We start from the raw sequence: 72,089 nt of genomic DNA on the forward strand, positions 1-72,089 counted from the left end.
TGACTTTTTTTATTAATTTAAAATCTTGAAACTTGATCCGGAATGCACATTTCAGTACTCCAAAGTATATCTATACCAAATTTAAAAGTTCTAAATTAAACTGTCTGGCTTTTAAAATAATAGCACTAACATACACATTCTATCCCGCTTATTAGCAGTAATTATCCTAATAATTTATATACCGGTGATAATATGTGCCTTTAACACTCTGTCCAATCACACACACACACACACAAAAAAAAAATCACAATTTTTTTTTCTATCCTTTGCCATTTTGGACAAGCAGCGCTAATTATTTTCATTTAAGTTTCATTATCTCCGCCATATGATGTTAATACGTTAAAAAAATGGCTAAATACAGAAAAGCTAATATTACAAAACTTCTGAAACTATTGTTCTATCATATTTTGGACGAAATTCATTCCAAGAAGCCTGTCAATTATCGAACATGGCGTTTCGGTTTTGTGGACTTTAAAGTCTATCAGTCATTCGCAGTTCTTGTCTTTTTACCAGAATTTATGGCTGCTGGCAAGAATATTTAATTACTTGGCACATAATTTCAGTCTGAAAATCACTATATAACTTTAAACTAACAGATTGATAATTCACATATCAGATCCTTCCCCCTTATAAGTTTTTCCCTCAGTAGTTACCTCCATGTGTGTTACTAAGACATTCCGATTTCTTTGACATTTAAGAATTAAGTCGATTTAAGAAAATGGACCTTATGTATCAGTGAAAGGAATGAGTAGGTTTCAGGGAGTTTTATCTCCTCATTTGTAGCATGAGAACCAAAGAGTCAGCAATATTTTTAGAATGCGCTCTAGAAATAATTAATTAAAATTAAATAATAAATAAAATGATAAAATAGATTTGGATTAAGAAATAAGAAAACATTTTAGAATAAAATAACATAAACTAATCGAAGATAAAAAAAAAATAGGAAATTAAGATTGAAATTAAATTGAGAGATATCATTACATGCATGTAATTTGAAAAATTATTATTTTTCTTATTTAATATCTTTACATATATATTAATCTATAAAAATAGAATTATAATTTTCATAATTTCATTAAACGTTTTTTGTGTGTATGTGTGTGTGTGAGAGAGAAAGAGTCAGTGACTACATGTGGCGTCCGAAAGTTTTGTTTACGATACCAGGAGACAAATTCAATGAAAAACAAAGCTGGAAGTGGCTGAAAAAGGTACACCACATCTGTTAATGACAGAAGAATAAAAAGACTGTCTCCATGATCGAAGAATGTCATCAGCGGCCACCAAAAGTGAATTGAATGATGCTGCCATTTATGTCAATTCCAGAACAATCAGAAGATTATTATATGTTTGACTAAGAGGTAGAATTCAATGAAAAAAAATTACAGGAGTGTATAAAAAAAAGAAGACATTAGAAAACATTAATTAAACAAAGAACACATTAATTGGCCAGATGATCAGTGGTTACAACTTATACGGAGTGATGAAAGAAACATATTGTTATTCCGCAGTGATGGTGAAAATAGGTAAGACATAAAATAGGCGAATAGCTACATCCTGACTGCATTCAGGCAACTATGAAGAACTCAGTTAGTGTAATGATTTGGTCTTGCATGTCAGCAGACGATATTAGTATCACCTTCATGTTATCGATGATACATTAAATGCAAGAAAATACATTGACACTATTCCAGAGCCAAAGCTTACACCTTCCATCAGTAATCTCTTTCCCGACAACGTATCACTTATTTTTCGGCAGGATTCAGCTTCTTGCCACACAGCAAAAATATCGAAAGAATGGTTTAGTACAAAGAGCATTGAATTGTTATCATGGCCAGGAAACAATACTAAAACTCAAAATTATTGAGAATTTATGGGACCGCTTGAAAACTCTTATATACAGGGTGTTCATTAATTATTGTCGGGGTTTCCGTACCTCATAACTTTCGAATAAAAAATATTACGCAAAAACCGATTACGTATTCGTAAATTACAACTCAAAAAATTTTATTAATGATATTAAAGTGTAAAGCTTGCACAATTTGCACTTTGTAGGCATTCAGCTGAAGGCGATTATGTATTCGTAAATTCGCTGAACAAATTTTGACTTTTGATAATCGTGCGGGTTCTCCGAGCCCCATATTCTACAGTTATGTTTATTCACTTTTTCTGACACATGAAAAGTGGATTCGTCACTGAAGAACCATTTCCGAAGGTAATTTTCATCATCCTCAATTCGAATCAAAATTTGTTCAGCGAATTTACGAATACATAATCGCCTTCAGCTGAATGCCTACAAAGTGCAAATTGTGCAAGCTTTACATTTTAATATCATTAATAAAATTCTTTGAGTTGTAGTTTACGAATACGTAATCGGTTTTTGAGTAATATTTTTTATTCAAAAGTTATAAGGTACGGAAACCCCGACGATAATTAAAGAACACCCTGTATATGAAGCGTTCGTCAAATAAAAGAGGATTAATTGAGTCTATAATTGTTTCCTGGCATCATGCAACAACGAAGGAAGAGCTTAAAACTGTCGTTAGTTCAATGAAACATCAGTGTGAAGCTGTAATAATAATAATAAAAAAAGGCTACCTTACTGATAACTCACTGCAGTCATCAGCATCTAATGTATCTCGATAAGTATTGCCTTTCAACTTTTTTTGTAGTGCAAATATTTGAAGTTTGCTTTTGATATTGAAATCAGTATTAAATTTCCTTTAAAATGTAAATGTAAGTGTTTCCATTTTATGAAACGTTACATTTTCTATAAGCATATAAAGTTAGAAAACATTAAAATTTTCAAAAGTGTCCACAATTATGGCCACCACTGTATATATATAATTTACTCTTAACATTATTTAAAGTATTCTTGTAATTTCGAACGTATAGCGTATTTTTAATTCACCATTTTCTTGGAATAGAAGTATTCTCTTAGCCATAACTGCAAAATTAACTTGTTTGTGAATCATAATTGATAGCTTAATTATTCATTCATATTATTTAGCACTTGAAATAACTGTAGACAACATGACAAATTCTGATAACGAAAATAACATTTTTTTAAATAATAATAAGGAAAATAATACATTTTTCTTTTAATAACGCTCTTTGTAGACGTTTTTTATATACCTTCTAGTGCTGCAAATTTCAACACCTTTTATTCGGTTTCTTTCAGTATTACTTTTATTATGCTATGACCTTTCACTAAAAATCTCCTTCCCAGCAATGAATAAACTGCTGCTGGAAAGCAACATTTACAGAGCAGAGTACCGAATAAAGGGCAGCACAAAAATGTGGATGGGAAGTCAGGATGTTTAAAATAAAGATTTCTCACTCATTTCCAACATAAAAGGAGAAACCAGATTAACACGTATGACTGATTAGTGGTTTTGGCACATATTTTTGATCAGTCAGCTCAGCAGTTTTTTAAGGAAGTAGATTGATTTTATACATCTGATAAATAATCTAGATAGCAGTTTTGTGTAAAGATTGGAAGTTAGTTCTATATGAATTACTGAAGAATATGGATGTTAGATTTGGAAAATAATTTTTTTTTTTTTTTTGAATTTGCACGCAAGTGCACTAAAATTCGAGATTTGGAAGTTACGAAATCACTAACCTGATTTTATTGTCTCTTATACGAAAGTACTATAATCGTCAAATAAAATTCGAACTCGACATTTTGACGAATCTCCACGTTTTTAGAACTCCCTGCGCTCGAAAAATCCAATTTTGGAAAATGTCTGTATGTGACAAAGATAACTGAAAAAAGCATTCATTCAGATGGATGATATTTGGTATGCGATATTTACAACAAATTTGTAGATTTCGAGAGGAAGTCTGTCTGTCTATCTGCCTGTTCGAATATAAGTTAATACGATCACTACGGAGACCTAGATGGATGAAATTCGGTACACTGATTTAAAATCTATATTGTAGACACCGACCAATTTTTGAACCAAATTAAGCAAGGGGATAAATGCTTGTGGGTTTGTATTTTCAGAAGCATGTATACTCGACTACTCAAAAACGTAATATCAAATTTAGTATTTTATGTTAAAATTCTGTATCCAATTTTGGTTTCAATCGAGAGAGTTTTGGAGAAGACATTCCGCTGATTAAATAATATATTCACAATGACGCAACAAGTCCGTTCAAATAAGACAGCCAGATATCGGGGAGTAAGTGCATGAAAGGCGGGGGCTAAAAATAACTTCATCGAGTTAACCATTTGTATTCCAAAATTCCAACAAAAGACCTCGTGCCGCGATGGTATTAAGGTATACGTTTATGTTCAGGATTATTTTTTTTGAAAAATAAAATATTCATATATATTGTTTAATTTTTGCATAAAATAGAATGAAAAAACACATAAAAAATATCAATTAAAGGTGAAAAGTGATTTTTGAAAATTGCAAGAAATATAGTTTTTAGCCAAAATTGTCCAGCTTAAAAGTTTATTAAATTATTTGTCCAAATTTTTGAAGACTACATAAGAAATATATTACCTATTTGCAATGACTAAGAAATAAACTGTATTTCTGTCTAATACTTAATTACAGGGTTTTAACTGATAAATAACGCGAAATTTTCATATTTTTTTGTATTATGAAGCATATTTGTATTATGAAGAAAACAATTATAAAATCTTTCTAATTGAACAAATTGCTTATTCTGTAGTTTAGGAACTTTAGTAGGTATTGAGATAATTTCATGCCAAATTTGATTTTAAAAAATATGAACTAGATTTTAATATATGCAGTTTCCATAAGTTTCAGTTTTCATTTTATCAAAATTTAGAATGTGATAAGATAACATTTAAATATGCAAAATAGCATGAAAACTTAAGTTTTACAAATATATAACTTTCCAAAGAATGAAACAAAACTAATTCAAACGGTTTTACAAAGAAAACAGATTTCCAGATCTGTACCTGAATCTTTTTCTTTACTATTTAGCGTACAGTCCCTTGTTTCAATTCCATGAATATCTGTTTGTCTGTTAATCGGACATAAAAACCGGAGTTTTAAGGATGCGGTTATGGAAGTCCCCATAAATATACGCAAGGGGGGGAGGGAAGAGAGATGGTGGCAGCGATAATTCCTGAGACGGAAACAGTTAGTGTCTCTCAATAAAGATAGGCGAGGAATGAACCCCCTCCACCCCCATTTTTCGGTGGTCCTTATTTCAGATAGTGTTGACACTTGTCGGAGCAGGGGGATAGGCTCATCTTGCAAGGGTGCACCGCGCGTGAAAATTGCTCCTGTCGGTTTAGGGGACCCTCCCGAAGGGGGATGCGACCATTTACGAGTTCAGTAATTCTTCATAATAAGGCACTTAGAGCGAAGGTTCGTGGGGTGACGTTTCTGCGAACGTGACATCTCAACACTTGATGACATTGGGACCACTTGAAAGAATATTAGAGTTCCTTATATATGAATTGCTAAGACGCCGACGAAATTAAGTCAAATTGAGAAAATTAAGTACATCCATTTTTTAATTTATTAATTTCATCAGAAATGTTTATAAAACTGCGAGTAAATCCTTTAATAACTAACAAATATATAATTAATTACACTAAAATTTTTAAAAATTTGAAATTGCCAAATCAAATGGAGTTTATTACATTGACTTCTCAGTAAATCATATGGCCTTTCAGCTCCGTTTTCTTTGCAAATAGAAGAGGAAAATAAAGGTAATCGGCCAAAAAGCTCTATTTAGAAAAAAGTATGCAACGTCTTTGTATGTATAATCTAGAATGTTTTCTTTAAAAACCTGCGGAAAGGCTCTCCCTCAAACTTTCTCATCTCATATTTAACGCACCCATATTTTCTTATAAAGATCTTATCCGCATAAAATTGCAAACCTTAATCATGATTTTGGTAAATAGTAGTTACAAAATATAGATCTCTGGCGGGCATCTAGCACTTTAACTAAATCTATGGTGCAAATATATATTTGAATGTCTTTTCCCAACCGATTAAAACAAACATTTGACTCAGAATTATAACTGTAGTCAAAAGATCATATAGCGAATTTCTTTGATTTAAAACATTGCGTATACATAACATTTCCCCTTTTTCCACATGGTGATTGGATTCCGGTCAGACGTAACGTACCTGTTTTCCCATACATAGTTAAGTGCATACGGACCGCCAGATGTGGATCCTTTTCACTAGTAGAGTCATAATGTGTGGTCATTTGTTGTATCCGGCTATAAGTGTGTGTTTCGTCCTTTGAAATAGATCCGTCATGTATTCAAGGGAGAAGAACGTCAAAAATCCAGATGCTAAACTTTTTTCCATTATGAAGGGACTCCTCAAATCTTCCAGAAACGATCAATCATCAGCAACCGTTGTCATTAAGTATCGAAGGCAAGTGGACTACCTGTATTAGCTGTGAATTGATTATAATCAACATTTGTTCGGGAAGGGTAAGCTATAAAGATGGATCCTGAACAGACATTCCCACTATCGACTGGAAACCATTGAGAAAGCACTGCTGAGAAGCTATTGGGTGACAGGGAACTCAAATTAACCAATGAGAAAATCAAAGGCGGGGGTCTGACGGAAATAAAAATGTGGTATTTTTGTTTTTGAAGAGAGAACAATCAGAGGCATCGAAGGAGAATTCGGAGAGACGTTGGTGTTTGAAGAAGTTGTTCCTGATTTTGTGAGACGCTCCGTGTAATTTGGATTTCTGCGTGAGGATCTACCCGATAAAGATTCCTGGAAAGACCCCTGGAGTAGCCATTTTGAACTAACAGCCTAACAGCAGTTTTTTTGTGTGGTGTCTATTCTCCGATTTGATCGAGGAACTATTTCATGATTAAACTTCCAACTGCTGCGTGATTTTTTTTATATAATATTAACCAAGATGAAAAAAAGTTGTTTTTCTGTACATATATAAGGCTGTAAATAAAAGAATTGCTTGTTTACGCTACTCTTTTATTCGATCGTTCTGGATCAAGATATTATACGATATTATATTCACATACGATACGATTATACGATATTATATTATATTCACATACGATGCATGTGAAAGCATGGACCAAAAAACTGTCAACTTTTTGAGAGACTTGATTTAAGATTTGATAAGAATCTACATTTTTTATTTTAAAACTTGTGTGCCAAATTTTACATATTTGGGGCTCTTGACGTTGTGCAGTTGTAGGGTTTACTTGTACTCAAACTGACATCAGACTTATACTCAGACATCAGACTTTCTTTAAATGGATTTCGTACCAAAATTTGACGAAAATCAAAAAATTTGGTGTAAAGCTCCATATACCAAATTTCCTTTTTGAGATATCGTGTTCATATACGACGGACGTACTGCCAAAAATGTTTTTTTCGAATACAGGGAGGTGAAACGTGAAGACTGACAAAACCTCGAGCTTTTTTTTTTTTTTTTTTTTTTTTGACGATTAGAATACTTTTTCTATACTTTGTATACGAGAAGCAAAACGAAAAACAATAACAATAAAAAAAAATCTGAAAACTTACAATGATTTCAATCTTTGATTTTAAACAGTATGGCAGCATGGCATAGGGGTTGCGCGTCTTCCCCGTGATCTGTTCGAGTCCCGGTTCGGGCATGGTTGTTCTCTATCTGTTCTATCCGTGAGATATGCCAATGTACCCCCATGTAAAAAGGAGCTGTTCAAGCGAATGTGATGCGTGAGTAGCAAAATTGTACTCTTGGCCTTATATGGCGCTACTAAAGCACAAGAGACGCACCCTCGGCTTAATCATGGTAAGCGCTTGTTCATGGCAAGTGCCATTAGAAACAACAACAAACACTGTAGCATGATGATTGCGTAGGATTGATCAATCTGTTTTTAGAAATTATCTTCTAAAATTAAATTTTTTATCGTTTCTTAATTGTATTGAATTTCTTAAAAATAGAAAAGATAGCAAAGACTCGCAACTTGTTTGCATATGAATGCAGTGTAACGAATTGTCTTCAGTATTTAATCTTTTATTTTAAATATTTAGTTGAATAAATTTTTTACATTCATATATAAATGTTTTGATTTTTCAAGCACAAATGGTGTGCTTGATGTAAATAACTGAATTGATTTAAGTTCTTAAATTTGAAAATTAATTCAATTCTTCAAGCCTTTAATTCTTCAAATTAAAAGTTTTCAAGAAGTAGCAAATGAATTAATTTTGATTTAACAATAACTAAAAACTCTTTTGAACAGTAGCTAAAACAAAACACAAAAATCTATTGTTTTAAAATATACATAAATTTTTTAAAGAAATTTAGTAAATTTAAAATAAAAACCTTACGCAAGTAAAATTGGTATCACTTCAAAGCTATTTTTTTTTTTAACTCTTTAAGTTGTTTAAAAACAATTTTTTTTTAATGTTAGTGTTTAAACATTTTTTTAATTTTATGTTTTTGTTAAAGCAATTTGTACTATTTTTTTTCTATTTTTTAATATGCACCGAAAATATTGCTAAAAATGTTACAATTTTAATTACTTTAATATTAAAATAATTAAATTAAAAAAAATTATCAAACATCTACTATTCAAGAAGTAAGCATGTACCAAATTTGGTAAATTTAAGGCCAGTGGTTTATCCTATAGAGTTTTTTAATGCTTTGTAATTCTATTTACTGTTCAATGTTCAAATTATACCCACCCTATAAATTTCCTCAGGTTAAAATTTGCATTAATTCGTTAAGTAATGACTTTATTTTGAATTTGTTTACATTAATTCTTAACTGAGTAACTCAAAAATTAATGGAGTTAAATCCATTTTTTTTAATTTTCTGATTTTTGTGAATTTTGACAGAAATAGTAATATTTATTCTATTTGCTTGTTAAAATATTTACATATTGTTTCATTTCTATGTCAATATATGCCAATGATAATTATTATATATAATTAATAGTTACCAATGGGTTTTTTTTCTAAATTTAAATTATTGAACTTAATCGTTGCTTCTGAGCCAATTCCATACTTACTATTAAAATTTTGTTCATCTTAGAGAGTTGTAACAAAATTTTTTAAGTAAAAGTGGACTTGTTAAATTTATATCAATTTTCTACTAACAAAGATGTCGCAAATGAAAAATGCATTATTTAAGCTCCTAATTATTTAATGCCATCATATCCAATTCATTTAACATCGTTCTAACCAAATATATTTAATCTCTTAATTATTTGACAATGCTACAACCAATTTAATTTAACCTCCTATTTATTAAACATCATGCTAACCAAATTTACTTAACTTTCTAATTAGATGACATTTTTATCGGAATATTTATATCTTTTCAATCCATTCGAGGACGTTAAGGGTGCTTGAGATATTAAAGTGTACATATATGCACAGATGTGTACAGATATTAAAGTGTACATATATGTACAGATGTGTACAGATATTAAAGTGTACATATATGTACAGATGTGTACAGATATTAAAGTGTAAAGTTAATCTCCTATTATTTAACATCATTCTAACCAAATTTATTTAACTTTCTAATTAGATAACATTTTTATCGGAAAACTTATATCTTTTCAATCCATTGGAGGACATTAAGGGTGCTTCAGATATTAAGTGTACCCAAGCGTTTGTTAATTCTCCCTTGTTAAGTGAAATTAATCCCCCCTTTTATTAAACTTTTTTTTTACTTTTATCACGACTCAATACAAATCAAAATATCGAAAATTCTGTTACTCGATGCACCAATCTAAATTATGATTATATACGAAAGGATTAAGGAACTTTACTCTACATAATGAATTGGCAGTTGGTTACTAGAAGTTTTGGCGTCATCCTGTAACAAATTTAAAAGTTATAATGAAATTTTAAAAATTCCTTTTTTATGCAGAAAATGCTTCGAAACATTCGAATCACAATCTAAAGGGGTGACCCTGCACCACAGAAATGAACGCTTCCACATATTTCTCATTGCCCTTTTACCCTTACAAGAGATCTTACAACCTCAAAGGGATACACAAAATACAAGTTCTCTCTTCTTTTCCTCCCCCCCCCCCCGTCTATGTTGAAGAGAAAGGGGGGGGATGCATGGGCTTAAAAGTCCAGAGAAAGAAACTATAATGAACAAGACCTCCTATAAAGGAAAAAAGGGAGGATTTTTCCGAGAACGCCCCTGGGAAAAACGCAGGGGATGGACGAGGGGGTGCGCACAGATGCTGTCGCTCTTACCTTTGAGCCACTTGCCGAGGGAGGGGAAGGGGGGAGGGAAGGCCGAAGCAAACTGTGAGAAAAGCTCTCAAAAAGAGTCTGAGCTCTGGCTAATGTTTATAAATATTGTAGGGTTGTTTACGTCTAAAAATTCCTTTCGGAAAAAAAAAGAAAAAACGAAAATCTTTCATCTTTTGCAATTATGGAAAGGAAATTATTAAGTATTTTTTTGTACTCTAAAAGAAGCTTAGTATGCTTGCTGAAATCATGCTTTTTTTTGGGGGGGGGATTTCTTTTTAAGCCAATTTTAACAATCTTGAAAACTAAAATTATACATTAGTACTTGTAAATCAGTGCGGAACTTTCACATTTTAAAGATTTTTTCTGCCTCGCAATAAGTGATTTAATCTTTTGTTGTGTTTTACGAAATTCAATGTTGAGCAAAGTGTATAAGCAAAATAGCTAAAGAAAGTTTGTGAACATATTTACAATTTGCAGTTTTTCTATGCATACAATTTTTCTTATCAAAATGCAATTCTCTTGTAGTTTGATTTATCTGATTTAATATTTTGTTAGTTTTACAAAATTTAATGTAGAGCGCATGCCTAAAATAGCTAAGATAATTTTTGAACATATTTACTATTTACAGTATCTCTTTGTATACAATGTTTCTTATCAAAATTCAATCATCGTGCATTTTTTATAAGCCGAATTTAACACTTCTTCAGAATTGTTTGGAGATATTTTTCAAAAATCCTATTCATGCATTATACCCACATAATAAAAAGAAACCTATAAGCCGTCAAGTGGGAGTAAGTGATGCCAGGGACAATAATGGGTTTATTTTTTTGCCTTATTATCAGAATTGGTTTAAAAACTGGCATAAAAGTGTTAAGGTTTTTGTTTCAGTAATCCGTCACCCTGATATTGAATAGCACGGGATCTGTACTTTCTATTGCTCCCACGGCCATCACTACGCCATTGCCTACAGAATAAAAATTCTTTAAGATCCATATGTTTTGCTTTTGCTTTGAGAAATATTCTATTCTGAATGGTTCAGTTATATAATTTATTAATTTAATATTGTATTTGTTGGTGCCGGATAGTGCTAAGATAGATAGGACTCAAAAGATGATGCAAAATGTCTTGGAAAAAACATAATCAAAACATTTTTTAAAGAATAGCTGTCTGTTTTTATTTTATTAATTCTTATTTTTATCATTGATATTAGTAAACATTCTTTTATTGGAAAATAAAATTGAATATTTTATTGAGTATATATATATATCAATAAACATATTCTTTTGTCCATTAAAAAATACATAATATTTTCATACCCGATAATGGGAACAAAATACTGAACACGTCAATATTTATTTTCTCATGCTCAAAGAGAATCAAGACATCAAGCGAATCAACATTCTGACGTTAATCGGACATCAGACTAAGATTTGGTACGTTCATCCAGCATGTCAAGAAAATTCTAATATCAAGATCAAAGATAATAGAAGTTGGTTTTCCTCATGGAAACAATCCCGAAGAAATCAGCATTCCGATGTTAAGGGAAATCTAGATGAAACACTGGTACACATATATAGTGTATCAAGAAAGCCAAATTTAGTTATTTTGATGTTAATAGAAATCCAGAATAAAGCCTGGCACATATATCAAAGGTATCAAGAAGCCAAAATTAGTAATTTTGATGTCGGCGTCCTAGCATAGGGGAGCGCGCGCGTCTTCCCCGTGATCTGGGCGTCCCGGTATGGGCATGATTGTTCTTTCTGTTCTATCTGTGAGATGTGTGAATGTGCCCTCCTGTAAAAAGGGGTTGTGCAAGCGAAAGAATGATGCGTGAGTAGTCCAGTCGTACTCTTGGCTCAAGATGGCTCTACGATAAAAACACGACGCGCTCCCACTTTGGCTTAAATCGGCTGTCTTCGAACCGCGGGCTTGTCCGTGGCAAGTGCCATAAGAAACAACAACAGTAGTTATGATAGTCATAGAAATCAAGAATAAAGCCTGGTACACATATCCGGTGTTGATGCATACCCTTGATGTATGTACCGAACTTTATTATGGATTTCTATTAACATCAGAATTACAAATTTTGACTTTAAAGAAAGTAAAAATTTGTAATTCTGATGTTAATAGAAATCCATAATAAAGTCTGGTACATACATCCAGTGTATCAATAAAGGGTCAAAATTCGTAATTCTGATGTTAATAGAAATCCAGAATAAAGCCTGATACTATATCAAAGGTATCAAGAAAGCCAAAATTAGTAATTTTGATGTTAATAGAAATCCAGCAAAAAGCCTGGTACATACATCAAAGGTATCAAGAAAGCCAAAATTAGTAATTCTGATGTTAATAGAAATCCAGCAAAAAGCCTGGTACATACATCAAGGATATCAAGGAAGCCAAAATTAGTTATGAGCTAATAATCCGAGTAGAGTCAATTCTATATTAATCATCATTCTGAATTTAATAGTAAACTATCGGGCAAGCCAATAGCGAGAAAGTGTGAGAGCAATGTTTAACGCCATGGTGTAATAGTTGGATTGTACAAACATATATCTCTGCACGCTGAGGTGCTCTAGCAGATAATTTCGGGTCTTTTTCCTCTGCATTTTCTTTGAAAATTGGGGGAGGGGGGGAAATCGGATGTGCATGTGCATTACCCATCTATTATTAACATGCTTCAAACCATAACTGTTTCTCCCACATATTATGTATTCAATATAAATCACATGTGTGCATCGTACCCATATGGACTGCATATTCCGTGATATCAAAAGATATTTTTTGTAAAATTAATCATAATTAAAAATATGATAAGAAAAAAAAATCCTTTTCTTTCCTTGATCTTTTACCGGAAACGAAAACAATCGAAATTTTCTTGGACTTTAGTCATTAACCGCGTAAGACCGCACGAGTCACACCTGCCGGGTCGCGCGACCAACTCTTTTATTTTTCAACCGAAATGAATTAATCAGCAACAAAGCGTGAAAACAACAAAGGGCATCCCTTTTCTTTCAACGACATTCGGAAGATTTCCAACCTGTTGTCAACGGTAACGGGTTATAAGGGGCACTGATTTCTCCGGATGCTCAGAATTTCGATTTCCTTCGACGATTCTTTTTTTCGAGCGTTTCCTTTTCGGAACTATCACGGAGATCTCGTGTTGTAGGAGGAGGAGGAGGAGGAGGAGGAAGAAATTAGAAGGAAGGCCCCCCGAATCATAATTGCCCCCCCCCAATGTTTGAGCAATCTGATTATTCGCCAGAGTGACCGCCAAAAATATGAGACCATGTTGATTCCACCGTGAAATCGTCTGGGGAAATGGCGGTCAGCCATCGTTGCTGGCATATCGCTGAATTTGGCGTCACTGGTGGGACTTGCAACAGGTGTCCTGGCAACTCATGTAGATTTGGATTTCTGTATGAAGGTGGAAACATGAATTTACGAGTAAACTTCTTACATATAAACGAAAGAATCATATAATGATATATTATTTTTTAAGTAAAAAATTTTCATCTTGCAAATTATGAAATTATAGCAAATATATTTCATCTTTGCAATGGCCCCCTACAAAACTGTTCGATAGGACATTGATTCCCCTCCCCTCGTTTGTTCAATACTCACTAGTAGTGGTGTTTACTAGCAGTGTAGTGAAATTCCCTAATATTTCAGCTATAAGCATTGTGCCTTATGAGGTCTCTCTTTAAATAAAATGGTCGGCTTAATCTCACATTTCAACATATTTTTGGCATGTTAATGATTTATATTAAATTGATATTTTATTTTATTAATTTCATTAAGATGAAGATTTTTTTTGTTTGTTTATCTATTATTACATCAGAATGCCCAGTATCCACATTTTAATGTCGATACTGCTACATTCAGTGGTGGCAGGGTGGTTGGTTGTACGCAAGAAGTATCCACATTTATACACAAGCAGACGCTGGGTGTCGATAAATATTCTAATTACTAAGTGAACGAAATGAAAAATGTAAGAACTTGATCACTTATACTTGTTAGTGTTTTAATGTTATTCAAATAGTTTATAATTCGGTGAATTAGTACATTTTTATTTATTTGGCAATTAGAAAAATAATGTTTTCCATTCGACCTGCTTGCAAGCTTTTCTCACATCCTCATTGGCCTCTTGCTAATCTGTGAATACAACGATAGAGTTTTGTGTGTGGTTTCTACACTAAATTTGTATATTTTTATCACGTTTTGAAAGAAAACCATTTGCAAAAAGTCTGTCTGTCTATCTGTAAACACGATAACTATAAAACGAGAAGAGCTATACGGATATAATTTAGTGCACAATTTTAGCATCAAATGGATGGATTGTGTATCAGTCTATGCATTCGCATGATTATTATAAACGCGATAAATAAAAAAAATTTAACGATTTAGGTAAATGAAATATGCTATGTGATCTGTTTATTAAAATTGTAGTTTTGTCTCAAATTGTTGTCTCAGTCGGTTCGAAAATAAGACGCTCAAAATGCATAGCCGCTTTCTCATTTTACTATGAGCTACAAAAGGCCCATGAGAAAGTTTCGAAAAAAGCATTCCCGCTGTTTTTTCTTTCTTTCTTCCTTTTCATTTTCTCATTTTAAAAGAAAATTTTATCCATTTTAATAATTAAACTCTTAGTACAACTTTACATATTACGATATTTTTTACATCATTATCTTATACATAATTATGAATATCCATGCTTTATTAGTTTTGCATCTATTAACCACAAAAATATTCATAGAGCTTATTATTTATGAAAAAAAAAAACTTTGATACATAATGCCAATACACACAAAAAAAAGAAAACTTTCTTCACAATTTTTTCGCTTTTTTTTCTGCGATAAATAATAGGCTTTTATTGTTGTATTTCCGTTCAATAGTTTGGCGAAATTTACGCAGATTGGCGAATAAAGAAAAATGGTCATTACGATGATCCTGCTTTTTACTTTTTAATGGCGTTCAACTTGGCTTGTTTCTCTTCCTTCCTTAGTTATCCAGGCGAAAAATTAACGAGGAACCTCTTACACGTGAATCCGTTACACACGAATTGAAATGCAACAAAGGAACGTTTCCGTTTCCATTCACTATCTTCCCTTTTCTTTTTTTTCCCAACTCCATAAAAACAAGAAAAGAAACTGTGCCCTACTAAGAAAGTAAAACAATGAGATTTACCCGATGATTATTTTGAAGTTCCTTTCGTGTAAGGAGATTAAATAGATAGACTTTTAATTGCTTTTCCGGTAGTGTTCCTTTAGCGTGCGGTGTATACCGTTCTGAAGATCTCTATCGGATGTAGCGAGTAAAAGTGAAACTAGTACTGCCATCTAGGAAACAAAATCTGTACTATAAATGTCATTTGGAAATATATAAAAGAGCAAATTTTCCATTAGGTAGGTAGCTGCCTAGGGCCACTAGGCTGAGAGGGGCTACAGCCAAATTAAAAATGTTATAAATCTATTTTCCAAAAAAATAAATTAAAAAAACACAGATTCTATGAATTAAAAAAATAATATATTATTAATATTTTTAAAGTATAATTGTTCAAATTCCATTTATTTTCATTACTGCCAGTTATTACGGAATTAATAAACACTGAGAGTCTACTTAAATAATAGTAAATAAATGGAATAAGGAATCATAAAAAATAAATAAAAACATAAGCATTTTTACAAAGTTATTAAAATAAAATAGAATAAAAACAAATCAGAACCAGATGTTACACATATCGTGAAATATGGAACAAATTGAGCAATTCATTAAAAGAGGGGCCTCATATTTTTTTCTACCTAGAATCGTAAAGTGCCATAAATGAAATAATGCTGGCTCGTCAGTTTAAAAATTAATAATACTGTTCCGTCTTAGAGACGCCTTTCCCCTATTCCAGCTGTAGTCATCAGGAAACCGGCGCATGCGCAGTTTCTGTTGAACTTTGATACGCTTCTTTTTTATTACTTTATGATTCAGAATTTTGTAATGCCTAATTAGAGATGTAACGGATGTGTCTCCTGTTGCTGTGTGTGCGCGTGCTTTTGTGATGTTCTGTTAATGTGCTTTAGTTGTCTTCGTCAGTAGCTGCTTTATGTATAATAAATGGAAAAAAGACAGATCAGGTCCCTTTTATTTGATTACCCACGAACAAATACTATAATATTTATCAAGAGATTGCGATTTAAAATAAATATACTTTAGCCATAAGTAGTCTAAAATTTTTAATTCCTACTCCAAGTATGAAGTAAGTTGTAATTCAAAGATAATAAATAAACAGCATATAATGTAAATTCATTGTAGGTTTGTCTGTAGAAAATTATGTGAATGTTGAGTTTAAGTGAGGATAATTCTATAATTAATAAATAGATAATTCAACAGTTAAAAGTATAAGAATCTCCATTCCTACATACTCTAATCCTTTACAACCAAAATTTTTTGTTGTCAAGATTAATTTATTCTTCATGCAAATTATTTTAAGCAAAAAGTATTGACTAAAGGAAATAATAAAACTCTTTATTGCAAATCACTTTCTAAAAAGTTGGTTTCAAGAAAATTTCGAGGCCCTGGTCTTCCTAAAATCATGCATTCTCTAGGTCAATTGTCTACTTTGCCAATTTAATAATCTGGTCTAACTCCCTCCCCCTTCCTGTCATACTGGAACAGTTTTAATATACAGTCATTTTCGCCAAAAAAAAAAAAAAAAAAAAAAAATTATCGTCAAATTGTAGAGAAATGGCCGAATGTGGTGCGAACGGCAGCAATCCAATCGAAAGTTCTTGATGAACATTGCGGAAAATTAACGGAAATATAGAAAAAAAAATCAATAAATGCAGTAAAATGGAATGCACGCAAAAAAATTTAATCGGAAATAATGAAAATAAGCAGAAGTATGTACAACAGGAAAAAATGTCGTCAATCATCAAAAAGCAAGCATTGCCATTTGATATCTACGTTGTTCGCAAATCATATTCCTTTTAACGAGGCCACTTTCTTGTAAAAAATCCAGCAAAAAAGCTTTTTTGGCAGACAAAAATCCAAAAACAACCTTTCAGGATTACCGTCTACATGCCGTGTTCTGTTTTCGGCAACTCCGTATTCTGAATCAGCAGGAACTAGTATTTGGCAATAATATCCTTTAAAGATTCCATTTTAGAAGAAACAGCTATAAACATTTGAAAATATATCGAAATCCGATAAACAACAGTAGAAAAGCGGCAAAGAACAAACAATAATAATAATAAAAAAAAAAAAAAAAATGTGGATGCGATGTGGAAAAAAATGGCGATGTAATTCCAAATAAAGTGTCACCGAAAAATTGTCAACCTAGAAAAGCGTCATATGACTCTATATCAAAGTTTAGCCGTCACACTTAAAGCATCAACAGGTAATTTGTACAAACTTTAAATAATTCTTTTCACAAATAAAACCAGTGAGGTCTCCTTAAAACTTTATTACATACTCTCTAACAAGTTTGTCATGCCAGACATTGGCATAGGATTTACAGACATTACATTGCACTGGCGTATAATAGTCAGAAAAAATTAATTTTTGGTGAGAATGAAGCATTTTTACCGAATCTATCGTGTTTTCTTGGCAAATAATTTGGCGAATAATTCAGGAGTATAAAAAAAAAAAAAAATCGAATTTGTGTTTCAGACATTTTTTTTTCAATCGATTGAAATAAAAATCTGACTAAAAACTGCGCTTGTAGTTCACAAATTCCCATATCAAATGTGATGTATTTAAGTCATTGCATTTTTGAATGATCGCGTTTATATGTTTCCGTAAGTATAGACAGACAGACGGTCAACCCCCTGTTGGATATGGCTTAAAATTTGACAGGTGTTTATACTATTGATGTTAAGTTTGTATACCAATTTTATCTATCTATCTTTTTTCGTCCTGTAGTTATCGCTTAACTTATATTCTAACTGCCGGACAGAGGGATTTTCTTTGAACAGATTTTATTCAAAATTTTATAGAAATCTGCAAATTAAGCGTAAAGACCGTAAACCAATTTTCATCCATCTAGCTCAAAGTGTTTTTGAGTTATCTTTGTCACACAAAGATAGTCGAATATTTTCTAAAAATGTGATTATTGAACTCAGGGAGGTCTGAAACATGGAGATTCGTCAAAATCTCGAATTCGAATTTTTGACGATTATTGTATTTTCTTTATACTACGTATGTCAGATTCCAATAAATGCATGAATAAATTTATTTTAAAGTCATACGTGAAGCATATTTATGAGTAATGCAAAATTTGGGGAGTGTTGAGAACTCTTATCTAACTGGTCTGTACGGTTTTCAAAACGTTTCTGGTTTATATATTTTCAGTGTCCATTTATTTTTAATGAATTTCCTGTCTCTAGTCCTTTCTCAAGCCTTTTGTCGTTAATGACTCACTTGGTAAACTCTAATGAGTGGAATCTGAGAATAAAGAGACTCACAACACAATATATATATATATAAATAAATTTTATCTGAATTTTACCCATATTAACTTCATTCTAAAATGTCTTCCTGATCCAATTTAACATTTTTTTATTTAATTAATGCGCCGCGAGCTCTATTGAAATGTTTAAATCTGCACTTTCAGACGCTCCGAGTGAAGGGATAAAAAATTGTCAAGCTAAGCAATTCTTTTAAAGGATACTTATATTTCCCTATCCTAAATCAACACGTGTAAAGAAATCCCTATCAGAATTTCAGAGTATATAATAATCGGGATAAATATCTCTGCCGTTTTCGCTTTCTCCTGCTTTTGAATCGCGTGTGAATGGACGCCAATTCACCCGCGCCTCTTGTACATAAATTATGCTTCCCGGGATGAAATAATGCGAAGTTTATATATATATATAGCTTATATTTAGGGAAACTTTTTAGCCGGGAACCGCTATTTCACACCCAGTGCCCTACCTTTAATCCGAACCTGCATTTAGGATTAGCTATGAAAGGAAAATTGCAGGATAAAATGTTATCAAATTTGGTAATAGTTTGCAAGAGATTATGGTATTTTATTTTGCCGTGAAAAAAAAACCCTCACTACCACCACATAATAACATTTGTGTAAATATGCTTCAAACCATGTTCAATGTGGTGTCCAACCAGTTTTTGAAAGAAATTTAATTGCTGTAATCCCATATTGGATTACAGCAATTTTCAACAACAATCCTTAGTGTAACAGGATGGTATATCATATTTTTCGGTATCGGTATATCTTATTTTTCAATTCCGTCAAATTTATACCTGAAAAAGTGGCTTTGGAATAACTTCTGGGCGAAAAATTCGCAAGAGTTGAAACCTGGTTACCAGGGTGGCCATGAAATGGGAAATGACGACTTTTAAACTTGTCATTAGTGAAAGGGTGCTTCAGCAACTGTTTTCTGCAAGTACCAGTGTGAAGGGAAATCCCGTCCTGCATGAAAATCAAAGTGTCTAAAATACTGTGATGCTGAAGTTCAAATATTACGAAATATCTTGACATTGACTCTAAATGTTCAGCTGTCACAATACTAATTATAGCTTCAGTTGACAATTGTTTTTCAAAGAAATATGGTGCAATTGAGACAATAACTATCATACACACCAAACTGTGACTTTTGAAGAATAATATAAGGGATTTGTCTGGATCAAATCTTGCATTTATGGATATTAACATTCTCAATGAGATAAAACTAAATCTCATCCTTTCACAAGATGCTCTATGGCCTACGTTCATTAGCAATATTGCATAAAGAGTCTTTACCCGCTAGAGATGAGTTTTTTAGCGCGTCTCTATTATGGATGACGAATATTTTAAGAGCGCTTATTACGTAACCAATATCAAACAGTCACAAATATCAGTGATCAATTCTTTTCAAAGAGGGGGAGTGATTCAAATCGATATGATCTTACTGGTGATATTTCGATTACAGGTCTTGGATCATGATAAAAAGTAACAATCGATACGATCTGTTCAATGGAAGCTCTCAAACAAGAATTCAATTAGAAATCTGTGAATGGGTTGAAAAGTGAACGGACCGGTTATTAGAATTATCGTATCATTGAATCGCATATCACAGAAAGTAGAGCTATCACAGGAAAGTGTTCACAATTGTGAAGTCACCGTTCCGCTATGATAATCGCTCCGCCTGACTTTCCGATATTCGCATTTGACAATGCGTTATCCCATGAAGATCATGAATTGCCTGTGACATGACTCTCTAATGGCATACATTTCTTTCACTCTACAGGCGCCATCTATTTGTATAATACAGAACTAAAGTAAACATTCTAAAGAAATGTTTTTTTTTAAATTCAACTTTTCAGAAAATGGTTTACTTTAATAAATAAATAAAATTAATAGTTTTGAAAAAAATTAAAACTAAAAAGTAAGCTAAAACAGATAAATTAATTCAATCACACGTTTCCTAGAATAGTAAACTAAGTATTAATTACAATTAATAAATTTTATATTTAATAATAATTAATAATATGATTGAAATAACAGATATTTGGAAAGAATATTTAAAAATAACAATAGCAAAATTATTTGTTATTCAAAAAATCATGGATTATGCATCTCTACTCTCTCTCTCTCTTTTTGAGGAAAATAAAATACCATTCTTTCGTGTAAACTAGTGCTCATATTTTACCCAATAGTTTTCATTTTGAGACCATTTGAAAGTGAAATCTTGATTATTAAAAACCCGCATGTTTGTTTGTTTGTGATGTTTAATGGCGCAAGGGCCATATTAAAAACCTGCATTTTAATTCTTATTTCTACTGTACAAAATTTTTGAAATATGAGTTTAGCTCAGTAATATTAACGTCCCGTTTTAAAGCAACATTAGGGCTATTTTGGGACGGAACTTGTGATATTGAATCACGGTCATATGACAAGGATGGCATCTTAATTGGCACCCTCTCTCCAATTTTCCGCACCACACCAGCGAGAGGGCAGCGTCGAGTGGCCTCGACGGATTTAACGTGCCCCAGACCCGCTTACACGACGGTTCTTCGATCGAATCGGGTGTAGACCCCGAAACCCTCCAGTTTCGAAGCCGACACCTTAAAACCAAGTCACCGCGGTCCCTTTAAAATGTGAGAGAGTGGCTGAAATCAAATGGTACCGCGACTTCGCCTTTAGAACATCCTTTTCAAGTATCTTCAGAAGATTTAAGTAGTTGCTCCATTCATATATTTGTTGATGCAAGTACAGTTGCATATACTGGCATACTACCGTTAAATTCCTTAGGCTAAAAAAGAATGATCGAATCGAGGGTATGTTCACTTGCAGCAAAGTCTCGAGTGGTTTCTTTAAGAGGCGCGGCTATGGCGGCCGTTATTGGAACGGCCCCTAGCAAACTGTTGTTGAAGCTCTGGATTGGAGAAATGTTTTGACATATTACTAGAATGATTCTACAATAATATTTGCATGAATATTGATGGAAGGTGATTAGTTTGTCTGATCTATCTTTTCGATTAGAGATGATCATTGAGATTTCTCTCCTCTGTTGAAATCCCTGCGATTATAAATACTTCTACTTTAACTGCTTTTCTCCTGATCTTGTTTTCGTTTTCTAAATGCCGGTACCGGCATTATTTCTGATCGAATATTTGGAGAAAAATAAGTTCACTTCATGGCATAATTTTGGAATTAAATTACGCATTTAAATTAAATCAAGGAATAAAATTAAAAAAAAATTAGTTTCATTTATGAATGCTATTGGGTTTTGTATTTTAATAATTAGACAATTACTTTTCTAAATTATTGAAATTGAAGCATTAGATTTTTTTTCCGTTTTATTATGAGCGATCGTATTGTATCTGCTGACTGATGATCTGTATTTAAATTATTATAAGCATTAATCTAATTTTGTAAATATGATTTTCAAAATTTTCACTCTTGGTGTATTATATTTTGTTCAAGGCTTACCATATGGATTTCAGGACAAGTTCATTCCAATGTATTTAAGATCGGGAGGATTATCTCATACTCATTTATCTCTCATGAAGCTGTTACTTTTGCCATGGTTGTGCAAAGCAGGCTTTGCACCCCTCATAGATTTATTCTGGACAAAATGGCTTTGGCTTATGTTCAGTTTAGGTGCATTAACTTTTATTTCTTTTCTTGGTATGTTTATCAACACTGAATACTTTGTATTGATGTCTGTTTGGTTGTTATTGTTGAACTTGTTGTCTGCTTTCCAAGATGTTTCAGTTGATGCACTAGCTTTACATATTCTTCAAGATTGCGAAATGGGTCATGGAAACACTGCCCAGGTTGTAGGATATAAACTTGGAGCACTATTTGGTGGAGGAATTCTGTTCTGGGTCCATTATTATCATGGTTGGACTTATCTATGTCTTTCATTAGCTAGTTTATATATAATGTCTGTTGTTGCTTTTTTACCAATGTTCACACAGCATTTACTTATGCAAGTTAATCCTGAAACACCCACAGTAAGTGTTACTGAAAAGCAAACTGTAGAAGAAAAGAAAGATGAAGAAGATTCTGTCCCTAAGCCATTTAGTATTGAAGAATCTCATGAAAACCTAGTAAGACACAGATATATAAAAAAGAGAGAACTTCCATTCAGAGAAGAAGTTCCACCTTTGACTTCTCCTACCTCTGGAAGACGATACAATGCAAGCGAGATCCCCAAAATTATTTTTGCTACCAAAGGAACTATACCAGCTATTTTGTTTTTACTGGTTTATAAATTAGGTGATTATCTTTTACTTGTTATATTCAATTTCTAATAATATTTGTTAACATTTCTTGTTATGTTTTCGGATCATTATTAATGTATATACTTGTTAATTATTTCAGTTAGGGTGTTTAGTATTTTTTTGAAGTTCTGAACCAAATATATAGCAGATGAATTTCTTTTTCCTGCTCTGTTAATTATATTAGTACAAATGCATTGGCATAACTTTTCCTAAAATTAATACATCTTAAGCAGGTAGGTGTTCTCCTGGCAAACTCTCACCATATACTTAGTGAGTGTGGTCATTCCCCTCTTAAAACTTGTATTAATATATCTTTTAATAAAATTGTGTGAGTATACTATGTCGTCCATAGATCAGATTCTTAATTGCTTTAATAATATCAGAACTTTAAATACATGTATCAAGTAATTTTTTTTTTTTTTTTGTTATTTTGCTGTTTAGAAAAATGGTTCAATCAATGGAAATCTCCTGTATAGTTTAATATTTGTTCATATAATTTTATTTTTTAAAAATATTCTGCACTTTGAAGTCCATCAGTCTTTATATTTTTTCTTATTAAAACATTAAAAGATAGAATAAGTTGAATGTTTAGCTTGAAGAGAGGAAAAATAAGAATTTCCTTAAAATTTTAGATTTTATCTGCATTAGAAAGGATCTTTAGAATAGTTTAATAAGATACTATATTGCTTTCAAATTCCTATTATAATCCTTTTAGACTTTAAATTTTAGATAATCTGTCTAGTTGGGAAATTCTATCAATTATTTGCAAAGAAATTTGATACATTTTCTTTTAATCTATTTGAATCTCTAGTGGGCAATAATGCAGAAAATGTTTAAACCTATATATATATATATATATATATATATATATATATATATATATATATATATATATATAAAACTGCAATTCTAAATAATATTTAGTTGGTTAATATATAATTTTTAAAAAAATAGAATATATCCAGTATAGTTGAATTATTTCTTTCCTAGGTGAAAGAGGATCACTTTCAACATTTCCCATTTTTCTAATTGATCAAGGTGTTTCTACCAGAGATATTGGTCTGTGGAGTGGTATTTTTGGACAGTTATGCTCTCTTGCTGGATCAATTTGTAGTGGATGGCTAATTTCTAGAAAATGGTAAACAATTCTCATGCTTTGAGCAGTTTTTGTTTCTGTATTGTGATGTTTTAACTTGGGCATTTTTTTTAGTGTACATTGAGGTTTTGTAAAACTAATTTGAAATTCCTATTATTATTGAGAAAATAACCAAATCATTCCCAATCATTTTTATTTGTATAAAAGAAGAAGTTTTTAATTTGAATAGAATATGCAATGTATGAAATGAACTGACTATTCAAATATGAAACTTTATATTATAGCATATGATGACCTAAATAGCAATTGCTCTTAATCAGTCAAAATTGCATACAGAGCTCTTAAATTACTATCTTTTTCTAAAAGAAAAATAATTATTAAAAAAAATAATTATTAAATATTCTTTCACAGATTTTTAATTTCTGATTTTTTTCTGATCATTTCTGTTCGATTCTTTACTTTGTTTCAAAATCATTAAAAATTGTGGTATTTTTGTTCCATTGTGAAAAAAATTATATTGTTCCATTTGTGAAAATGCTGGTTAAGGAATTGTATTTTATAACTTTCACTTCTAGAATTCTCAGCATCTTTCATTATTTTACTAATATTGAAATAGCATTGATACTAATTCTAATTTGACCATGTCTTAGTGATGTGGATCTATTATTGAAGAAAATATCATATTAGTATAATATTTTTTAAAGAATTTTCATATAAAATACCTAATTGTAGCTAGTAAATAACACTTTCATAGAATATTTAGTACATTCTTCTTTAAATAATCCTTCTAACTAAAATTGTGTTTGAAATAATTAATATTTAAAAAGTGCTAGAATTTATATGAGGTATATGTATTTCAGAATGTTGCCATGTTTCTTGCCAGAAAGAATTAATTTTTTTATTTAAAAAAAATCTTGAGAATTCTATACAAAATGCATAGAGCTGTTAAAGCTATCCAGAATATATTTTTAGAACAACTAAAGGAGTTCTAGCATGAAAATCAATTTTTTTTTGTGCCAGGTAGTAATGAGATTTGTTGTGTCTTTATAAAAGGATACTTTATGATTAACCAGCTGGATGCAAGCAAAAAATTGTTGAATAATGTAGAACTGTGCAAAAAAAAAAAAAAAAAAAAAGTTAAAAAAGTAATAGCATTAGATTTGTATGCAAATTGGTACAAGTCTTTCCATTCTTTTTTTTTTTTTGCTCTGTTCTAAATTATTTGGTGACCTTTCACTTGCACTGGACTAACTGAAAAATGCATCTAAAACAAATATCATTTTTGTTCTGCTAAACCTATAATTTTTCATTTTTAATTTAAAAATTAATATATTAAGTTGTACAATATTCAATAAATGTAGTAAACTGTCATGTGTAAAACAAATAAATAACCTTGTCACTAAAATGTTTTTTAACTATTAGCAATAGAATTCTTCGATCTCGATACTTTTTCTTGTTACTAATGGTGGTGTTATTATAGTTTTACATTTAGAGGGCAAGGCCAGAGCAGAATAATAAACAGTCAGATCCTAGTCATGCCAATTTAAATATTTCCTTGTTTTAGGTTCATTTACTTAATGAAATACTTAATTCAATGTTTTCAGATGAACTTTTCATGAAACTTTTATTCAGTTCATGAAACTTTTATTGAAAATATTCCTTTTACCAAAGATTTCTTTTTAATATGATCATACTAACCCTGAGTTTAAATTTAAGAATGTATGTGCAATCAAGCTTGCCCACAGGAGTTTCTGATCAAATTAACATATATGTTGCTATTAATTATTCTCAATTTGAATGTATTGTATCTATTTTATTATGAACTGTAAGAAGTAAGATTCTGTAAAATATCAAGTTACTCTTTACTTCTTAACATTAATTTACACATTTAACACTTCAAGATAATGATGCAAAATTAGAAATCGCATGAAGACATTTCAGAATTATCTAAAAGACACATTCAGTTCCAAACTTAATAAAGTATGTTTAACATTTAAAATGCAGAATAATATATAGAAAAATGAAATCCTAATATTTCCATTAGTTCTAATGCATGCCAAATATACTGTTTGTTTCTTAGTAAAATTTATCAAAAATACATCAGATACAGTAATCTTCCATCACAAATTATGTAATTACATTTTAAGGTATCTATACTTGATGTATTTTCAGATATTTAGGGAATTGATTCACTAACAGAAAATGACATTTTACAGAAACATTTTTACTTGATGGTAACTTCAGAAAGCTACAACTTGGCTAACAAAAAAATATCCAAATTTTAAATGCTCTGGAAGAAATACATTTCAACCAATTTTTTTTCCCGACATTATCCTACTTTCATGTAAAGAAAAATGAAGAAACGAAATCAATAAAAATGCCTCTGCTCAGTTTGATAATTATCATTGATAGCTTATTTATTTCATTTTGCAGTTTTTGATTCATGATTTTAGAATTCAATGTTTAGGATATTAATCCTAGAGTAATTTCTTAACTGAGTGATGTTTGGAAGCTGTAATATTATTTTGAATAGTACTTGCTGTTAAAAGGTATTTGAAAGCATTTTTTAATGCCTTCATTTTTTATGAAATTTCTGAAAAATGTGAAATGATTTGTTCAAAAAATAAGTCACATTTTGTCAAAGACATTGTTATTTTGCATTATTTATTTTTAATATTTTTTTGGCTGTTTCCAGGAATTTGTACTTTATTCTCCATCTTACTTTAGTGGCAAGAAGTGGACCAATATTTATGCAATTTATAATTGTCAATTTGTGGGATACGGAATTTTCACCTTTTCTTCAATCAGTCTTCTTCTGTAAGTATTAATCAGTTTTTGTGATAGATTTCTTAAAGTTATAACATGTGTATATTCTTGTTTAGTTTTTCTTTCAGGCATTATTTAGAGGAATTTGCCTATATTGTTTAGAAGTTAGTCATTATATTATTCTATATTATTCATTAATAGTAGTCACTAATTTCTATATTTCTGCTGAGAACGTTTTTTTCTGAATACCCATGTCTTTCAAAACTTTTTGAATTTTATTTTGCTGTATTCAGAGCCTAGAAAAGTACTTGATCTTTCTTGATTTTCTTTTCAGAAGTACTTAAAAATTAAGCAAGACTTGCGTGCGATTTTTTAAAAAAAATTCATGGACTGAAGAAAAAAATTGTATTGTAAAAATGTTGCTCTACAATCTTGATGGCATTATGGAAATTTTATGAATGACAACTATAACTTTCAGAAAAAAAGTGAAATTAACCATTTTTTCCAACTATTAAATTCAAACGCATTTTCCCATAACTGTTTGCACTCAGGAACATGACTCTTAGATATTTTTTAAAAATCCTCTCGGCACTAAAATGTTCTCTTTTAGAGTTTTTCACTACTTTTGTCTGACAATCAAACAATTTTATATACACTAAATGACCATTTTTTTATATCATCTGTAGAACATTAATTTTTGAAATGGACTTTTTTTGGTAAATTGAATTTGTACAGGTAGAAATGTACTTACATGTAGTCATTAGATAACTGTTTTTTCAGCAAACGAATTTTTTTAAAAATAGTACCAATATCTATATGAAATTTTTAAGAGGTGGCTTTTTTTAAAAAATAACTTTAAATGCAATTGCAAAAATTTCACTCAAATTGAAAAAAAAAATTTCCCAAACATTAAAAAAAATCTATTTCTAATATGCGGAAGCTATTTTAAATTTGGCAGCTCATTAACATTTGATAAAGGCCTTTTTAATATTTATAGTTTTTCAGTTTAAAATTCTCATTTCAAGACTTTTTTATTTAATTGCAAAAAACTGATATTCCCTATCTCACCCCTAATCTGGTAATATATTTGGGTGAAAACTTAGAGTCATGTTTGGATAGCCAACTTAATAACTTAAACCAATAAAATTACTGTTATGTATTTGTTTCATGTTTTGCTACTTTTCATAACAGTTTGACTGGACTGTTAGTTTTGCCTTGAGAATTTCGTCAACAAAAAGAAGTACTGACATAACAGAATTTTTATACTCCAATTTCTACTCTCTTTGTGTAGTTTGGAGAATGGGGAAGAAGGTGTAGTAATCAGGATTATAACTCCCAGAAGTAATTTTAATTAGGTACAGCACCTGACAATATTATTAAGGAATTCATTAAGTCTTCCTAATGCTTAGATTAGATGCATTATTTAACTTTCATAAAAGCATTATATCTGACATTTTTTTATACATTTAGAGTGTTCTTTTTAAGAATCAGTTCAACCTTTATATCTGCATAGTCTAATATTTGATGAACTTTCAATTAGTTCTAAAGCAAATGAATTTACACTTTCTATTTGGAATTTTAAAAAATAAAGAAATTAGAAGATTTGTGACTGCGTTTTTAATGAACCCTTCCACAGCCAAAAATATTCTACAAGATTTTAATATTCTATGGGAAAGATTTTATCTATCTCACTGGCTAATTCATCAGTAAATTGGAAATTTTTGTTAAAAATATGGATAGACATAGGATAGACATTACCATTTTTAGTACAGGATGTGTAAAAGAATGTCCCTGACTGTTTGAAAACTTTCAATGTCAGGAAGAATGATATTCTTGAAAAGTGTAAAAACTGTAAATAACATTTCTTTGATATTTCAAATAAAGATCTGTATGATGACATCAGAAAATTTATTACTGGATTCTTTGGGGACAAAATGCTAAAAAGCCGACTTATCAGAAGGGGGGGGGGAACACTCAGAAAAACAATCAACAGATTTGAATAATGAATATCAAGACTTATTATATGTCTTCATTTATAAAGTTTTGGATAAGGTATTTCTCGATTATATGCTTGCCAAAAGTGTGAGTGTTTAAATCTGGGGAGAGCCAAACAAACCCTGTTACAAGATGAAATTGTTTCTTGCTCTTCTGGTGAATTCCAAGAAAAAGAATACAATTCTGTTTTAATGGAATTGAATAACTTTTTGAATAATTTTATTTACAATTATGTAAAATTTTAAGGAGTATGAAGTATCTGAAAATTGAATTAATAGATTTTCATTGAAATCAAAGAAATATCAAAAATTTAATATGTAACTCTATAACATTAAAAAATATATAAAATGAATAGAATTTTAAACTTGTACCCTCCTTTTGACAGGAATTATTCTTAACAAAAATTGATGAAGGATTTAGTATGTGTTATCGTTAACTTTAGTAGACTATTAGAAAGAGCAAAGTCCCTATGAATATACAAGGGAAGTTATGAACTTTATTATAACAAATGAAATTCTACTTCTATCATTTTATTGGTAGCCATAGATGTATGTGGAAAGATGTGATAATAGTTATCCATGTGTAAAGCAAGTTGAAAAATTTTGGTTTCTTTTTTAATCATCTTTTTAAATTTTTTTATTTGATTTTTTTTTCTTTATTTTCTCATATATGAAGTACAGAGAAAGTATTATATTTCTCAAAGAATTCAAACTTGAGTTTTTGATGAAATTCCATGTTTTAGATATCTTGCAAGTTCAGAAAACACATTTTTGATATTATGTCTGTGAACATGATTACTCAAAAACTCTTTGAGTTAAATAAATGAAATTTTGTGCATGAGCTTTAGACTAAATTTGTAGACTTCTGTCAAATTTTGAAAGAAATTCTTTCAGAGGAAGTTCAATTGTCAAAATACAAGTTAACATGATAACTACAAACAAAGAGAATTAGGTAGATAAAATTCAGTTTACAAATTTAACATCTAAAATGTAGATACCTATCAGATTTGGTACCAAATCCATTAAGGAGTTGACTTCCTGCCATTTGTAATTTCATAATTATGGAAACACAATAACAAAATGCAGTGATTTAAATGCATGACATTTAGTATGTTATTTTGTTAATTACAATTTTAATTCTGTATTAAATTTTGGTTTCAATCAGTTGGAAACTACGCATCTAAAACATAAATATTCAATTTTTGGGTACTTATTGTTTAATGCCAGAGATTAATTGCTAAAAAAAATCTCTAAGATCACATGATAGATTCAGTAAAAATGTTAAATTTATATCAAGATCTATATTTCTTAACTGTTGTTTTCAATGCCATGCAAAAAATATTCAGTCATGGGAGGGGGGGGGGACCTTTATTGAAGAATATGCAAGAAAGTTTGGGGATGATCATTCTTGCTGGTTTATTTTCAAAAATCTATGATTTAATGTTGCTTGAAGTGTTAAGATTTTTTAAAATTATATTAGATACATTCTATTTTTCAGAAACATAATACAGTATTGTATTTCTTGAGTGTTGTTATTAACTTAAAATTCACACGTAAAAAGAATCTCATTTTTATTTTTTAAGAAATTTTCAGTCCCTTTCTTATCAATTAGGAGTGCCAATTCTTCCTTGAAGTTCCTCCTCCATCTAAGGAAAAATATGCTTTAAATCAGTTCAAATTCGTATGAAAATTAAATTTTAAAATTGCATATGACAAGTTGAATTTTTATCCATATGTGAATTCTTTGCCATATGAAGCAGTATTTCTTAACATATATGAACAGACAGTTTAATTTGCACATTAAAACACTTGATGTGCAGGACAGTTAGGTTATTTCACAATGAACATAAACTATACAGAAACATAAAGTAGCACAATATATATATATATATATATATATATATATATAAAGAAAAAGAAAAAAAAGAAATCTTAACATAGATAATTTAAGGGATGAAGTCATAACTTTACATTTTAGTTGAATGCACAAAATAACTTTCACTGACATCAAAATACTATATAATTAAAGATTAATTGAATATGACTAAAATTTGATAGTAATATTGGGGTAAATAATCGATTTCATTTATTAGATTTTTGAAGTTAAATTGTTTGAATATTAAGAATACATGTTCAGTTATTAGTACAAGGAAATGGCAATGCTGTGTATGTAATTATTAAAGATGTATAATTTTTAATTTTTTCATGCATTACTTTTTAATATTTTAAATATATATTCCAAATGTACCGAGTCTTTATTTCACTTGTAATTAATATTTAACTTCCTTTTTTATTTTCTCACTTATTAGTCTTTAGTGTAGCGAGTCTCTGTGCCCTTGAATTCACTGCAGGATTGGTCACTACTGCAATTTTCACCCTCATGATGGCATGCTCATTGAAAGCGGTTCCTTCTTTACAAGCCACCCATTACTCTGTATTATCCTCTGTTGAAGTAGCAGGGAAGTTGATTTTCTCATCTATTGCTGGAGTTTTGATTGATGTGATGGGGATCGCCAATGTTTACTTCTTGTTCTTTGTTTTGTCATCTTTCTCTGTGTTTTTACTTCGCTTCATTGACATATCATAATGTATCTAGAGCTAGGAGTCTATTAAGGTAATATATTTTTTTATTTGTTCCATATCAAAGTGTATTTGAAAAATAAATTCTTTTTTAAGTATTTGAAAAATGCAGGGTATTATTACTTGATACAGACCTTACATGTTTTCCTTCCATATTTATTGCTTCTTAATACTTATAAAATTTTTCAGTTTGAAAGAAATTTTTTTTCTGATTTTCATACAAATTTATCCTGAGATTATTAAAATATAAGGTTATTAGTACCAGGAAGACCAAGCTTAGATTGGCAATTTTTGTAAAATCGTGTTTTCTTGGAGAATATATTTAGATACGAATCACGTACTGTTACATATGAATCTTTTTCAATCTATGAACTGATAATTTAAATAAAAAAAATCATGAATACACTTAGTTTAACATGTTATTCGAAAGAATTTGCTATATTACAATATTCGTTTTACACTTTATTTATCATTACTTATATTTTTGAACTTACACTCAGTTTTACCATGAGGTCCATAATGTTACTATATGACATTGTCAGTATGAAAGTAGATAGAAAAAGGCTCTAATCTGATTTAGTTATAAAAAAATATCGTGTACGTAAAATCACATTTTTTCAGAAATGACATTTATATAGATAAACTTAAAAAGCAAAAATATTAAATAGAAATACATAAGCAAAAATAAAGCAAAAGCGTGACTTGAACCCAAGGACTGGCAAAATATCTATCAGCCCTTTGTTCTGACCACTATGCTACACTGCTTACACAAATTTAATAACTTGAATAAATGTATTCTAATAGTTGTTTATAATTTTTTTTTTTTTTTTTTTTTTTTTTTGTGTAAAATCATTTTTTAAGGAAAGCACCTATATAGATAAACTTAAAAAGCAAAACCTTATCTAACTATAAAATTTGATCCACATCGGTGAGAGCCATTTCCAAGATATATGAAATAAATATATATACAAGAATTGCTCATTTAAAGATATAAGGTGGAATACTGTTTATATATTTTGTGTTTGAAGTATGTGGAATCAAAGTCAAAATTAGACAAGCATTTGGGAAGTATTTACATATGATATTATCCAGAAGGCCCATCCAAGTTGAGTTTTGTTTCAAGGTACTTAATAGTGATTAAAATCCATATTTTATTCTTGAGAATACAAATTTTCTTACCAAACAGGACTTTAAGATTGAGTAATAAATAAATAAATGAATCTTTGATCCCCTTCAACTGTAAAAGAAATGATACCTTTATTGCATATACTTTTTTTTTGTTATATATTCACTTTGACAGAAAAATCTTTGGAATACTGGAGAAAGTATTGCTTTTTGTGTAATCATATCTATTAAACTACTTATTAGTTAATTTTCATCTTTATTTCCTTCTAAATTATTTTCTTTCCCTCAAAGTAACTCTTCTGAAGTAAAAAGTTGAAATTATTTTATTGCTGTATCCAGATTTTCTCATATCTAAGAAATATAAAAATTTATTGTTGTTATAAATAGAGATCAGACAAAGTATTTAAAGAATACTTATTCGCAAAAGGATTGATTTTGGTGCTTTCCACATTAAATATAAATTTTAAAAAGTTATTTATATTCCCTTATTTTTCTATTTGTCGCTTTATTTATTACTATGGAAAAGTGCTCGTAACTACTTAAATAAAATTTCTGAAAACAGATTTCTGGCATTTTTTCTTTTTTTTTCTTACTGTGATTTTATCATCCTGGCTCTCGTCATTTATTATTAAACCATAATAATTCAGATATTAATTATTTTTATTAAATAGTTAAAGAGAGATTTAATGGATTGTATTAATATCTTGTGATTTAGTGAGAGATTGATTTTCTATTTACTTTGCTGTAAAACAACAGAGAAAAAAAAATCATGATTAAGTTTGGCTTACATAACATGCAAATTTTGATGTATAAGAAAAATCTTTCAAAATATTAAATATAGATGCATGATATCAAATATTTATGTATTTTAAAAAATGTAATATTTTTAGTATTGTAGGTAAGTTGATAATTTATATGTGAGCACATTAGATCTTTCATTGCTCATGCAATGCAACTTGTATCCAAATTAAATTAACCATTTGAGATGTTCTTTTTCACTTCTCATACTTACCACAATAAATATGTGTGCCATTGATTCTGGGATAATCTGAGTCAGATTTATATTTGGATTCTGCTGAGCAATTTAAAATGCTTACAAAAACCACTTTTGGATGATACAGACACGCACATGAAGGCACCATCTTAATAGAAAATCATATATGTATTGGAAAATAATTTTAAATGTAATTTCTCCTTATTTTGATGCACTTCTAGCATTATACTTTGATACATAACACTTAAAATAAATCTTAAGCTGGTAGATCAAAAGGAGCTTTTTCAAAATTCTCTAAAATATCCTTTTTATTCTTCCACAATAATGTTTGGAAAATAGTTTGACATTTCCTAAAAAGATGCCAGTAATATATTTGATGCATTCAATTAAATTTTTTATTCTTGAAAGAATTGCTTTTAACTTCCTTTGCTTGTCGTAATCTTTCTTTTCCCTCCCTTCCACATTCTTGTCATTATCTTGCTTAAAATCTGTAAATTTTTTATAAGACATTATTAAGGCTTCCATTTATTTGCATTTTGCATCTTTCATATATTCATGTCTGAAAAATAATCTAGACATTTTTCTTATACACTTATTTATTTCTAATCTCCCTGAGTATGATTTTGCCCCCCTTCCCCTCCAGCATAAAAAATCGTTTCTACATTTAAATTTTGATATAATAGGACCATGTCTTTTTATACAATTTCTTGGGTACTTTTTTATCAGGAGAAAACATATCCTCAGCAATCCAATATTGATTTTATCCCACTCCAAAATCTAGAGATTTGATTGCTTCATGGTTTATCTTGCATACTTACATACAGAGTAAAATTTCACTATTGAGCTCTGTGTCAGATTATAATTTATAAACTTTGGCAAAAATTTAGGAATAATTTTTACCGCATACTGATAATAAAGAAAAGGAAGAAAGAGAAAAAATTAATAACATTTTCTCTCTCTAGAAAAAAAAAAAATGATGTATTATCTGTTTATCTAAATCAGTAAATATTTAATATGAATATAAAAGCTTTTATTAAAGGAATAAATTATCTTTTTAATACGATTTCTTTCTTAAATACATAGTAGTTTTTACTTTAGAAAATGATGGAAGTACGATAATTTCTTGTAGATTTGAGGGGAGTGTCACAGAGTTCTTTAACTTAGGTTCTTACCCTCTGGACATAACAGGTAAATAGAGTAATAGCATAACAATGAGATTACTTAATAAATGGTTGAATTTCTTGTTGAACATTGTAATAACAGGAGTGATATATTGAAATATTGATTGGATATTTTTCAGAAGTGAATTTGTGTGGTAAAATTATCATGGTGTATTTTATATTATTGCATAAAAATCAATACAGTTTAATGTTTAAATTTTGTAATTTCAGGTTGTGCTGTTTTATATACCCAGAAAAACACCAGTCCAACGTATTGAATCCACTGTGTTTAAGTACAGCTTATATATTCAGCAGCAAAAAGTAGATGGGTATTAATATAAAATATCACTTGAGTTTGTTGTCTAGACTAATATCAAAAATGTGTATTGTTATCTGATTTATATACTGGTTTGAAAACAATGAATCATTGTTTATTATATCATTGCATTGAAAGTAATTTTATAAGTTGCTTGTGGTCTTAAAAGTGATAGTAACAGAGCAAATATTATTAATAGTGAATTCAACAAAATATGTTTGAAATTAATTTAGTTTAACTGCAAGTATGTAGACTCTGTGTAAAAAAATATATTTGTAAATTAATTTTCTTTCCATTTGCTGTTGAATATCACATAGCAGCAATTGGAATTCATGTTAAGTCGTTAGTCCCATGTATTCCAATAAATGATCTGCATGTGTAGATACCTCAATAATATCAAGTATTTGTATTTGATGTTATTCAGATATTAGTTATATCAAATGCTTGTTATAAGTAATCATTGAAAAATGCATGACTTTCAATGTTTATCATGGCATTAGTGCAGTATTAGCATTATAGTCATGAATGATAATAGCACTTGTTCAACATAAATGTTGGAAAGTTGTGTATTTCATCTATTTCTTTTACATTTGCTGTTCTACATTGTAAAATTTACTGATTGTAATAAAGAAATTAAATTGCAGATTAATATGAAAAAAAAAAAATGCTCATATTTATGAAATATTCTCAGAGTGAGCTAAAGTAAAATTAAGTTTTATAGTTTTTTAATTGTTATTTAAAGAATGAATTTTTTCAAATTGTAAATTTTTGAACTTTAATAAGTATGCAATTTACTAGCATGTTTATTATATGCTAATGGAGGCTCTGGTAAATGTGGGATTCAGCATAGGCTTTGTCCAGTTTTGAAAGTCTCCGATTGGACTTAGTTTAAAAAGTTTTTTGATGAATGTTTCACATGAACAACAAACCTAAAATGCATGCATGTTGTCTTTTTTCACAATCATATTTTCAAATAGCATTTTTCACATATTTCAGTCTAATCTTCTTTGGCACAACGAATGGTTATGCATGCAGTGGTCATTTTCACTTTCAATTTTAACCATCAATTTTACAAGGGTGAAAAACGAGAAAATTCTTAGGGAAGGCTAGGCTGTACCATTGTAACTGTGAAAATCACAAGTAAAAGTATCTTCTTTTCTTACGTTCCATAGTTTTGTTTTTGTTAGCTGGTAGTTTTTCTGATATTCTGTTATTGAATTGCATATGAAACAGTTGCAAAGAAAATAGAATACCAAGGCAAAGAACAAACAACTTTTTGCTAAAAAATATTTTCTTATGAGCTATAAGAGTATATCAAACAATAAAAAAAATGCTTCAGTTCTTCAGAATTGTTATGCTTTTGGATCTTCAACAATATGCCAACTAACATCTGCTCTCAATCAATAACATTTTTATAGCAACAACGAGTTCATTCAAATTTATATATACCTGATTTCATATTTTTGATGTTTTATTGTTGGTACTTAAAAAAATACTTCCAAGGGAAGAAAAACCTCACCAAAATGAGACACAAAATTAAAATTTGCTATTATTCGTTAAACATACTTTAAATTTAACATACAACTTTTTAAAAATTATCTAATTTAAGCTTGGATTATTGTTACTATTTTTAAATAATTGATCTTGAAGTTAAATTTTTTACAAATCTAAATTTTCTTAAGAGGAACATTTAAGATACAAAATTATGTGCGATCTGCGTCTGCTTTTCGCTTGCTTGAATAAAATTTAAACACGAATTAGCTTATGTGCCTTGTGTATAGAACAACTGTAATGTACATGAATCGAGTATTTTAAAAAAGTAGAATGTAAACAATTCTTATACATATTGTACAGTGACAACATTTTAGCAAAAGGGAAAGTATCTGAAGGTGATTTAAAATGCCATGTATAGTAAATTATTCTAACAGGAGAAAAAAAGCACAATCTATTTTGTTATTTTATTTTGTGGTATAATATGTATCTAGTCAAAACCAAATAACAATGGAAGTTCCATTACATATTTTAAATTTTTGAATATCTAAATTAAGAAAATTTCATTCCAATCGGGAATTGTGTTAGAATCTCTCCCCCCCCCTCCCAAATACCAAAGTTGAAAAAATTCTAAAACTTTTTTAAAATTTTAACTCTAGCAAATGATGTATTTCCATTTTAATATTTTGAAACTCAAAATAAAACTTTCTGTACTATATTATTGTGCTTCACTGAAGGATACGCACCTTATAAATAATTTGAAATTATTTTATGAACTTTTAATCCAATGAGCATCTTCTTCTGATAGAAAACAGTTATTTATGTATCAATTTTTCCTGGTTACGTTAATAATTTCTAAATAAATTTATTCATTATTTTGCATTATTAATGTTTATCATGTATCTCTATATTTGATTGAGTTTTTCTTTAAAGCAGATAGCACACAATGGAAATTTCAGAAAACCCTTCAGGGCAAACAGTTCTGTGTAGGATATGACCTTGAGTGTAAGGAGAGGAGATTTCAGTATTCAGTCTGTGAACCTAAAACAAAAGGCTCACTATAATTTTTAATAGTTTCTTTGGTTGATCTTTTTTCTTTCCCTTTATGTTTTTGTAGATTTTTTTATCGCCTCTTCTAGAGTTGGTTTGTGCATTTTGTTGTTGCATTTGAAATTAAATCTTCCTTTTTGTTGGTAGAACATTCTATTGTTTGGCAGTATTAAATTGTTTTCATTTTTATCTGAAGCTCATAAAGTTGTAAGAATTTCATACAATTAGAATTCTTATATAAAAAGAATCCCTGTCTGTGTTTGTTAAATGGGTTCTTTCGAATCTTGAACTAAAATGTGTTAAAAAAGTGAAGCTTATAGAAAATTAGTAAATTTTAAACTGTATGAATTAATATCAATGGATATTGCAAATTTTATCAAATAAAACCACATTTCAGATAAATTTTAAGTGAATTTTGTTACAAGCAGTTTAGTTTCAAATATTTCTTTGCATATAAACTAGAAAGATCTTTGTGAATTTTGTACAATATTTATAATTTAGTCTCTACTATTGATCTGAATTCAGAAGAAGAATGCTTTTTGATTTTTAGTACCAGTGATTATATCACTAGATCAAAACTGATTGATTCATTTTTGATGTAAATGCTGGCAAGTCATATGCACCATTCATCCATCTCAGTAATCAAAAACTTGTTTTCAGTGGGCAAAACTGGGGCATGCCCTGTTAGTTCTCCAAAATTTCTGTAGTGTGCTACCTGCTTAACATTGGCAAATATTTATGAAGTAATTTTTTTTCAATGCATACAATTCTTTTAATGTCAATCAAGCTGCTTTGAGTGTATGCACATGCAATTAAATCTCTACCAGATTTCAATTTTATATTTATTCTTATTTTTTTTACAATTATTTTCAATATTTTAGGATTTTCTTTCATTTTAAATAATATCATTTTTTTCAGTGTACGTATTTTTTTGAAAAATATTTGAGTAAGAATGTTTTATGTTAGCTTTTAATGTGCAATAAGATCATTATTATTGTTTTATATGGTAGTAATTAATTTTATTTGCATTTTTAAAGCTCAAAAAATATAGTCTAGTGCTTTATTTAATGTACCAATTGTTTCATTTTATGATTAAGATTTTTTTGTCCATAAATGATTTAACTTTTAAAGGATCTCTTTAAAACACTTCTAAATATGTTTCTATAAGCTATAATTTTGATTTTCTTTTCCAAAAATTTCTTCTTTTTTAAACAAATTATCAAAGTAAAAAAACTTTTAACTAATTAGAAATTTATTCTAATTAACTTGCCTTACTTTGAACAATCAAAGTAAAACAATTTGTAAATTGGTTCTTTCATTCAAATTTATATAATATTGTTGCTCTATTTGTTAAAGAAAATATTATGTGTTATCCTAGTATTTACAGTGCAACTTGTAATTGCCATTTTCCCTTTATTTTTTTAATTTTTAAAATGTCTTTTGAAACTAATGAGCATTTTAAAAGCAATGTTTGTTGAATTTATATAAGTTTTTAAAATTGTTTTATATAAACTAAAGCATATATATTTTTTGATAATTTGTAATTATTAATCAGACAGTTATATTATCAAATCATATATGTAATCAAATTATATGTATCAATTATAATCAGGAATGGTGTCAGAATTCACTTGACAAAATGTAGTCTGTCCAGTTGAGGGAGGTATGATGATGATTATCTGAAATTTGCACCAAATCTTTATTGTCTAGTTGAATAGCCCATTATGTGAACAGGATATAAAAATTATGTCAAAATCTTTAGAGGAATTTTTTTCTCTCTATTTAGCCTATTCTGATTATACACCTTTCAAAAGAGATAATCACCTCCAAAATTAAAAAAATTACGTGTTTCTTTAATTAGAGCTATTTCAAATTTAATACTGATTCAAATGAAACATAAAAACAGATTCTGATGCTTAAATTTTAAATCTTGGAATTACAATAATCTATACTTCACATCTTATTAACTTTTGGAAATATTTTTCTTACTGTTTTCATTTCGAATGCTTTACATTTAACAATATTAGATCATAAACAATATATTTAAACATAAGATAAGCATTTAATTTGTATATTTATGTGAAGCATCAATAAATAACACACAGAATTTTGTACATAATAATAAATAATGATGAAAACTTTTAAATTTTGCCAATTTTTAAATACTCTGCTCCTTCCTATCATATAATTGGTTGTGTAAAGATATAAAGGAAAAGATGAAGAAAAATAAACAAAATGGCATGAAGCTTTTGAAATAGTGCAAGTTTTATTTCTATCAAGATTTGAGTTTTATAACTGTTTTGATGAGGAAACAGTTGAGATTTTCAGCCACTTTGGCGAACCCAATACTGCCCTAGACCATTAGTAAATGTTATTGTTGTTGTGTCCATGGAAGTGCAAAAAGTGAGGAAAGAAAGTTTAAGATATTGTCAACAGTCCGGAGGACAACTGCAGCCAGCTTTGGTGCTTCAGGTCACTACTAGTAAATAATATTACAAAATAGACATGACCACAAATGGGGATTCTTGGTGTGTTTTAATGTATTTTATCATTTTTTTTAACTATATGATACAAATGTGGTTTTCTTGAATTGTTACAATGCGTTCCAAAGACCATGAGACATTTAATCTTTAAATATTTGCATTATTTTGAAATTTTTTATGTATGTGGATATTGATATGAACAGAGAGTATGAAATTTTTATTAATTTGTTTATTTCTTGAAATGAGTCAATAACTGGAGAATTGTACTATTGCAGTTTAGATGCATCTGGCAAAAAACTCAAAGTATATTCTTTAGATCTATTTTTAAATCCTGTGATTTGCAGCAGTAAAATTCATTAAAAGCAGTGATGTCTTCTGTTTCAAAATTCACTAAAAACAAAAGACTGATTTTCAAAATTGAGTGAAAACAAAATCGGTGACTGTGATGCCAAGGTTTTTAACAGGATAATAGCTCCTTATTTTTAGTCAATTAATCTTGTAATTACAATAAATCTTGTAATGTCTCTGGTGAAATAAAATAAAAAGTTGCCAATAAAGGAGGGGGGGATTACAAAAATATCTTCTCAAAAAATCTCCCTCAGTATGGTTTTTCCACCCCTTCCTTTTTTTTGTTTTGGCGAATGGGAATATGTCCCCCTTTCCCCATTGGTGCCATCCCTGATTATAATGATAAGTATTAAATAATTATATTTCCCCTTGAGGGAATTATTAATTTGTGTTTTTTTAGCAACTTGAACTTTTGAACTGTTAATTTTTGAAATATATTTTTAAAAAAATACTTCTTTATTCATGTTTGCTTGTCTTGGAAGCGTATACATTTCATTGTGATATTTTTCAGTTTTGTTAATTTGTGGTATTATTCTTTGAAATATTAACGTTATTAGCAAATGTTATGTATTTATATTTGAATTATTTCTTTATAATTATAACATTTTAAATATTTGTTTACTTTTTCATATTAATGTTCCATTTATATTCGTTCAGTTATAACTGTTGTATACTTTCAGTTGCATGATAGAAGAACTAATAATTTTATTTTTAATTAAAAATTAATTAAAAAATAAAATTAACTTTTAATTAAAAATTAAATTATTTTATATATTAAATTGTTATTTATTTGGTAAAACCACGCAGATTATTTTTCAGGTATTTGTTTATTAATTTATTTCTTATATTTTTGTATAATTATTCTTTTACTTATTTTTAAGATTGTTTCGTTTTGAGAAACTCATTTTTGTTAAGTTTAATTTGCAGGTAGTCATTAGTAATAAATTATATATTCTGGTGTTAGTTTTAAAATTAATGTACTTATATGTATGTTGAATAAAAAGTTGTGCTGTGTAGTGTTGTAAGGAAATTTTCTCAGGAGAAAATACAGGGATAAAATTTTTATTATTTTAATTTTGTTAAATTATAATCTTACTATTCTGGAAGTATAAGCATCGTGCAATAATTCATTTTATGAAATAATCTATTCAAATATCGAAAATTTAATTCTGATTGATTGAAATCGATTAAATTCAATGTAATTTTAATCAATCAAATTTAAATTAATTTTAAAAAAAATTGAGAATCAGTAAAAATTATTTGATTATAAATAATGAGTTGAGATGTTGTCTTAATCTATATTTACAAAATCAGCACTTTTTTTTTTAAAGTTTTGAATTTAAAAATCTTTATCAAGATAAATGGCAGCGAATCAAGAGAATCGTTCTGTGAAGTAAGATGTGGAAAAACGATATTCAACTTGCATGAGTGGTGTAAATTTTAAATATTACTTTTCTTGTTCAATTTGCTTGTCTAAATAATTGCTTAGTGAATTTAAATCTTCTTGAAAGAGTTTTGTCAAGGCTTATAAGTTCAGTATTCATGAAGCATCAATATTCATTGATTCTGATTTATATCCACAGCTTTCTTTTGCGATTGAAAGTGATTAAAATAATTTGAGGTCACTGAATTTTGTAATGTAAATTTAAATGCATCATCTAAAAGTTATATTGAAAGAAACTTTGAAATTATTTGGAGCTAATCTAATTTATAGACTATATTTATACGTGACATATGCTTGGCCCCATAAAGCTGTAAAAATGTTACATTTTGTAATATTTCTGAAAGGCAGGCTGAGACAGGTCATATCTGATTGTTGAAATAAAAATCCTACAACAGCGTGTTAATATTAGATTCTTAGAATGTCATTGTCTTTTCCATTTTCTGATTTTTTTTATACTTATTACTTGCTCTTCAAATCTTTTACTATCCTTTACCTTCTTCCTTGACAGCAACTGAGAGCTGTTTCTTGAAAAGCTACTTCTTTATAAGATATTCGTTTTGGTTCTAGTTTCTTTTGGATAGATTGTAAATAGGGTATCAATCACTCTAACCGAAGGACAGCTCTAATATGGGGATGAGAAGCTTCCGCTACAGTGATCGGTTCTTGCCTCTCTGGTGGATACAGAAATTGTGTAAGGTCAACTATCCCGTACCAATGATTCGACGTGCCTCCTACGGGAGTTGTTTAACCGTTGCCGGTGATGGCCCCTAAGGACTCAACCTTAGTTCCCATCTATGCTATCTTGGCGTCCGGCCATTTAGATTTATCCGTATGCCTTCTGGCGGGTTGGAGTAGCTGCTTGTTTATCAATCAGTTAACCACCTGTGTGTTGTGACTTATGGCACTTTACAAGTATGCTGACAGTTAAGCGGAATGAGCGTCTCTTTTTTTTTCCAGTAGCGCCAAGAGTACGATTTAGCTACTCACACGTCATAGGCCATTTTACGGTGTGGACTTCATTCATGTATTTCATTCACTCATCAACAGATCGTAATTTAGACCTGAAGCAGAGAACGATCACCTCTGAACCAGTTCCCCCAGTGGTATCACTCTCAACATGGAGTATTTTGTGATCATGATAGATTTATACGTGCGCCAGCCACCACACACATGGAGAGTCTTCGGCCGGCGGGGTTCGAACTCGCAACCCAAGGAATTGCGAATACAACGTCTTACCAAATAGGCAACCTGGCTAGTTAACTATCTACCCACTTCATGGTACTCTTCTAGGGTTCAAACAAATTTATAATTGTTGATCTTGATGTTAACAGCGGAGATGTAAGTAATGGCGATAGAATTTCATCCATAGAAAAGTTGTTACTTAACAACAATGCCGCTGTCTTTCCATATTGTGTTGTACTGTCAGTACTTGGATTCATGTACTTCTTATGTGACTTCATTAAAAATATTAAATAACAACAATTGTTTTCAGAAATTTAGAGAAAATCAGAAAACTGTGCTTGCGAAATTTATATTTGTTGGAATTTAATGAAATATAGTAAAGACATTAACCAAACAATGCTTCACAAAGTAGATACACCCTGCCTTGAAAATATACAAAACGAATAAGTATATCTTTTAGTGGGTCATCAGCTTCAATATGGAGTGCGATTACTTTTAACAGATGTATGGGCTGTGGCATCATTTCATCTTTCTCAAAATATTGTTTATTAATTGGTTGCTAAGTTCATTGCTCTAAGTCTGTTGAAGGGTTGAAACACTGTTGAAGGGTTGCATTGAGCATGTTAAGTGGAATAGTATGTCTCCCTGAAAAATCCCAAGCATGATGAGTTGGGTTGCGGTCCGGTGATCATGGCGGTCCTTACATTCGTTCAATACTGTATTCACGAGGAAAATTCCCTCCAGCCAGTTTCTGTATGGTCTAGCATTATTGTCTTGTAGAAAGAAGGAGTCGCCTTCTGCATCTTCATAAGAGCGAACAACTGGATCAAGGATGTCGTCTTGGTATTTTCTCGTATATGTAGTATATTGAAAGTATAGTAAGCGTCAAAAAATTCGAACTGAGATTTTGACAAATTCCCACATTTTAGATATTAATGAATTCGAAAAACAGATTTTTGGAAAACATCTATCTGTAACAAAAGATAAATTAAAAAGGCCTTGAGCTAGGCGATTGAAATTTGGTATATTGTCTTTACACCGAATTTGCAGATTTCTATCAAATTTTGAGTTCAGAAGAAGTTTATCTGCCCGGCTGTTTGAATATAAGTTAACACAGTAATTACAAAACGAAAAGAGCTAGATAGATAAAATGTGGTACATAGATATTGCATGTACTCCAAAAGTTAATATAGCATCAGTGCCATGTAAGGCGTTCTCAGGCATGACAAGTTTATTAGAGAGTATGCGAGAAAGCTATGGGGAGTTAGTCATAACTGAGTATTAATGTTGCCTTCTGTGATAGTGTACGAATCAGTAGGATCACCCAAAGGGATGCTTATCCTTGTACATACTCCGAATCAAACAAATATTTCATGGATCTGAATTTACCGAATCTCGCCAAACTAACAATCTTTTCGAGTTGCTTTTGTTGGATCCCTGGACTTTAAGGTATTGCAGGGAATGAGATGTTGATTAAACTGCAAGAAAGACAAACAATGGTATTTGAAATTTTTGTTCTCATAAGTAATGTTTTGCAAGCTGTCAAAAATAGAGGAAAATTAGCGGTGTATTTTGAACGTACAAAATCAAAATAATTTGTACAAATTCACATTTTGATATAATATTTCAGATAATGTTTTTTAAAAAAAAAAGATAATCGGTTGTGCTAACACATTTTATAGCACAGGACATATTGAGACGGTTCACAAACATATACTTATTTCAGAACTTCTGCCTACAAATATGTAGTCATTTTTTTTTTATCTATTATATATATTTAAGTGCATTTTTCGTGTTTTAACATATTTAGATGAAAACGTTTTGATTATATTTTGACGTATTTGATAATATTAAATGAAAAGACTTACTGGGTAGTATTCCCTGCATCAAAATTAATTATTTTTTCGCGATATCAGAATTGATAAGCTTATATTTTTTCCCTTTCATATTTCTGTGTTTGGCTTTTTAGCTTTTACTGTGCTTGAGTCTTGGCCAAAAATTTCAATAAATTCTTTCAAAGCAAGCATTGGTGCAGTATGGCTGAAAATGGTTTTTCTATCAAAAAACTATTCTCCAGTTAGGAAATAAAATGAAAACGGTTAACTTCCCGTTTTAGAGAAAGGGCGGTCTGCTCTAATCATTACTTCTCTCTCATCGGTAGGCAAAGACTTCTAAGTTAGAACCTCATCCCTTTCTCCTTTAATATAACTGGGATAAAAAAAAAATTGCAATGCCAAATTACACTGTAAAAGTGAGAGGATGAACCTATACGCAATTATTACTAGGTTGTAGCTGATTTTGGTAAATACAAGAAACAATTTCGAAATAACATATTTGTCAGAATTTTTTTTTTTGAGGAATATTACAAATATATGAGTTTTAAACCATTATTTAAAAGTTTTTAATGTATGATATTTTTATTTTCTCGTATACGTGGTATAGAGAAAGTATAGTAACCGTCAAAAAGTTTCCACTCGAGATTTTGACGAATCTCCATGTTTTAGATCTCCTTGAGTTCAAAAAACACATTTTTGGAAAATGCCCGTCCGTCTGTTGCGAAGGTAACTCAAAAATGATTTGAGCTAGACAGTTGAAATTTAGTCTACAATCTTAATACCAAGTTTGCAGATTTCAGTCACATTTTCAGTGAAATTTGTTCTGAGGAAGTTCGTTTGTACGGCTGTTCGAATATAAGTAAACACGATAACTGCAAAGCTGAGAGAGCTATATAGATGAAATTTGGTACATAGATTTAAGATCTATAGTGTAGACACCTATTAAATTCTGAGCAAAATCCAATGAGGGGTTGACCGTCTGTCGATCGATATTTTCAGAAACATGAAAACGCGATAACTCAAAAACCCAATGAATTAAATATATCAAATTTGGTATGAGATTTTATGAATACAAGTGCTGTTTTGTGTCAAATTTTCGTTTCAATCGATTGAGAAAAACGTGTCTAAAACCCAAATTCGATTTTTAATTGTATCAACGTATGCCAAGGATTGATCACCAAAGATGATATGATAAACCCAGTAAAAATGTTAAATTCACGCCAAAAGTTAATATTTCGTAATTATTATACGCCAATCCCATATAAGGTATGACAAATTTATTAGAGAGTATGCGAGAAAGATTTGGGGCTTCCACTCCTGCTGGTGTAAAACCATCTTCAACAGGAAGGAATAGTTTCCTTGTTGGTTTAATGATATATACTGGTTACAATGACATACTGTTGGTTGATATACAACAGGTTACTTACGATTAAAACAAACTAAGCAGTAGGTAATTATGTTTTTCTTCAGCATCAAGTTGCAGCATATATAATTCTTCATCTAATCTCTTCTCACTGTCTGTTGTTTCTAATGGCTCTTGTCTAGACAAGCCCACTGATTTTAAGAAGTCATTTGTGGTTTAAGCCAAGAGAACGTCTCTTGTTTTTTCAGTAGCGCCATCGAGGGCTAAGAGAACGACTTAGCTACACACACGTCACAACCCTTGTTCCGGGGTGGACTTCATTCACGCATCCGCAGATCGTAATTTAGACCTGAATCAGAGAACGATCACCCCTGATCCAGTACCCCCAGTGGTATTACTCTCGGCATGGAGGACTTTGTGACCACGACAGATTCATACGTGCGTCAGCCACCACACACGCGGGAATCTTCGGCCGGCGGGGTTTGAACTTGCAACCCAAGGAAGGCGAATCCAACCAGGCTATTTCGGCCTTTACTGTGTGTTTTTGATGGTGGCATTCCGTATCGCGTTTTCGCGCAATTTTACATTTACGTAAATTCTTAATTAGTGTTACAATAACTTATTAGTGCTATTATTAATTATTATCCGCATAAATTTTTATAATATTTTTATAACAATATTATACTGTTAATCTCATCACTAAAATCAAAATCATTTTGAGAATTTTTTCAAAACATTCATTGCCACTGGCTGAATCTAAATTTACAACATTTTCTTTATTCATTTTTGGGCATAATATAGTATTTAAAAGAGCACAAAAAGCAGTGATATATCGTTGAGATGTCAGTTGCTGATGCCTAGTTGACAAGGCAATCTCCTTACATTTCACAAAGCGGGACATTTTCAGAGAGCGAATTTCAATAAGTTTTGTCTTATCATCTCCCACATAACGTACGATCACAAAGACAAATCAATATTGTCACCTGAGAGATGAATTATGACTGTTAAGCGTTAATAGAGACGGATTACCGACTAGGAAGCTGTTTAGGGCCTCTAGTCTGAGAGAGAATAAGTAGGTGCTTTAATTTTTTTTTATTTTTCTACTTCTCAAATCAATAAGTGTTTTAAAAATGCACATTTTATGAATGATAGAATATTAGGATAATATTAAATTTTTATTTTTAATAATGGGTCAGATTCCTGTATACTTTATTACGTTAATTTAATTATCAGAATACTTATGAACAAAGAGTTTCTGCTTTAAAAACATTTTATAGACATGTGGTTGCCGAACAATATTGTCATAATTAATAAATATAATACATTTTCATAGAATAAATAAGATAAAATAATCGAAAATGAATCATTTATATGTTAAAAATGTATTGAAATGTAAAACTGAATTAATACTTTATTAAATAAGGACCTTATATTGCGCGTTACCTAAAACACCAAATCCGCCACTGGAGGATATTGGGTACGACTGATATTGGGAGGTACGACCAATTGGGAGAAAAAAGTCAATTAAAAAAAGAGTCAACAGCGAGAAAAGAAAAAAAAGAAAAAACCTTTTTGTAAACCTGTCAGCCGATTAATCGTGGGAGATAAAGTGTAAAAAGTTTAAAAGGAACTGTGTTAATCGTAAAACTAGCTACAAAACTGGAGGAAATGAAGAAATCAACCATCACACTTTCGCCAGTGTTCCTTTATCAAATGTGGCAAGAGCATCGTTTAATTACACCGACAAACTTTTTTATTTAAGTAACTAAAATAGAAAAAAATGTTGATAAATATTATTTGCTTGCAACATTTTGATATTCACTACGAATATTTAATTTTAAAAAAAAATTGAAAATATAACTCGATACTATGTGTCGTGGTGCTGCCACCTGCATTTTATTAATGAACCATTTCTCTTATAGTGACTATATAAATTTCTTTAAATTTTCATAGTTATTCAGAAATACTATCAATATGTTTTAATTGGAAGAAACCTTCAAAATTTTGGACATCGGATATATATGTATATATATAAATTCAAAAACGCATTAATAAAAATGCAGAAAGAAGAGGAGTGAAGGAAACTATGGTGCTGCCATCTTTTGGTAAGTTTTTATTCTATTGAGTTTCATGAAATTTAAAGTGAGTACTTATTTCTATTCGCATTACGGACCTACATTTTTCTTCCTTTTTTACGATGATAATTTTTATAAACTAGTATATCACCTATAAATTACGACATGGACGAGGAGAACATCATTTGTAACTTTCTACAGGCCATTTACCTTATAGATACCGATAATTTGATATTCTCTAGCTGATGGCGCTCATTAAGAAATAATTTTTCAAATTTTAATTAGATCTTTAATTAAAATTGATAGAAATGTTAATATTTATTTCTCAATAACTTTGGAGCATTTATTGTGAAAAAATAAATTGTAAGTTTCTTCAAATTTCAGAAATTATATTCTTTGTGATATCAATTTTATTTCTGTAAATTTTTTTCCTAGTTTCGATACATTTTTCTAAATATTTTTAAATATATTTTACATCCTACCTTTTTTAGTAGTGTTTTTTTACTCTAGCGTATTGCAAGAAAGGAAATGCAACTTGAGTTCTACTTATTGTGAAAATTTCGTAAATATTATCCCAAAATTATCTCTAAAGATTATTCAGATGTCGCTTATTATCATCAACATGCAATTTTTACAATGAAAATTGAAAGTAAAGAATGTATTTTATTTTCCAAAAAGGTGAAACAATACGTGATCAACTTCGAGCAAAACTAGGCTCACTGACCTTTAAATAGATTTTCGACCAATCAGTATTTCAAGCAAGAAAATCAATCGCATTCGTTGTTTTTTTGTTTCTTCTTCATTTGCGTGCTGAATAAAGAATTCCGATGTGAGCCTTGAACTTTTAAGTTTCAACCCACTTTTTTCCTTCAGTTACAGACTAAGTGGCTGAAAACAAACACTGAATTGTAAAAACCACAGTTTAATTGGCAATTATCGTTGTTTTAATTAATAATCATTAATTGCTATAACTAAGATAATTAAGATAGATGAATCAATCTTAAAACATTTTCATGCTGTCAAAATGTTCAAATTATTTTTTCTTTTTAATATTATCAAATTCTAAAAAATGGGAAGAAATGCAGCTTTATTTCATCTTAATTCCAAATTGAATCATGTATCAGACTTGACTGCTTACATGAATTGTCTTCATTCAAGGGTATTGTCCAAGTGAACATTTGCTTCCTAATATTACTTCACCGGATGCTCTCTCGCCAAACCCTCTCAATATAGAGAGCGATTTTTTTTTCTTTCACATTTCGCATGCAAAATTACTTTTGCACCAAAATAGCTATAGCTTTTGAGTAAATTTGATAATTATAGAAAATGATATTTATCATCTCCCTCATTTTAACTCTTTACACTGGGAAAAGTAATTCGATGCATAATTATTCATCTAATTCAAAGATTTGTTTATTGCCTTGAAAAATAAATATGCATAATTGTTTGAAGACGAATTTCTTTGAAAAATGAATCTGCATCTTTTGACCATTCTGCAGACTTTTTTAACAAGCAAAATTGTAAAATAAATAAATAAAACGTGAAAATGATGCAACGCCTTGAATGATGGGTGAGAGCCACCATTCGAGTGCAAAGGGTTGACAACAATATGCATAAATCGAGTTTATTCATTTTTCACTTAAGATGAGTTAAAAAAAAAAATTTAAACTTAGTTATTCATATACCGTGATGTTTAGAATACAGACATGCATTTATCATACCAATGGGGTTTTTTTAATACCCAATACTTAAGTATAAATTTCCACTGTTTGCTCAGGGCCGCGGTGGCCTGGTGGTAAGGTCTCGGCTTCGGAACCGGAGGGTTTCAGGTTCGAGACCCGATTCCACCGAAGAACCGTCGTGTAAGGGGGTCTGTTGCACGTTAAATCCGGCCTGACCAAACGTCCTCCCGCTGGTGTGGTGTGGTGTGGAGAGGGGGGTGCCAGTTCAGGTGTCATCCTGATCATCTGACCACGGTTCAAAATGACGAGGTCCATCCCAAAATAGCCCTAGTGTGTTGCTTCAAACGGGACGTTAATATAACTAAACTAAACTAATCCACTGGTTGCTCACTTCAAGTAGGAAATTAAAAAAAGAATCTGCAAAATTTGATTCGCGAATTTAGGCCAAATATTTTTTTATTTAAATTTGAAACTTTATTATAGATTCTTAATAGCTCGCTATGTAGCTTCATGTTCCTTTAAATTCACCGATATTATTTATCCTACAGCAAGTTGAAGCGATATTTTTCTATGCAATATGACAGCGCATAAATTATCTTAATTTAGTTTGCCAACTTAACAATAACTAATATAAATTAAGTTAGAAAAATACGAAGGATGATATATAAAGATTAAATCTTAAAAGAAGAGGAAAAAAAAAAAAAACAACCCGCGCATTTTGACGGCAAATATCTATTTTTCCAAAAGTTAATATTCTCTGGTATGATTGGAAGGGATTATTTATTGGAAACCTACCCAAGCAATTAATTTAGTTAAATACAATAACTAGTTAATTACGTCTAACCAAGCAACCAATTTTAATAAATATAATAACTAGTTGTACAGTTTGAAGTAAACTATTGACTATTAGTGTCTTGGCGTAGATCTTTAGTCTCGGCGTACAAATATGTAGTAAGAAAAGAATAAGGTTTTTGAAACTGACTTAACAATATCTTAATAATATCTGTTATTATCAAATATATAGCTTATACAAATGTTTTAGAGCAAGAATTGTGAATAACAACATTTCTGACAGCTTTGTTCCTCGGTTTTGCTTGACAGAACAGACAAAGTTATCAGTCCAACCTGCTTCAATAATTATTAAATGACAATTTGTTCTTGGTATTTTGTAATTATTGGAGATTCATTTAGGGTAATTTGAGATAAAAAATTTATAAATGTTATAATTATTTAACAGGTGGAATTTCAGCAATGTATGAGAGGTTAAATCAAAATAATATTAATTATAGCACTTATTATTTAAAGAAATCTGAAGTAGTATTAACCAAATTAGTAGAAATATTAAATTATATAAGCAAAAAGAATCAAAATAGAGTCGAAAAAGAAATTATGAATCCGAAAGACTTTCTCAAGGGTCACCCACAGGCAGGGATTCATTCTTTTTTTTCTGTGAAGAGTCTGACTTTCGTCCAATAATATTGACCCCTCGTGACCCGAAAATGTCAGAAATAAATTTTAATTGATATTTCATAATGTTTGTATTTCTGGTTGTTTCTGAAGTAGTATTAAATACATTAGACTGTTTTGTGTCAATTTTAAATTTTACTTTTTCATACACGAAGTATAGCAGTAAGTATAGTAATTGATAAAAAAATTCGAACTCCATATTTTTGATAATTGTATGTTTCAGACCACCTTCAACCCGAAAAACGTGGTTTTGGAATAGTGCCTGTATGTCTGTCTGGGATTAGCATAACTCGAAAGCACTTTGAGCTAGACGAATGCATGTGGTTTTTAATCTAAATGTGCAGATTTTTATGAAATTATGAACGAAATTCATCAACAGAAAGTCTGGATAGCTGTTCGAGAACAGATGAACACGATAGCGACCAAACGTAAAGAAATAGATGGACTAGATAAAACTATTACATAGATTAGGACAAGACAAAACGAAAAGTACATAGTGCTAAAAGTTAAAGTGCAGATTCGTATCAATTAGCTCTGTCAAAAAAAATGACCGTCCGTTCCACTGCACACTATCACGCATGTAAAAGCGATATCTCAAAAAACGCAATATTTTAGAGAAACGATATGTGGTATGTGATCCTGTCACCAAAATTGTAGTGTCCAAAAGATGTCCCAAATGAGTAAGTACTAAACGATAGAGCATACAACAGTAGACATCAAGAACTGTGTCACTCTTGGAAATAAAAGTATGTATATATTTTTATTGCAGTTGTTTATATTTTTTTGCTCTCTTTTATTATCATGTGAGAACATGATATTGTTTTGGTTATGGGGTTTTGAAGCTCGAAATCACGTAAGCAATGAATATTGAAGCTCGAAATCGCGTAGGCAATGAATAAAGCATAAATGGCAATTTTCATCATCATCTTTTAATCGTATATATTTTTTTACCAGCTTTTACCAGTATTGTATTGTTATTATGTATGCTTCTTTGAAAGCAGATGCGTTTTTTAAAAGGTTGACCTGCTTTTACCAGTATTTGCTTTATTATTACGTATGCTTCTTTAAATGTCAAACCTATGTACTTTGACTCTCTCCCTCTCTCTCTCTCTCTCTCTCTCTATATATATATATATATATATATATATATATAATATAGACAGAGAGAGAGAAAGAGAGAGACCGATAGAGAAGTTTCGTCCTGATTGTTTCAAACCGGTTTAAACTAGTTAAAGACTTAAATTAATGAAGACAAATAATGACTTAAAAATAATATTGTTCTCTTGTGATAACTTGAAATTTGCGATCGTGGATTTAATTAAAATTTTTTTTCATTTGACTTATTTTAGATGAAATTTTGATTTTGATTTTTTTACACACTTCTTAACATATTATAGATATGAAATTTGTAATTTTGTACGCTCTGCGTAGACAATGCAGTATTTTATAATTTTCCGAACTTAATTCATAAATTATTAGATTAATTCTAATTAAATTTTGATTGTCATTTGGAGACGTTTATTAATACGTTGGAGAAAAAATGAACTGTAGAATTCCCATGCGTTATAATAAACTATGGCATACATACATTAATGACTAAAAACCATAAACTGTTTTTTTATTAAAAATGTAGGCTTCAAAACACAATCATAAAATTGATTAAATCAAAAAAAAAATCTGTAAAGAGATGAAATGAAGTTGAATTCTGGAAAAAAGTAAACTCTGAAGCATTCATTTTAAATTAAAGCAAATTAGGATTTTAATTATAAATTTAATTAAAATTCTAATTTGCTCAGATAATTTCTGAGTGTCATTCTTTTATGATTCTGTTTAGATGTGCATAGTTGGTAAATTTTTTTTAGCATTTTAAAGCATCAACAAAAGAATATTTTTTTAACCTCTTAATTTTTATTGTATATTTTTAGATCTGCAAAATGTTAACCGTTCTATCATATTATGATAATCCTGTAGGATAAACTGATGTATGGTTAAGAATAACTTCGGAAAATTAGAATGAATTTTCGAGCGGATTGTATTTTTTTACTAACAATATTTATTGCTGGATTAATTTTTTTTGTCCTAAACTATTTTAAGTTATCCATGCTTTTTACTTTCTTGTATAAGAAGTTTAGAGAAACTATCAATCCGAAATAATTATTATGAAAATTCACCTATATAATATATCCTGAATCTATACAATAAGATATACATTGTATTTAGAAAGCGCTAATGCTGCTACAACTAGAACACAAATGAGCTGAACCAAATTAGAATAATTATTAGAAATAAATATTAAGTTTACAGCCAAAGAATCAAAAAGAAAGATATAATGAATCCGGCCTGAAGACTTTCTCAAGGGTCACCCTCAGGCAAGGATTCAGACCAGGAATTTTTTCTGTGAGGGGTTTGACTTTCGTCCAACGTAGTAGGCGTATATAGCTTTAAACGATGGAATATTAAATTTAGTTTAATTTAACGAAGTGCCATTGCACTAACAAGTTTTTTTTGCCTCACACTGTCTTTTGGAATTGTACTTTCAAATGTTAAGTGTTTTGCTTTCTTATTTAAATGAATTTGGTTCTATTTTCATTGTCTTTTGTTGTTTGATTTGCTGTATTCTTACTTGGATTAATAAATTTCGAAATGATTTTACTTGTTATCATATATTTATCTTTAATTTTGTGATACTAATTTTATCTCCAAAACCTCAGTTTCCTGGGTTTTCGGGTCACGAGGGGTCAGTTTGTTGGACGAAAGTCAGACCCCTCACAGAAAAAATCCCTGGTCAGAATCATTGCCTGAGGGTGAACCTTGAGAAAGTCTTCAGACCCGATTCCTTATATCTTTATTTTTGATTCTTTGGCTGTAAACTTTATATTTATTTCTAACAGTTATTCTAGGCCGCGGTGGCATGTTGGTAAGGTCTCGGCTTGTGAGCCGTAGGGTTTTAGGTTCGAGACCCGATTCCACCGAAGAACCGTCGTGTAAGGAGGTCTGTTGCACGTTAAATCCGTCATGCTAAACATCCTCCCACTGGTGTGGTGTGGTGTGGAGAGGGGGGTGCCAGCTCAGGTGTCGTCCTCGTCATCTGACCGCGGTTCAAAATGACGAGGTCCGTCCCAAAATAGCCCTAGTGTTGCTTTACAACAGGACGTTAATATAACTAAACTAAACTAATCTAACAGTTATTCTAACTTGGTTAAATTTAGAGAAAGTAATTCTCAAAAAATTGGAACTCGAGATTTTTGATGATTCTTAATATTGTAGACCTCCCTGTGTTCAAGAAATGCATTTTTGGAAAATGTTTGTTTGTTTCTCTTTGACGAAGAACTAAAAAACGCTTTAAACTAGAAGGATGGAATTTAGTATATGGTCTTTACACCAAGGTTATAGATTTCTGCCAATTTTCAGCAAAATCTGTTCAGGAAAGTCTGTCTAACTGGCTGTTCGATTATAAGTTAACACGATAACTACAAAACGAAGAGATCTAGATGGATAAAATTTGGTACGCAGAATTAACAATTTAACATCTATATTATGGATATCTATCGAATTTTTGAGTTAGATCCGACAAGGAATTGAACGTCTGTCTGTCTGTACTTTCAGAAACATGCAAATGCGACAAATCAAAATCGCAATGACTTAAATATACAGTAGACTCTCGATTATCCGCGGGCGGATTATCCGCGGAGCGGATTATCGGCGACTGCCGCACTAAGTGTTTTATTTATTTTGCTTCCAAGCAAAGGAAAAATGCTTCCAAAGCAAGAAGCAAACACAAATGACTGATTTCTTCAAAAAGGTGTAGCTTTACAGTTATGCTTTTGTAATTACATAATACATTATAGTACTAAAATAGTACATATGTATTAATTTTTCTGTGTATCCTTGACGCCTCTCGTAAGTGCAAAGCACTTTTCTATTTTCATTAACAAAATGCATTTTAGGTTAGTTTTGAGTGATATACTAAAATATTAAGCGTTAGTTAAACATTTCCTGCTGTTTATTTTACGTTTTATTGTACATAAAACGATTTTTCAAAGTTGGAATGACTGTTTTCTCTTTTGCTTACCCATTTTTAGCTTTTTTCGGATTATCCGCGATTTTTGTTATCCGCGGCGGCCGCGCCACCCAATTCCGCGGATAATCGGGAGTGTACTGTATCAGATTTGATATGTGACTTTGGGACTGCAATTGTAATTCTGTTTCAAATCTTGGTCTCAATCGTTAGGGGAAAAAACGCGTCTAAAACACAAATTCACCTTTATTAGAGAGAATGTGAGAAAGTTTTAGGGAAACCGCTCCTGTTGGTAAACTCTCCGTCGTAGCAATCGGTTTCCATGTCTTCCTATTCCAGCTATTGAAGCGCTAAACAGAAACGTGGAAATAAAAGAACAAAGCCCAACGTTATTCGTATGTTCCAGCACCATCTGCCACCAGGAAAAAAAATGTAAACAAAGACCACGGTTCAAAGAAACACCAAACGACCATTCTCTTCCATGTGCTAACGGGGTCAAAAAAGTTCACGTAAATTTTTTTACTTTTTTCGCATTTTATTTCATTTATTCGAATGAATTGTTATATGTATAAAGATAGATATGTTATTGTAGTAGAATTTATTAGTTTATGCACCGGTGGCAATGCATCCGGATGTTGTCGTTCGCAGCAGGCAGACAAAGAGTCTTGCCGTTTTTTGATCTGTTATATGCAGGGATTTTTTTTTCTTTGTTGCCGTTATTATTATTTTCTTTTTCTTCTTCTTCTTGGTTCAAATTTGGAAAGAAAAGCGTTTCTTCATCTATATATCTACGAATATGTAAAGAATACAGTATGTTCAAAATAAAATAAAATAATCATATTCTTAGATTTCTTTTACAAAAAATATGTTTAAGTTCTATTTATTAATCTGTGCTTTTTTTATATGATATCTGAGGTATTTGTCACTGCCCGAGTTAAAGATATTTTTTGAAAAATCTAATTTTAGCTAGTAATCAGTTACTAATAAAAAAAATGAATTCATATATGAAACATTAAGTTGAGTTATGATATAAAATTTCTAAAAACAAAACTGGTACATGATTGCTCTAACATGTGTTAACCCTCTGACTACGTAATTTTTTTAAATGACTAGTTAGATGCAATATTTGCAAATAAGTTCAAGTATTTTTTTAAACAAAGTGAACTGATATTATACATATGTTACAAGATAATGATATAATAAAAAAATGAAATTTTAAAAATAAACATTCTAAACTGCGAAAACCGCGGGAGGCAATAGGAAATGAACTGGTAGCCAACCCGTGGAAATCGCGGAATACGCAGCTGGAGTTTAGTTTAGTTTTTAGTTTAGTTATATTAACGACCCGTTTTGAAGCAATACTAGGGCTATTTTGGGACGGACCTCGTAATTTTGAACCACGGTCAGATAACGAGAACGACCCCTGAGCTGGCACCCCCCTCTCCACACCACACCACACCTACGCAGCTGGAGAATTAATTATTACGGTAGAGTTGTTCAAAGTGGTACGAGGCACCATTTAATGCTTATCTCTACGCTCTTTGTGTCGAAACTTGATTAAAAATAAATGAAACAGAAAACTAACGTACAATGTGGGAGGGGGGGGTGGCTGTTTCATACGCTATCGTAGAGGACAACAGTGGAGATAATCGTTTATGATTTCTATGGCTACGCCGACGTATCTCGTCGTATATTTCCCTACTGAAGGTGCGGATGTATCAGAGTTCTGAAATTGCAATACATTCCTTCTGTTATTTTACAGTAAATATAGTTTCTGAAATAATAATAATTTTTCTTTCTATCTTCTATTAGCACCCAAAAGACACACCAGATTTTAATGATATTGATAGCGTCGCTTCTAATCAACAATTTTTTTCTCTCCGTGCACATTGTCCTGAGTATTATTTTAATTCTAATATATTTGTGAATGCAAATATATGCCAGCGGGAGCGGTTCCCTAAATCTTTTTAGCATACTCTAATTTATTGTTGTTTATAATGGTACTAGCCATGGACAAGCTCGCAGACGAAGTCAGCGATTTTAAGCCAAGGGAGCGTCTCTTGTTTTAGTAGCGCCAACTAGGACCAAGAGTACGTCTTAGCTACTCACGCATCACATTTACTTGCACAGTCCCTTTTTACAGGGGGGCATATTCACACATAGAACAGATGAAGAACAACCATGTCCGAAACGGGACTCGAACCCAGGACGCGGGGAAGACGCCCTACCCCTATGCCAGGACGCCGGCGCATGTTCTAATAAAAGGTGTTATCCAAGAGAACATCTTGCATAGCATTGACGTGCAATAGTTACGAAATATTAGCCGTTGGTGTCAATTTAGCATTTTTACTGAATCTATGGTATCATCCTTGGCGAGATATTTGGCGATTAAAACTTGGCATACAGACAGATCCTTGTTTAATGGTATCTAAACATCGAATTGGTGTTTTAGACTTGTTTCTTCCAACCGACTGAAAAAAAAATTGATGCAAATTTACACTCGTAGTCACAAAGTCCCATACCAAATTTTATATATTTAAGTCATTATGGTTCAGAGCTTTCCTCTTTACATTAAAAAAAAATACAGAGAGACAGACGAACATTTTTTAAACTCAGTTAGGACTGACACGTGAAGATTCGTTAAAACCTCGAATTCGGATTTTTTGACGACTGCAATAATTAATCTATACTACGTATACGAGAAAGTAATAATATGTTAAATGTTTTTCTTCCTTTGTGTCCTAGCGTAGGGGAAACGCATCTTCCCCGTGATCTGGGCGTCCCGGGTTCGAGTCCCGGTTTGGGCATGGTTGTTCTTCCTGTTCTATCTGTGAGGTTTGTGAATGTGCCCTCCTGTAAAAAGGGGTTGTGCAAGCGAATGAGTGATGCGTGAGTAGTCAAGTCGTACTCTTGGCCCAAGTTGGCTCTACGATTCAAACAAGAGGCGCTCCCCCTTAGGCTTAAATCGAAATTAGGCTTCGAACTGCGGGCTTGTCCGTGGCAAGTGCCATAAGAAACAACAACAACAACTTCCTTTGTATAGTTCGACTTCGCTAATAAATTTAAACATAATTCGGATAATTCGTCAAAATAATTCTTTCTGCAGTTTAATCAGCGAGCTCTCAATTTCACTGCGGTCCGAAAGAGATTTGATTATCCGAAGAAAATAAACTATAAAAAGAGACCTAGAGTTTAAGAAGAAATCCAAATCTGACGAAATGGAAAGGGTGGAGAGGTAAACCCTATATATATATATATTCCTTCATTATGCAAGGCTCATGTATGTTGGTTTTTCACTATTTCAGCTTTAAAGTCCTTTTGAACATATTATTGAACAATGTTCGAAGTAAGAAGGAACAATAATGTGGATAGTTACTAAAATGATTAATAAAGATTACTAATCTAATATTATGTGGATAATATCTAATGTTGATTATTATTATAAAGATTATTAAAAATTCTGACTTTTCTTCCATGCATTGTTTTCTCTCTCTATAAACATTTAAATAATTAGAAAAATAAAACGAAAAAAATGAGATGTCCAGTCTCAACCATTGATCCGATTTTGCCACTTTTTATTTAAATGCATATGAAATATGAGTTCCTGATCCAATATGAAAGTTCCTGATCCGTAGATTTTTCATCAACCTCCAGTGTCGGGAAGAATCCCAAATATTTCTTCATAGCATTCTTTTATAAAGGAAACAGATAACAGAGCTTGTCAGTCATAGCCATTGTACCGATTTCGCCAAATTATGTTTCACTTGAGGCCTGACTTTCTGATACATAATCAGAGATCATGCACCCCGTTCCACCTTGTATTCTATAGAGATATCGCAAAATAAAATTTTGATTTAGTTTTCCAGTTTCAACAACTGTTCAAATTTCGCCATTTTTTATTTTATACTAGCCGCCTTTGGCGACCAGCCTGTTCGCCAGTATTACCACTCGCTACAATTTTCAATTAAACATTTTAAGTAACTGGTCTCTTAATAGATTCTCAAACAAAACATTTTTAATCTTCAAATTTTGATAGTCATACCAAACTTATACTGTTGTTTAGATCGTTTCGTTCAATTTACTATATATATTTTGCTAATTTGTTATCATTTCCGGTAAAACTTCAATTTTAATTTAAAGTGGAAATGATGAAATTGCAATTAATATAAAGATATTTTTTAATAAAACCAAGCGTTTTATTTTATTTATCATATTTATTGTTATTTATTAATTATTATTATTATTATTGAATATGAGTATTGCAAACAGAATCGCTCGGTATTTAAGTCCTATGTGAACTACAAAATATTTTTCATAATTTATGTAATATCTCAAACAATAATTAAAAAAAAAAATGCCTCAGATTCAGCAAAAAATTCAGTTTTTAGTTTTGCTTTCAAAAGGATTGAAATGAAATCAATAAAAATATTTTGTTCCGGCCTATAAATATATTTCAAAAATTATGAAGTCTAAATTTAATGCAGTAAGGTATCAGATTCTGAGAAATATTCTGGACACACCAAATTTTAAATAAATGAATGAATGTTTCTATTTTCCAAAATCAACTAAGACTTATTTATGAAGTTTTGAATGTTAAAAATTTAGAAAAACTCAACAATTTCATAATTTTAGGCCAATTAACCTTGAGAAACCTGCTAGCTGATTGGCGTATTTTCTTTGAAACGATCGATGGAAAATCTTAAATTATCCTTTTTTTATTGAATAGTGGTATTCAAATTTTCATAAATCAGTCAGTTTAAGTAATTGATTTAGTTGATTGGAAATTAACTCTTTTTATTTAAAAAATTAGTGTTTCAAGAACATTTTGTTATTCGTGATTTCTACAGCAGAAGTTTTTTATGTAAAATAAAAAATTCGTTATTTATTAGAGCATTTATTGAATCAAGTTACATAAAATATAATCATTTTCCATTTAGAGCATTTTAGCAGATCTGTGTCTTACTAAAGGTCTACAAATTAGCTGTGTGGCCCTGATTTGAATGGATATCCTGTTCATATTAAACAAAACTTGCCTTAAAATAAAACTGATTTATTGGATTAATAATATAGAGAGTATAAAAGATCATAAAATAATTTTTCTTGAATTTATTTTTTAAAAAAAAATAATATTTCATATTTGTTTCATTTCCTACAGACACGTGCCGAAAATTATATTTTTGCAGATTTCATTTCCAAAAAGATTTCATTTATTTTTAATTGGAGCTTTAATCAATGTGATGGCAACACTTTGAAAAAAGCTAATTTTTTCCACATGAATGCGAAACGTGCTCGTGCAGCTTAAATTTTATTTTTATTTTGTACGAAAAAGATTGTTGAAAAATATAGTTAAAATGTTTATTTAAAAATTCATTAAAAATAGAAATTTAATTTTAAGGTTAAAACATTGGTATCATTTAAAAGATAAATTTTTGATCTTTAACTTCATGTAAAAATATTTTTTGTACGGTAATATTTTCGGAAGTTATAGCAGAAACACGCCAAACTTTCGCTTAATTTTTAAATAAATAAAATTCTAATTAAAAATTCGAAAAAATAACTCCCAGGTGCACATTCCCGGCCTCCAAAGCATACACGTGCCAAATTTGGTAGCTGTAGGTTGAATGGTCTGGCCTGTAGAGCGCCAACACACACACACACACATTGAGCTTTATTATAAGTATAGATGAAATCTTCTGATTCAAAAATAAGTCAAAATTGTCAATCCTCCAGGTACAGAGAGAAATCTGAAAAGCTGTAGCGATTTTGCCGATTCATTTCACCTTTTTGTCTGCTTAGTTAATTTATCAGAATGTTCATTGTTTATTATGCAAGTATAATTTTAAATAGACTTTTATTTGGTGTGGTAAAATGAAGTTCATCAAAAATTTGTCTGGTGAATAGCTGGTCGCTGAAGACGGCTAGTAAATTTATAATTAAAAAAATCGAGCACCCATTCACAAGATGATACTCTATTAGACCGTTTTGTATTCTTATTTCATCTAATTGAAATTCAAATTAAGGGAAACATTTGCTAGAACAACAAAACGATCTATTCACCTGTTTTCAGTGGTGAGAGAGAGAGAAAAAAAAATTAGTACAACAAAGGAAAATCTGCCGGGTCAAACACTTTATCGAACCATAACGGTTTAGAAATAAAAGAAAAGGGAGGAAACAAATAAAAAAAAGGAGAGAGAGACGGAAAGAATAATTCGCTCTTTTTAGAGGCAAAAATTACCTCTAAAACTACCGTTTCCGAGTTTTGGGAAATGAAACAACGCATTTGCGACGCGCACTTTGCTGTTCATTGTTCCGTGGGGCGGAAAGGAAGGGGGAAGGAAGATGACAATAGCGGATGTTGTCATTGGTTCGATAACGGAAGTTTTATCGGTTGGCGGACACGCAGTTCGAGGAAGCGGGTTGATTCAGTATTATTTCTGCTACATTTACGAAAACTCCTGAGCTAATACAGTTGAATTCTCTATTATCCATTCAAATCATGAGATATTTGTTTTTTAAATCAGTTTCTGGATTTTTTTTCCTATCCAAATGTAACCTTTTCCATTATTAGTATTGAATACCATCCGTTATTTTGGTGACAACCTATTCGCTGGGAGTATTTGTTGAGCTGGTTTTGAATTAAATCTCTTATACATAATTTGAAGTTCATGATTCTCCACAGAAAAATAAAATGTTTAAACATCAGATTGTGACAAATATTAAAGCCGTGTTATTTTAATAGCCTTACACTTGTTCTGTTAATGATATATGAACCATTTTAATGGAATAAAGTCCTATAAACCCCAGTGCTTTTAAAAACATAACTATCAGGTTCATCTACTTTCTAATTTCGTGATGCTGCAACTCTACTTTCTAATTCCTCATTTAAATTATGGGATATTAACCCCTTCGCATACAATGACGTGTCTAACACGTGCATCGAATTACTGAATGTTTAGTTTTAAGTCTGCAACTAAGCAGCAGAATTAAGTATTTAAAAATGCAAAAATCACATAGAAATGCTTCATTATGTCCAATGCTCCTTATTTTATTATAAGAATCAAAACAACAATAAATGGCCAAAATAGTATATGTCACCTAATTAGGAAGTAAAATAAATTCATATACAAAGGGGTTTAGCAGAATCCTTCTTCATTAGCTTTCAACAATGGAAGAAAATCCTACGAGTAGATACAAGGTGATCAAGATATAACAGGTGGTGTTCGGAGCCCTGTAGCGTGTTATGTATTGGACGATATATAATAAAATTTGGTCATCATACACATTAAAGTATGCGGTTTCGATTTATCAAGAAAAAAAAATAGTACCAAAAAATGCCGATAGGGGAAATCCTGGCGCTGCAAGCGTATAATATGTGGGAAAAAAAATGCATAACTGCCAATAGAAACAGTAAATAGCAACACACCAAATACCAGTGGAAAACGTTTATTGTAGCAACTTACAAATTTGGCGCAAGGTGACCACCAACTAGATGTTCCAATAATTGCATGTGGTACACCAGGTTTTCGACGGTGGCTCGCAGCATATCGGCATTTATTCGTCTGACATGTAACGTTATTTGATCTTTTAAAGTTGGAATGTGGGGAAGATGTCCTTGATGCACAATGCCTTTCAAGTGAACCAGAACCGCCCCACAACCAGAAATTGCCAAGATTCAGATCAGTGTCATCAGTTAATGTAGCGTGTTATGTACTTAACTGGGTGTTATCCGTACAAGATAACACCCAGTTAATGGGTGTTATCTTGTACGGATAACATTTCAGGATCTTAGGCAATATCTCCTGTATCGTCGAGAACGGGGTATCTGTTTGTCCTGATATTGAACGTATACTGCTGATAACCTACTTATTAGCTATCGCTTGATCCATAACGGCAGGTGCAACTTCTTCAGCTTGATAAATTTACGTCCTCAGCATGGTTGCACCCCAAGAATTCCTGTTGTTCGTAAGTTTGTTATGGTCATCGGTCCTGTACGCAACTGTTTTAACCGCCGGTATTCACGAAGAGCAGCTCTGGCATTTTTATCCCGCTGATAAAGCAGCTTGACTAATAAGGCGCGTTCACGTAGTGACAACGCAATCGACTGGCCAATTCTTGCGGAATGACATAAATTCCCGCAACTCTTCCTTTTATCTTCGATGTTATGTCACAAAGTACCCTTAATGGACAAATTACATAATAAACTTTTCGACTGCAGTGCCAAAATTTCCGCTATCGGCGTTTTTTGGTACTAATTTTTTTTTTCTTGATACATCGAAACCGCACACTTGAATGTGTATGGTGGCCAACTTATGTCATATTTCGTCCAGTACATGACACGCTACAATGCTCCCGTTATTTCTTGATCACCCTGTATTTAAAGGAACAACGGAAACAGCCTGAATTTCAGCTAAACAATGAAATCCATTGTTGATAATTTTGCAAAAAATTTATTTTTGAAAAATTGCCGAAATGTAGGAAAAATTTCCTTTCTAATTATATTCGTATAATTAAAATGACAATTTTTAAATGATGTAAAAATTTGTTTTGTGGAATAATATTTTTGAAAATTAATAGGGGAAATCTCTGAAGCCTCATTTAATTTTTATTTAATAAAAATTTCAAAAAAAAAATTATCCTAAGTGACCATTGCTACCATTCAAAATATATCAATACCAAATTTGATAGTTCCGGATCAGATTGAAATGAAATCACAATTCTATGAGCGTTTTAACACTTAGAAATGGGTACTATTACAAAAATCATACATTTGGTGTACTGTGACTAAAATCGAGTACTTTGAATATTATTCAATTAGCTAGTTAATAGAAAACTGCGTTTTATTTCATGAATATTCTAAAAAAATGAAGCAAGGCAACAAAAACACAGCCAAGATGTTCGCAAAGCATATCAATTGTTAAAATTAACTCTAAAACAGACAGTAAATCTCTAATTAACACCAGTAACTATCAATAACGCTCGACTTTACAATTCGCGCTACGAATAAATTCTTGAGAGATTCGTTGATTCATTTAAGTAACTCTGGATTATGTAGCTTTCCCCCAGAGCGTACTATTTGAAATATATTCTCCAGTAGAATCTCCGGATATCGAATTCTAAGAGAGATAAGACCATAATTCTTGTATTTTCCAGAATTTTTATTTTTGCCGTCAAGGTTAAGGCTCGCATCCATTAAAAAGCTTTGTAAAAAGAGGCATTCTTTTCACTACTTTGTTATTTTTTGCGTATTTTACTCTCTTACTTCCTGCTTATTTTATTCTCTTACTTTTTACTTTTATTCTCTATCTCCCTCTCTTTTATTCTCTACTCTAAAATAATGGGGAAATGGTATTATAAATTCGTAAAAATATTTATATTTTACTGATTAACCCATTTGAATCAATATATAATGAAAACGTATTATTTCCATAAAAAAATGCTTACTTTAAAGAATTAAAGCAAGTGCAAATCGTTGATAACAATTAATATTTCTTTTTTTTCTGGTCTCAACCTCTGACGGTATAGATTTTGAGCACTGAAAAGCAAGTTGATTTCAAAGGTTAAAAACTCAGCTTTCAGTTCATTTATGCACGAATACTTAATGCACAATTTCTAGTGAAGCCATAGTATCTATCTATCTATCTATATATATTTACTTAACATAGAGACATCTTTTATACGGAAACATGAACGTTATCAGAAACTCACATTTGACATTTGTCACAACTTTATCCGAGGATGACTCTGACCCCAACACACGAGACCCAGAGTGCTTGACAAAGAAAGAGATAGCGCACGTCTAGCAAACAATTGACGCGCAATTTCATCTCCCCTTCTTCCTATCCCTTTCTTTTTTGCAGCTTATTTTCGTAGAATCAAAGGCCGATATTTTGTGGAAACTTAACCGGGAAGTAAATACGAGAACGATCAATTCATGAGGCCGAAGTGAACCGTATCGCTCGCAATGGAACTTGTTGAACTTTGACGTTGGCGCTTTGAATCAATAAAAGGTGGTGTTTTTTTAAAAAAATTGAATCGATTTGTTTGCAGCAGAATATAAAATCTATTCTGATGTGTATAATAAAGCTTACAGATAATAGAAACCTTCCCTATATTTTTTATGCAGCTTTTTCATCGAAATGTTTTTCTGGTAATTCTTGGCGATCTTTTTTTCGTTGAAACCTTTTACGACAACCTGTTTCGGAAGAGAAAAGAAATAATACCTAAACAACAATGTCATTCACATATAGCTTATAGATTTGTTTGCATGTGAGCGTGTGTGTGAGAAAGAATCTACTTTTGTCTATTGCAATATATTTTGTAGGTCAAGAAAATATGTAACCTTATATTGCGAAGGTTAGCTACATTTAATGGGTTGCATTGACATATTCTTACTTCTTTAAATTAAACTTGTGAGATGAACGGGAAATCGTATTTTTATTTGATATAAGCTGTTTTTTCCCTTTAAGTTGGTTGCTTAATGTACTTAAAATAATGGTTGCTTAAATTTGTGATGAGTGAAAAAAATCGAATTGAATTAAATAAACAAGGAATATGTCTCCATAAACATCATTAAACAATATAAGAAAATGATACACATAACTACAAAAACCAGCGGAAGTGGTCTGATCAAAATTTTCTCGTATATTTTCTAATGCCAGAGGACGTCTTGCATGACAATTTTTGATAGTTATTTGGCGCTTCATTTCTGGTATACGTTAATAGTATCCAAAAGTCGAATTTGTATTTTAGACATGTTTCCCACAAGCAATCGAAACAAAAATTTGACACAAAGTTGCACTTAGAAAATCACATAACAAATTTGATATATTTAAAGGATTGCGTTTTTGAATGATCGTGTTTACATGTTTCTGAAAGAGCAGACCAACAGACAGTTAACCCTTAGTTGGATTTGGCTCAGAATTTAATAAGTATCTACACTATAGATGCTGTGTACTGAACTTTATCTATCTATTTCTCTTCGTTTTGTAATTATCGTGTTAACTTAATACACGAACAGCCGGACAGATGGATTTTTCCAAAACAGATTTTACTCACAACTTCTTAGAAATTTGCAATTTTGGTGCAAAGACCGTACACCAAATTTCAACTGTCTAGTTTAAAGCGTTTTTAAGTTATCTTTGTCATAGATAGACAGACTGACGGACATTTTCCAAAAATCTGTTTTTCGAACTCAGGGAGGTCTAAAATGTGGAGATTCTTTAAAATCCCGTGCTTGAATTTTTTGACGTGTGGTGAAAGCTTATAAGCCAGTTAACAGCTACGCTACATGAGCAGTTGCTTTTGTATCGTGGTTATGTTACTGGGCTGCAAACCACAAGGACCCAAGTTCTATCCTCTCGCATCTCAATTCGCCACATTGGTGACATCGGACGATGAACCTTCAACCTTCGTATAGCTGTTGTGGCGCCATCTATCCGCAACCAAAGTCGCCAGACTCACTTGACGCAGCAACAGTATCAGCAACCACTCACCCACACACGCCCGCCATAACATTTGGCGCTATTCAAATGGGTACAAGCGCATTAGAATCAACAGCTAATACATCACCACTCAACAGCCATGTCGTTTGTCTCACATCCGATTCCCTGGAGGGAGAGTCTGTGGTGAAAGCTTATAAGCCAGTTGCTTTTGTATCGTGGTCATGTTACTGGACTGGGAACCACAAGTCCCAGGTTCTATCATCGCGCATCCCAAACCTCTACAGACGATTACTATACTTTCTGTATGCTATGCATACTATGAAGTAAACGACAAATGTATGAAAATAATGCTGTAAAACTTAGCTTTTAATCTTTTTTCTTTTTCTTTTTGTATTTATCAAATAGCATTAGAAGTAGGATTTTTTACAATAATTCATAAAAGTTAATAATTCTAAAATATTAGATGTTTTATTTAAAGTTTACGAATCTAAAATATTTGTTATCTGTTAAAACATAACTTTCAGTCAATGATTTTACTTTTGTATCCATTCTCTTGCAGATATAATAGATGTTCTGTTTTAGTGGATAGCAAATATGTTGAAATTGGGATAAAAATTGTATTATAATTTTGAATGACTAAGGGAAAAATAAATTAAAAAATAATTTCTCTGAAGCTCAGTAAGAAATGAATTAATTTTTAATTAATGAACATTTTAATTAAAATTTCCTAGAAATCCGAGGTGCGCATTCCCACCCTCCCACCTTCCCACATTCCCACCAAGTTTATATGCGCTAAATTTGATCGCTGTAGGTCAAACAATCTGATATGTACAATGCCAACATTCTCACCCCCACATTCACAAAATATCAGTTTTTCCCTTTCTAATTGTGACATTAATATCTGATAATATCTGATAAACGATTTTTCAAGGAATTCTTATGGTATGTAAACACATTAGAGAGGGTAAAAGAAAGAGAGAGAGAGAGAGAGAGAGAGGAGAAAGAAATGACAAATCTTTTCCATTTACTTTTGTTTTTATGGCAATGGTAAATGGCTTGTGGTACAAAGATTGTTGGATATTAAATCTGTTTTATGACTGTTTCGCCTGGATAATGTTTTCCACCATTCAGTGAGATTCTTAAATGAAGGCTTTGACTGGGGGAAAAAACCTCAATAATATGGACATCACACTGAGAGACTTTCTTATTGAAGGCAGTTTATCGTTTTATTCTATTCTGTGCTGGGTCGAAAGAGCCAGAAAGCAGTAGTCAGCAAAAAAAAAATCATTTTTCACATCTACTAGGAAATGTGGAAACACTTTTTTACTTTTTCTTATACATAGTACGAAGTATAGTAATAAGTATAGTACAAAGTATAGTAGGTATAGTATAGTATAGAATAATCGTCAAAAAATTCGAACTCGAGATTTTGACACTTCTTCACGTTTTAGATCTCCCTGAAACACATTTTTGGAAAATGTCTGTCCGTTTGTCTATCTATGACAAAGATAATTCAAAAACGCTTTGAGAGTTTCATTGTGTTCTAATAATCGTTCCCTTTTAACTACTTAAAGATATTTAGCCTAGGGTTATCCACTATAGAGGGTGTTCATTAATTATTGTCGGGGTTTCCGTACCTCATAACTTTCGAATAAAAAATATTACTCAAAAACCGATTACGTATTCGTAAATTACAACTCAAAGAATTTTATTAATGATATTAAAGTGTAAAGCTTGCACAATTTGCACTTTGTAGGCATTCAGCTGAAGGCGATTATGTATTCGTAAATTCGCTGAACAAATTTTGACTCGAATTGAGGATGATGAAAATTACCTTCGGAAATGGTTCTTCAGTGACGAATCCACTTTTCATGTGTCAGAAAAAGTGAAAAAACATAACTGTAGAATATGAGGCTCGGAGAACCCGCACGATTATCAAAAGTCAAAATTTGTTCAGCGAATTTACGAATACATAATCGCCTTAATAATTAATGAACGCTCTATATTAGGAATATAAGTGATTGATATATTTTGCTTGAAATTTATGAAGTATATGGTTTCAAATCATTCATAAACTGTAATCTAAAATATAATCTTTTATCAAATGCTTGTAAGTTTAACCTTTATTTCAGGAGCTTACAATCAGATCTCCCAAGTGGCATTGCTCTGCGTATGGTACAAGACAGCCGTATCTTGTTCTTGCGCCATTAAAAAGCTTTCTATCCACCCAGACAGCCTAACAATGATCATGAGACCACACAGACAAAACTTTTCATAAATGATCCGATCCGGAATTAAGACAGCAAACCGTCCAAGAAACGATGCAAATCACAATGACCGCGTTTCATATTCCTGAAGGCCACATTGGGAAAAATGATCGGTCAAAACAGTTAGAGGCGTTTTTCCTTTGTTATGGCTACCGGCTCGTTTACCTCTTTTTAAAAAAATTTACATCGACAGTACACCAGTGACCTCGAAACCAGACAAAAGTGCCGCAGAAGTCAGTTTTTTTTGTTGAAAAACGGGAAAAGAAAGAGGGAAAGAAGTGTCCTTCGGAGTGACATTTTCATGTTTCGAACAATGCCTCTGCCTCTGAGACAGCAATTTTGATTTTTCTCTGTGAACTTACTTGTACCGACCCTAATGAGTCCGTCTTCTGAAAGTAGACGTACAGAGAAAAAAGAAAGAAAAAAAAGCGGTGTTTTATGCAACCAGAGAGTGTCGGGGTGCCTAGGGAAAGCATGTGGCCAGTATTTTCTTGGCGTATTTCAGGCAGAAAAAGACAGGCAAAATTATATATGGATAACTTTATATAGAGCAGTAGGTTAAAGTAGTCTGAGAACAATGAAAGAGGTTTTATATAAACCAGCTGGAGTTGTCCCCTTGAAACTTTCTCGCATACTCTATAATAAATTTGCCATGCCAGATAATGCCTTACATGGTAATGTGGCGTACACTACTTTAGAAAATATGAATTTTTGAAGTGAATTTAGAAATTTTACTGAATCTATCGCATCAACCTTGGCGATTTATTTCATGATTAATCCTTGATACGCGTTAATAGTATCCAAAATCGAATTTCGGCCGCGGTGGCCTGGTGGTAAGGTCTCGGCTTCGGAATCGGAGGGTTTCAGGTTCGAGACCCGATTCCACCGAAGAACCGTCGTGTAAGGGGGTCTGTTGCCCGTTAAACGTCCGCGCCAAACGTCCACCCGCTGGTGTGGTGTGGTATGGTGGATGTGGAGAGGGGAGGGGGGTGCCAGCTCAGGTGTCGCCCTCGCCATCTGACCGCGGTTCAAAATTACGAGGTCCGTCCCAAAATAGCCCTAGTGTTGCTTCAAAACGGGACGTTAATATAACTAAACTAAACTAAACCAAAATCGAATTTATATTTTAGACATGTTTTTTTCAATCGATTAAAATAAAACATTTGACCCAAAACTCACACAATCCCATACCAAATTTGATATATTTAAATCATTGAATTTTTTAATTATTGAACTTTTATGTTTCTGAAAGTACAGACCGACAAACAGTCAACCCCTGGTTGGATTTGGCTCCAAATTTGATTGGCTTTTACACTATAGATATTAAATCTGTGTACCAAACTTTATCTATCTAGCTCTGTTGGTTTTATAATATGTATTTAAACAGTTCGGACAGACGGATTTCCTCTGAACGGAGTTTACTCAAAATTTGATAGAAATTTGCAAATCCTGTGTAAAGACCGTATACCGAATTTCAAACGTATAACTGAAAACGCTTTTGAATTATCTTTGTCACAGATAGACAGACAAATATTTTCCAAAAAAGTGATTCTCAAACCCTGGGAGGTCTAAAATTTAGGGATTCGTCATAATCTAGATTACAATACTTTCCCCATACAACTTGTACAAGAAAGTAACAATTCAAGGTTTATTGAAAGTTAAAATTTCTTGGAAAATGTTAGCTTACTTATCAAGTTTTTAAAATAAATATTGCATAATTGATTTTTGAAAAAGAAAATGGATACCATCTGTGCAGTTTCGGACACAGAAGATTTATGGTGTTTCTATTTCCGGAGTAACTTAATAAAAGTATAATATGTTATGGTTATGTGTTGTTCACTAGCTGAAATTTCAAAGAGATTGAATAGAGGCACATTTAAAATGTCATCTTCATTTGCTTCTTATAATGGTCGACAGTAAACAAAATTTTCAGAAACAGATAATTTTAGAATATTTCAAACAATTAGAAGCCTTTATTTGCCTGGCTGGTCTTTTATGCTGATTATTCGGTTCGAGATATGTTGGAAAAGAGTTCAAAGTTGTTTCAAATTTGGAACAAATAGTGCATTCTAAATAAAAATATAAGTGCACTGATAGAGATTTAGCTGGTACGAAAATGAATGTGTTGACGGTATATTAATTAGCAATTAGAAAAATATCTGGTATATTTAAACGCAAAGTTGAGTACGATTTCATTATTTTGAAAAAGAGTAGCTCTGAAATTCATTGCAAATTTTTTTACAAGAAATTATTGTTTTTCGACTTCTTCGATGCCGATTATTGTTCAATTTAGTTATGGACCTCTAATTTTGAACTGCTGTCAGATGACGAGGACGACACCTGAGCTGGCATCCCCCTCCACATCCACCATACCACACCACACCACACCACACCAGAGGATGGACGTTTGGCCTGGCCATTTAACGTGCACCAGAGCCACTTACACGACGGTTCTTCGGTGGAATAGGGTCTCGCACCTGAAACCATCCAGTTCCGAAGCCGAGACCTTATCACCAGACCACCGCTGCCTCACTGGATATTGCAAGAAGCCATTGATTTTTCGAATTATACAAGCATATACTAATATTAAGAACAAAAGATTTTAGGATTGGATAAAATTATTTAAGCATCCATGGATCGTAATGGAACTAACCTTACAAACGGAATTATGTACTTTTAATCGTTATCAGTTGTAGGGGGGGGGCGAAATGGTGAAACCTATTGATTCTGAAATTTCGTTATCAGTCAGATAAACAATATCAGGAAAGGTCAGAAGGGTCAATGTATTCTTCTCTGTAGATTCATTGATGATCGAAATCTACGTAGATCGCTTCAATATAGTTGCTTAAAATTACTTTAAATAACATTGTGGAACACAACGTATAAAATTAAAACCAATTCATAAAAAATTAAAACCAATGCTCGAATTTTTATTTAAAAAAAACAAAAGAGTAACAGACGTTATTTTTACAAAAGTATTGAAATAACCGTTGGTCTTTTTA

The 72,089-nt window shown here is 31.1% G+C and overlaps 1 protein-coding gene across 1 annotated transcript; it reads left to right on the plus strand.

Moving 5' to 3' along the window:
* The first annotated feature begins 21,701 nt into the window (after positions 1-21,701).
* Positions 21,702-35,579, plus strand: LOC129989502 (major facilitator superfamily domain-containing protein 3-like). The gene is made up of 5 exons (XM_056098074.1): positions 21,702-22,905; positions 23,901-24,048; positions 26,702-26,823; positions 31,076-31,380; positions 34,857-35,579. Exons 1-4 carry the CDS (start codon positions 22,062-22,064, stop codon positions 31,351-31,353), a joined length of 1,392 nt encoding a protein of 463 aa, XP_055954049.1. The 5' UTR covers positions 21,702-22,061; the 3' UTR covers positions 31,354-31,380; positions 34,857-35,579.
* Positions 35,580-72,089: the final 36,510 nt, after the last annotated feature.

The sequence above is a fragment of the Argiope bruennichi genome, chromosome 10 (genome assembly GCF_947563725.1).
Source record: "Argiope bruennichi chromosome 10, qqArgBrue1.1, whole genome shotgun sequence".
In the NCBI taxonomy this organism is placed as follows: Eukaryota; Metazoa; Arthropoda; class Arachnida; order Araneae; family Araneidae; genus Argiope; species Argiope bruennichi.

Bases quoted from the DNA above. Each gene is read 5' to 3' on its own strand.
- LOC129989502 (XM_056098074.1), top strand. From the start codon at position 22,062: ATGATTTTCAAAATTTTCACTCTTGGTGTATTATATTTTGTTCAAGGC. The intron at 22,906-23,900 runs GTGATTATCTTT...TTTCTTTCCTAG, and splicing joins TTTACTGGTTTATAAATTAG to GTGAAAGAGGATCACTTTCA. The intron at 24,049-26,701 runs GTAAACAATTCT...GGCTGTTTCCAG, and splicing joins TGGCTAATTTCTAGAAAATG to GAATTTGTACTTTATTCTCC.